The sequence below is a fragment of the Sitophilus oryzae genome, unplaced genomic scaffold, assembly GCF_002938485.1.
Source record: "Sitophilus oryzae breed Bouriz unplaced genomic scaffold, Soryzae_2.0 scaffold_969_pilon_pilon, whole genome shotgun sequence".
Classification (NCBI taxonomy): Eukaryota; Metazoa; Arthropoda; class Insecta; order Coleoptera; family Curculionidae; genus Sitophilus; species Sitophilus oryzae.
Genome location: NW_022147604.1, coordinates 116383 through 188471, shown reverse-complemented (window position 1 = coordinate 188471; position 72089 = coordinate 116383). Strand labels below are relative to the sequence as shown.

Genomic DNA, 72089 nt, shown 5'->3' with positions numbered 1-72089 from the left:
AAGATTTTTTAATGGTTGTTCTTAGAGTCTCTTTAAGCAACTCTCTTAAGAAAGGTTAAAGTATTTGTTTAATTATTATAATATTAATGTCTTTTTTGGGATTTCCGGAAAGTGTCGTGAACAAAATAAAATTGCATAATAACTTTGTAAGTTTTATAAACTTTTGCAAAGTTATAATAACTTTTTGTAAGTAACAAACATCAATGAGGAGTTGGAAATAAATGATAAAAATTCTAAATTATCTGGAATATCTTGCTACTCATTCAGGGTATATTGTTCTTGTCCATTTTCCCGGATATAATGGACTGGCTTCATCATTTGGTCTGAAATATCAGCATCCAAAAGACGTCGCCTATATGCCCCTTGATGGTCCAGGGACTGTGAAACATGACTTATAAAATTGTGTATGACAATAATGCTTGTGATATCTGGCACCCGCACTGACTTGTTCATTTCAGTCATTAAGGTCGGAAAAAAGATAATGATGCATTTCAGCAAAGACATTTTTATGATTTTTTGTTTGGGGGAGATCATATCTATTAAATTTTTTGATGAGTGGATTAGCTCAAATATGGAAGTGATCCAATGTTCTTCTAAGTCTTAATTACTCTAATTTCCACCAACACGCTCCCTATTGTATAATAGAATGATTGTCCTAGCTAGACTATACCGGGTGCGTCCCAAAAGTGGCTCACCCCCTATAACTTTTTTATTTTTTCAGACAAAAAAACGAGATATGGTATATTAGTATATGACATAAATGAGGATTGATTGACGTATTCAATTGTTTCTGGTGAATTCCTGTTTCGCCGGAAATGACTGCAACTTTTGATCTTTAAATGACACCCTCGGTATTTTTTTACTTTATTCGATAGAAAATGACATTCTCAATAGAATGACATATCATATGTCAACTTTAGACATTCTCGCTTAATAAAAAATCGTATTTTAAAATTCAATCAAGTAGAGTGCTATGGCTATGTTAAAAACACTAATTCTTAATCAAAGGAGCCTTGGAAAAATACCGTCTAATGTCTTTAATGTCTTATCCTGGCCAGTTCAAAAATGCTCAAATCGTATTTTTAATAATACCTCAATTTTTTCAAATGGAACGAGGGTGGCTCATTAGCATATTTGGTGTTTGAATATGGACTGTATACGTTTGAATATGGACTGTATTCCGTCTTACGTGCCTGTAGCCACGACCTGTTAGACAGATGTCAGTCAGACATATTGTTGTCCTTGTCTATTATCTAATTATAGTTATCATGTTTTGTTAATTTTACTTTCATTTAATATACAATCACAATATTATTAAGACCTTCATTTAGTACATAAATATACTGTTACGTTTTTCGTCGGTTCCGTGTGGATAGAAAGTCACAATTTATTTAAACACTATTTATTTAACACTAATTAACAAAAACAATAACGATAATAGACTTATAGAACTATTTACAAACGATTTATAACTAAGAATTTATTTTGAATTTTAGTGCGTCAACTGCACTCGTCTATTTATAACTGCCCTCTCTAGGCCCCAGCTGCCGGCTTTTATACCGACAGCTAAAGATCTCTAGAATAGTCCATAGATCGTTAGGTGCATAGAGAAGGTTCCGATTGTTCTCGTATGTACTACTCAATTCTAGTGGAACTCGATGCTTCTCGAATCTTCGAATGAATCATTACGGTGTCTATTCTTTAATGCGATGTTAAGGTCATCCGAGGGCGGGCCATATAGTTAGGTTAGGTCAGGGCCAGTCAACTGAGATATACGACCTTGAACGATCTTTTTTTGGGGTAGTAATTTCCTGGGGCGCTAGATGGCGTATTTTTATTTTAATTTTTCTAGTTGCCTAACAATTGCGTACAAAATTGTTTTTATAGTTGCCTAAATAGGCCTATTAATTATGTTCTGTCATTGTTCTGTACGTCAAATCAGTTTTCCGTTACCGGCTTCCTCCTTCCTCTTCAGTTGTGTTTTGCAATTGAACGGAGATGTGCGTTTCGCTGTTTTCTGGTTGTTTGGCTGTGTTTTTTGCAATCTTCATTTTACAATCGTGATTTTGTATTTTTGAATTTTTTTGAACTTTGTTTTGTGTTTGATTTTTAAGATCTTATTAAAGGTAAGGTTTAAGTTAAAGGTCTTTGATTTATCTAACAATTTTATTTAATAATCCGAGAAAGTGAGGTGAGGTAACCTAACCAAGTCCAAATGTTTGTGAATTTTATTTTTTAACAATGTAATATTTACAACGCCATATATTTTTACAAAAAAATATTGATCAACTCCATATTTTTGTACATAAATTCCACAATGTGATATTACACAATTGTTCAAGTCCATAATGTAAAAAATACACGTAAATAAAACATTGTTTCTAATGGACGTCACTTTCTCTTGTATTCCAACGATATTTGTTATGTGTTCTTAAATCTGGTACTATAATAAATATTATACTTTTAAATCTGTTGTTTTATTTGTCTGTAAAATGTTTCATGGTATAATTTTCTGTAAATTAAAATAAATTATTTATTGTAGGTTTTTATGCACATAAAATGATATAAGCAAACCATTTAACACTTTACAATAGTTTAACCTGGTTTAACCTTTATATATAAATCCTTGTTTTTTACCATTTGACTTGTTTGCCAACTTAGGACCAATCAGATGACTACACATTATTTTGTAGAAATCTGATTGGCTCTAACTGGCGAACAAGTCAATACGTCTTGCTTAAAAATAAATTGCATCTATTTAAATTTGCCGCCACATTTGTTACTTTCCTGGGTGGCTAGATGGCGCCACTTCAATATACAGATTACAGATTTCTTTACAAATTTGAAACCGTTTTGAAACTAAAAAATGCATGGGAGTTAGCGTTCTTCTTTAGTGTGTTCTGTGGGTTAGATCGAGTCCACACCGGTCCGCAACAATACACTAAAACGTAAAACATTATTAATAACGAATTATAACGAGAAAACTTTCCTGGACTTGGTCCTTTTGAACTGGATGGCATGTGTCCATCAGCAGTTTATCATTAGCTGAAGAAGTATGATTCTTCGGTTGGGTGGTATAAATTCATTATTAAATAACATTATTATCATCAAAAGAATATATTAAAGCCGAATTATAACGAGAAAACTTTCCTGGACTGGGTCCTTTTGAACTAGATGGCATGTGTCCATCAGCAGTTTACCATTAGCTGAAGAAGTATGCTTCTTCAGTTGTGGGGTATAAATTCATTATTCGTAATTAAAAAGTATTTTTTTACGAATAATTTGATACCATACACTTGGTATTGCGAGTCAAATTTTCGTTACAAACCGCAAGTTATAATTTCAAATAAACCGTATGCGAAAATGTCAAAAGTTGACATATGTCATTCTATTCAGGGTGTTATTTTCTATCAAATAAAGTAAAATAATACAGAGGGTGGCCATTTAAAAATCAAAAGTTGTCATTACCGGTGAAACAGAAAGTGACCGAAAACAATTGAATACGTCAATCAATCCTAATTTATGTCATATACTAAAATACCAAATCTCGTTTTTTTACTGAAAAAATAAAAAAGTTATAGGGGTGAGCCAGTTCTGAGACGCACCCGGTATATTCTATTGTAGCCCCGAGGGTAACATGATTTCTTCCTGTACATATATTCTTCTTCGGAATCTTTATTTTAACTAAATATTTCAGTGACATTTAAGTTTTATTTCTTAACTATTACAGATTAAACTTTATACCTATTTAAAAACATAAATGCTTTTGTTTCAAAATGATTAGTGTTCAAAAATTACATGTGTAATAAATATTTCAAAAGGTACACAATGATAAGGAGCTTATCCAGGATGAAATCATTCAGTTAATAGAAATAGATTCGTCGAAAATTTTGATGAAATATATTTTATTTACAGAATTAAATAATAAGAGTAACAACAAACAATAATAATAAGTAAAATAAAACTATTGATGTTTTTAATTATTTTCATTTCGTAGATATATAAAAAAATCAAGACGTTTTACAACCTCATTTGGTTTTATAGTAATAAAACACTGCACCAAGATTCTTTTAAATGACTGTAAGCAACTCAAAATTGTGGAAAATATCTATTTTAGTCAAAATATATTTTCATTTATTAACATAGGTACTTTTTTTAAGGCGGATGCAGACAGTGGCGTGTCGTATAGGGGGCCAGGGGGGGCGGACGCCCCCTCCGCCCCTAGGCGCTTAGCGCCTCTGGCGCCCTTTCAAAAAAAATAGAAAAACTAAATTTATCGCAAAAACAAACGGTGCCCTACCGTACCTACCCTTAGCTCTTAAAGATAAAAAGTGACGTATATATATTTCTCACATTTTATTTTTGTTTTTTATTAATGTTTACTTATATTTAATAATTTAAATCTCTAATGAATATGGGTTTCATATGGGTTTGAAACTACGCTACCGCTAGACCATTGTCTATAAATAAAAATACAATGGCTAGACATAACGTTGCGCCGGCGCGGCGCCGCCAAAAAAGAAGACGAAAGCAGTCGCGAAGTAAATAAATTCGGGGAATCACCGACCGAAATATAATCGATTATAATGAAGTGCTGAATAAAATTAATATATTGTCCAATCACTTGCAAAAGGTTAATATCAACTTATGTACAGCTGCTCATATGATTTCTGCGGTAACTAAAGATCTCAAATCATTAGGAAGTGAAAAATATTTTGAAAATTTAAAAAAAAAACAGGCTACTATTTTGGCAAATAAATGCAATACGTCAACATAATTTTCCACAAAAAGAAAAAGAAGAATGAAAAAAAATCATGATAAAATCCAGAATAATTACCTACATAAAATTCTGAAGATAATTTCAAGATATCAGTGTTTTATGGTACTTTAGCTGGTACTCTAGAGAATCGGTTTGAAGACTTCCTTAATATGCCAAAAATTTAATTGTTTATTGGATATGAACGTCAATGATGACAATTTAAAATGTCTTATGGATCTACAGATATTGTACCAAGCGGATGTTAAACCTTCTTTAATTGAGGAATATAAACATTTTGGAGTTTATTAGAAGAAATTAATGCTGATGATAACAAACTTGCACCTGACGAATATTTATCATTTTTAATTTCCATTGACCAGAGTCTTCATATCCATCTTTATGTGCATTACTGAGGATTTTTTACACTATAGCCACCAACAGTGCTGGTGCAGAACGATCTTTCAGTAGATTAGGAAGAATTAATAATTACCAGAGGTGCACCAGCACATAAGATAGAACCAATTATTTACCACTTCTCAGTATTGAAGCAGATACAGCCCAGGATCTAAATATAGACGAAATAATTGATTCTTTTAAATCGGTTAAAACAAGACGCTTGCATCTTTGAAATAACTGTTTTGTATACTAACTTTTTTAATAAACAAATTTATAATTAAAAAAAATAAACGTTTTCATGTAGTCTTATTATAAAAAAAAAAGTTTGTAATTTATTTGATCCTTTATTGATTATTGCGCTCCTTAAGGTCTTCGCCCCCTCCGCCCTTTTATCCACGACACGCTACTGGATGCAGAGAGTACAAAGAGTAGGGAGCTAAATTAAATTGTTAGAGCTAAGTTAACTATCTAAGCACTAATATGATAATGATCCCACTCATCATCTTTGGATTTGGAAAAAAGTATCCTGTCTCCAATTTCATTCTCATTGGCGTGGTAGAAATCGTACTCGGCAGGTATAATTTTGTATAAGACCCTATAAAGTAAAATGTATATAAAATTAAATTAAAAACTATTAAGAGTAAGATAAGATAGTTCATTAATTCATATGTGCAATAATGTTCAGGTTATAAATTTCACTTTGAAAAATAAATGAAAAAAAAATGATATGGCCTCAACAAGGCTGTAATACTCACAATTGTTTTGGTGATTTCAACTCAATCTCTCCTTTATTTACTTTATTCAATAGATCGTCGTGTTTCTTCTTTAGCTCTTCCCAACACACTGGAACACCCTGTTCTTCAAGAAGGATGCTTCGAATTTTAGCGTACAATGGTTGTTTTTCAAATATCCTTTCGCTGTAAGATGTAGGCAGTTTCTCTATAAGGCCCTTCATTCGAACCTAAAACGAACGTGACAGTCACAGATTTGCCTAGAAAGTCAATCAACAGTTCATAATTGAAGAGTGAAAATACCAAAAGGGGTAAGTGTCAAATTATTCAATATTAAGTTATTGCATTAGAAACGTAATAAATACCATGACGCATGTCCTAACAAAAGTTACAAATGCTAAGCGAAAGCGTTTATTTTTTATGTACCTATATTATATCTATACACAACCAAACTTATATGGAATCACCTATTATTTCCCATAATTTTTGAGATGTATGAAAATTTTCTGTTTATGAATAAAACTCAGTCCTTACCAATGACCTTTAATGAAAAATAATCCATATAGCAATAAAAAAAAAATAATCAGTTCCCAAAATAAACAAAATGGTATTTTTTTGGTTTCTGAAACGAAATTAAGATTTAAATTTTTAATGGCCAAAAAGCTTAAACAAAAAGTAAATTGGTAATTTTAATATTCTTTGTTGCCACCTCTAGCCCTTATGCAAGCTTCTATCCGCGCTGGCATGCTTCTTGTTAAATCATCCACGTTGTCTTGGGGTATGTTTTCCCATTATGCTAATGCTGCATCAATAAGCTGTGCGAGATTTCCTGGATTGTTTCGACGAGCTCTAACCCTTCTTTTGAGCTAGTCCCACAAGTGTTTGATAGGGTTTAGATCTGGTAAATAGGCAGGCCAGTCCAAAACTATGACACCTTCCGTTTCAATACGTTCTCTAGTCACTCTGCTGGTATGGGGAGGTGCACTATCACGCATGAAATTAAAATTATCCCCAATTGCAGCTCTCCACAGACTAACGATTGGTTCTAGCACCAAATCAACATATCTCCGACCCGTTAAAATTTGTTGAAGTGGTAACAATGGAGTTTTTGCTCCTAGTATAATACCTCCCCAGAAAATTACAGTTCCTCTTTTATATCTTGGTACAGATTTGGCAGCCTGAAGTCTCGCTCGACTTCCTGGAGCTCTAAGAACCCGAATTCGATGGTTATCTGATCTTAGGCCAATTCTGCTCTCATCCGAAAAAAAGAACATTTTGCCAATTCTCAGTTGTCCAGTTTTGATGTTGAAGGCATCAATTTAGCCGGTCAATTTTATTTTGCCGAGATAACTGTAGGATCCGTAACTCTTTCCTACTGTAAAACCCTCGTGCACGAAGACAGTTTCTTATAGTTTCAACTGAAATGTTCACACTTGTAGCTGCCAGAAGTTGTCTTTGTAACTCTGGATGAGAAACATTGGGATTTATTCTAGCAATTTAGCACACAAGGCGGTCTTGTTGTTCAGTTGTGACTCTTTGGCGAATTTGTATGGGCCTATCCTTGTGTGTTCCTAATTCCAAGTATCTTGCATATGGTTTCGATACAACACCATGGGTAACGCCTACTATCTCTGCTACGTCTCTCTGGAGCATTCCTTGTTCGGTGAGAGCAATAATTCTTACCCTCTGTACATTTATTAATCCAACATAAGGCATTTTTTAAATATTTTGGATTGAATGAAAATTACCGGACAATCGTGATTTTTACTACTGAACACAAAATTCAAAAGAAAATAAATCGCAGTAGTCGTTTACTCTTTATTTTCATGTTTATTTACAACAAAAAGCCTTATCTTAAAGTTGTATACCAATTTTTATCCTTGCAAGAAATTTAGTCAGAAATAAAGAGTGATTCCATATAAGTTTGGTTGTGTATATTTTAAAAGATATTTTAAAAATGTAGTAGTTTGAGCTCTACTGTGTTTTTCTCATTTTTCTCGAAAAAATAATTTTGGCACTTAACCCCTTTGGTATTTCCACTCTTCGATTATTTTTTTTGTGCAAAAGTCATTAATCCTGTTCAAGATGCCCAAAATTATGAATATTCCCTTGGTCCTTCGCTTATATTCGCTTTCAAAGAATGGGTAAAGATATATACAATATATTGTGATTTGACGTTATGAACTGACATCTTCAGACAGTTATAACTGGTTATAACAGCCGGGGGAGGCAATACAAATACCTTTCATTTTCCTTTCAAATTGACTTTTTTTTAATCCTGTTTTTAAACCTCATTATCCCAATGGAATTGGTGATTGACTTATACCAAAGATAATTCTACTACTATAATGTGTTAACTATAATATTCTTTGCTTATACTGATTGACTTCTGAACTCTCTATATAGTTCGCAAAAAATCTTCAAAATTCTTTTGTGATATAAGAAGTTTAAATGTTTGACAAAGAAATATAATTGCTCCTACTGTAATTTTGTGTTCTCTAGTATTTAGTATTCATTCAAACACACAACGTATCCACCAAAAAGTGTTTTTTCATTTTATATCATAAACAGCATCAAACACGCACCTGTTGTGATATTCTCTTATTAGATGTTTCATTTGTATATGTAAACAAAAAACTTGCAGAAACTTTAGGATTCTCTTCCTGCAAAGTTAAATTAATTATATCAATTGATATATAAAAAAATTAGTGTTACAAGCAGTGGCGTAGCTACCTAGGGGCTAGGCGTGGCAGTGTCCCGGGGCCCTCAAGCTCAGGGGACCCTCGAATCCTTACCAGAAATGTCGATCGAACTGAACTTTTGGAAATTTCTCCCATTTTCAAAGTAAATATGACAGGTTGCAAAGCCAGTGAAACTGCAAGAAAATATGCTATTGATACCCATTTTCAAGAAAAAAGGCAAAGAAAAGTTAAAAAACATTTTGATGAATTAGCTGCTGATCACCGATTTCCAAACCGAGAAAAAATATTTAAAATTGAGATTTTCAATAATGTACTAGACACAGTAATATCTCAATTAGATACACGTTTTATTGGTATGAGAGTATGAGTGCAGTCTGTAATATATTCGATTTTCTAACACCAACATTTTTATTACATGTTGATGAAGCAACTTTATTACAAAAGTGTGACGAATTCTAAAGAAAATATTCAGATATAATAGGCCCTAGTTTTTCACTTCAATTTACTAATATTTACCACCTAGTTTTACCTCAACTAACTCAAGCATGGACTGTTCACCAATTATGTAAGGAAATAATGAGCAAATGTGGAGTGCTAGAATCGGACCTAACTGAAGTATTTACAGCAATGTTATTATTTTTTACAATTCCTGTCACTTCTGCAGCAACTGAAAGGTCATTTAGCAAATTAAAAATAATAAAAAAATATTTAAGAAATAATATGGGCCAAACTCGACTCCGACATTATTTATTGCTAATAGCAATTGAAAACAAAACCACATCAAGCCTGGATTTAAACGAAGTCATTAATACTTTTGCGAAAACTAAAGTTAGGAGAAACTTGTGAATATAATTATTGTTATTTAGTCAGTTGATAGGCCCGACCTTTATATAATAAACCCTTGAATCTTCTCTATTTCGTTTTATTAGCCAAACCTACACCAAGCATTAATTGTAAGTTATGTTGTTACTGTTTAATATTTTTATTACTTGCCCTGTGCAGTGCACAAAAAAGGGCTTAAGTAGTTTAGCATTTTTAAAGTATTTGTACATTTCATATTTTTATTTGATAAAATCAGTTTACATAGCAGTGGGGCCCCATTTTTTAGTTAGCCCCAGGGCCCTTGGTTACCTAGCTACGCCACTGGTTAGAAGTACCACTTACTATTTGTTTCACCTTCAAACTATTCAAATTGGTATTAAAAATTAGACCACCGTCATCAGAAATTTCTTGGAGCACCAAATTTCTGTTAGACACATCTCCATTTCTAAAATATACACCTACATATTTAATACAACAGAAGATAATTAATAGAACAGAAGAATATACAAAATAAATACAGGGTGAGTCTTAAATAAGTGCAAATATTTTTAGGGCTCGTATATTTCAACATCAGAATTTTTTTTTGGAAAATTTTTCGAAAAAAAATGCTACTTGGGCAGCCACAAAACACTCTTGTATGCACTACTTATGTAGGTAGTGGTAATTAGGGTAGGTAAAATTTTAGATATATTTTTTAATATTACCATACATAATTTCAAATATACTGTTACAACGAGAAAAACTTCCATGCTGATTACATTAGAATTTTGGAAAATATGTATAATTCAGAGTACACCCTGTATATCAGTTTGAATGATAAATCAAAAACTGGACAGTCAGTATCATGTCGGTATATTTAACGTGTATATCTGGTTGTCTATATTGGAAAATCAATAAACGTTTTAGCACATAGATAACTACAATTTCGTAAACAGCGAATATAAAAATAAAATTGTTTTTACTTACTTGAATGATGTGGCTAAGTTAAATAAGACTAATCCTGAATGCGTGTTTGTCTTATAATCATCAGCCCATTGTTTAAACAAATTACTAGGCTGGCAATTTTCGGGAACGTCAATGTATGAAAGGCCTGAGGACATTCTTGCGAATCTTTTTGTATATATATATCGAGTAGTAAGTAATATTCTTCCTATTATTACATTCATAAACAAACTAGAAATCAAAACAGTTTCTAAATCAATAAAGTGACGTAGTAGATATTTTACTCATGAATGAAAATAAAGCGATACGGATTTTCAACGTCATACGGCTTTCATATTTATAACATAGACGTTGCCAGTTTTATTTTTAAATTTTCTTAAATTTGCGATTTGTACCGCATATTAAAAAAAATCGTTCGTTGTGTGCCTCATGTTGTTTAGGACAAATTTTAGAGAATAATATAAATTTATCAAGATATGGTATATCATCAAAAGTAAACAAGCGTTGACTTTTGACTCTTTGATAGTTAAAAACATCATGTAGGTATGTTCCCATGTTGAACAGTATATTCTCGGATCGTTTCTAATGCCGCACAGTAGGCAATATGTCCAAACTAAGTTGCAAAAAATAACATCCACAGTTAGCATTTATGGCAATAACATTAGATTGGAAACATATTAGTTAAAAGGAAACCACATAAAACTAACAAAAAACATATTCGGAGTCTCTTTCGAGGGGCTGTAAAACGAACTTTGCGCAAAACCTACATTTTCAGTTAATTTGTGTCCAATAACTGCCTTTTTTCTACAATTTTTTAAATAGAGGCGTTGCATTCAAGTGACACAGTATTATAACAATTGAATCGGACGACCTTAGCTTGCTGTCAATAATTATTGTGAAATTGTCATAACGTGTTTTATGTAGATTCCCGGTTGTGGTAAATTTAATGTCAAGGTAAGTAAAAAAGTATCTTTTATTTTGATTTTTTGGATAAAAGCTAGGTAAAGGTCAAAGTAGAACATAATCATTTAAGGTTTTTTTGATAGTGGCATATATTCTGCCTTAGAAAAGTTGAGTCAAAAAAATCGCAAAAAATCGCAACATTAAATTTATTGGAAGCGTAAGCCTCCATGCGTATGTGTATAGTAAGATCCTTTATGTGGATACTTCTCATAAATTAATTGTTATAGTAGCTAGAGAAGAACTTGAAATATAAAGTTACGTAATTTTTCTCAAGATTTCCAAAGAGGTATGTCATAAATGTCAAATGACATTTTTTGACAAATAGACAAATTTTGACAGTACCTAATTTTTTAAATTAAATGAAATGGATTTTTTTCAGATTTAAAAATGTACACTTCGTGACCATTGATTGCCTCCAGCTGTTATAAAACAAAATATCAGTAAATAGTAAATGGTAAAATAAAATTTAGATATTTTTAATAGGTATAAGTTCTGTTATTTTCTAAATCGTCATTGTTTAATTCTCAGAATATGGTTACTTATTTAAAATATAATAATAAAATATTGTTCACATATTGTCTGGTATTATTAGAGACCCAACTTATTGAAATGACAAACAATCTTGAATAGATTGGATTAGTATACTCAGGGTTTTCTTTTATACATTGACACCCCCTTTATCTTTTTTATTTGACGCTTCCGAAAACTGTCTCAAATGAAAGTGGTTTTGAATAAATTTGCCAAAAAAGTCTATTTTGCATATACAAAGTGCTTCAAAAAGTCTGGGCGTGGTTCAACTATCTTATTTCAAATTAGGTATAGGCTAGCTACATAGAAGTAGTTAGGATTTTTAGGAGAAAATAAAAATCAAATAAAAAATTGGGTACTAATTTGAAATAAGAAAGTTGGGCCACGCACAGGATTTCTAAGGCACCCTGTATATGCAAAGAAGACTGTTTTGAAAAATGTATTCGAGACAATTAAACTTTTATTCAAGACACTTTTTTCGAAAACGTCGAATAAAAAAGATACAGAGGATGTCAATATATAAAACAAACCCTGTATATGCCGGAGGAGTAATAATTGCTCAATATTTGTCTGTTTCATCTTGGCTCTGCCAAAAATCATAAAATTTAGTGAAATGTAAAATATTCTTACCGCCTTTTGGTAGCTGTCGTATTAGTCAATAGATGATTTTTCCCATTTTATGAATCCCCCCCACCACCCCCCACCACTCTCAAGTCAGCCAAAACTAACTGGGTTCACGGGCTACTGGCATAGAATGTTTTTACCAAATTTGAATGAAATCGTACAAAAAAATAATTTTTGCAACATACTTCTGGATTTTTACCCACTGTGTGCCGGTTCCTGACCAAGGCGACAGAAAGTGAACACGATTTTGAGACAAAAACAAGACAAACCTGCAACAAAAATGAGGAATTCAGACACGACAAATTTGAGACAAAGTGTCTATACCGCGAGGACAAAAGTACAAGAAAGTGCAGTATATGCGAATCAGTTTTATTAATCATGTGGACTTTTTATTAGAAAGAAAATAAAGATATATTACTAGCAAACCAGTAGTGTTGTCTTTGACTCGCCCAAAGCAAACCCCAAATGTTTTTGTTTTTATTTCTTCTCGTATACTATATAGCTATTAATATTTCTTATTTTCTTCTTAACATCATCAACCGAGTTAATATATTTAATAAAAAAAATACCCATAAAGGATTTTTTTGGAGAGATGAATCCGCCCCATAGGTATAGACATGTTTTATATTTAATGCTAAACCAATCTCCTCTAATGCACCAGCTTTCGTGTAACAATTTTTGTAGTCCTTGTTTTTACCGTCCCATAATGATAAATGCGCTCTATAAAGCTCTATTAGTTTACAGGCATTTTCCGTGTTCCACAGTACTAAATTTGTGTGATTCTATTAGTTTCCTACTTTTAGCAACGCAAAACATCCACATTGCACCGCAACTTGTAAAATGCACGACGAAACAGAGACTCATTGAACTTTACCGACTCGAAACGGGACATTCAAAAGTCTCCGAATTTGGAAACAAAACAAAAATGAGACAAAAATGACGCAGAAATGTATTAAATTTGTGGCAACTTTGTCGTAAAATATAAATGTTTCTTAGAACAGTCTTGTCGCTGTTTTGTCTGCTTGCTCTGGACCCGGCTTAAGAGACAAAAAACTTTTTTATTATTAACATTTTGAGAAAAATGCATTCTCGATAAAAATTGCTTGTTCTAAAACGGTTAATGCCGTTTATGTTTTTCCAAATTTCCACACCGTTTTAGAGTGAAATAAAAAGCTCCAAAAGTCAAAAAATCAAAACGCGTCTTTATGATAATGTCCTTTTTAGGGTTTCATTCTCTGATAGATGATCCTTATTAATTTTGATTAACGTCATATTTTTTATTACTTTTATTAGTAATAACGGGATTAACCATTTTAAATTAAGCAAAAATTTTGGGGACACTTGGGACTTGGGACAAACTATAGTTTAAATCATTCAACAATATGCACACTTTATTATAGGAATTTTTAATCATATTAATATTTCATTTTTTTAAAATACATTTAATAAAAAGTATAAGAATCAAACACATTATAAAGATAGACCGAACATCTCATTCATAAATACTCGTTGATAGTGTATCAAACATTCCAATGTGTCAAACAAAGACAGAAGAGACAGAGAAGTCTAAAATTTCCGACCCCGGCAACTAGGCGCATTTGGATTGTTCTAATGGCCAGTGGCGTATCGTTTTTTGGAACGAATTTAATTAGTAAAGTAAAAGTAAAGTAATTAGTAAAATTCTTACTCCATATTAATATACTACATTAACACTTTTTCGTTAGATGAGTTTTGTTATAAAGTCTAATATAATAATATAATTAATATCCCACATATGTATACAGTACGTCTGTCCGTTCTGTAGCTACGGGGTATCCGTAGGAGGGGAAACGATATTCTCTCCATGTTTTTCGTAAAAAATTTGACGACGCGACCCATCAATAAAAATTCGACAAATTTGCAAGTAGCCAATAAAATGAGTGGGCGGAGCGATTTGCGGTGACGTACTCGTCAAGTCGACGTATAAAATATATTGTTGTTTATTTAAATGTTTTTTGTCCGCATTCTTTTCATAGACACAGATTCAGCAGACGAACTGTACTTATGTTGAAACGTTAGTAGGTAGTTTTCGAAACTCGCTCCAACGTCGATATTCAATTAAAACTTTCAGTTACTTCTATATAAACACTCAGTTACTTTTGAATACTTACAGGGTGACACAGGCTTCCGAAACAGTTCTATATTAGGTTTGTGGTTAGTGACTTTTCTTCCATTTTTTTTAGAATATGGAGGCAATGGTAAAGCACGTTTTAGACATTTTTGTAATCATAGGTGGCCGGAACATATTTTCAAACTAAAGTTGTAGATTTGCCATTAAATTTCCATTCCAGAAATACCTAGGGTTTCCACCTGTCCTTTTGACTTTTTTGACTTAAAAAGTCATTTTTATTTACGTATTGTCCCTGAGAGAAGAAGAGATCTTAGAACTTCCCGTTTAATCTCTGAGAAAATTACATACAGCAAACAGAAATATTCTTTTCGTCCAAATTTAATTAGAGATGTTATAAAACTTATAAGTAAATTTTTCTTGTTTAGAATAGGCAACATTATTTAGAATTTCCCGTTTATTCTCAAATGATAGTTTAGGTTTTAGTTTTACCTTTTTTGATCTTAAAAAGAACTTTTCAAAATTAGTAATTGGTAACGATTTAGTTAGTTCGCAATCGATAGCTTCCTGTGAAGTACTGTGTAATAGTTTTTAATCTTGTATTATTAATAACTTCCTATACCTAAAATCAATATTTATTTTAATCCTTTTAGTTTCTCAATAGAGGGCATTTATCATTAAAGTATCAAATCTGTGTGCTACAGTATGGGATTTCTGTCGCATAATAATGAATATTACGTTTATTTACAAATCCATTACTTAGGTAGCTTAATTCCTTTAGAATATCGTATATAATGACCAAAATATTACGCAATTTAAAAAAAATGTCATTTTCTGGCATATAATAAAGTTTCAAATGCAACGTTTATATTCAAATTTGTTATGATCTACAACAGTTAGGTAGTAATTGAGACGAATTATAATTCAATTACCGGCTACTACGTTCTTGTTTTAATAGATCAAAATTCAACAAATATAATTAGAAATTATTTTAATTTCGAGAGGCTCCCTTGTGGGACGCCTATGTACGATTACGGCGGAAACAATACCTACCTGTGAAAAGACAAATTCGGGTAATTTGAGCTTATTTTTCCACACATTTGACACTGTCCTACCATATTGAAAATTCGCAGATTTAAAAGTACGTTAAACAAAAACAAAAACTACTGAAAACCACTGAAAAGTTCACTTCGGCCTTGATTCCGACTGCAAACACAACGTAAGCTAAACCAAAGTTTACAGAATAAAACCTGTAAACTTTGGTTACTTTGGCTAAACGTAGTACGCTATAACGGACCATGGGCCGTCGCGAGGGGTGGTGGGACGGACGGCTCATTTCATTCTGGAAGTCTAGCAGCGACGTTGCCAATAGTTCTAGACGTTTCAGCACATTAAACAGTAAACATGTCCTTTAATAGTAACGCATATATCCTCTGGTTAATAACATATTATTACGCATGCTTCTTTAAAAATAAACTATTAATTTAATTAACAAATTGAGATTTATTGATATCCGGTGAAGGTTTTAAAGTCACCTTTTCTGCAAATCAAACTAAGTAGATTGGCGCAAATTTGAGATGTGGCAATGTCGCCTTCTCTATCTCAGTTGGTTTTTACAGTACGTAGTCAACCTCCGATTGTTTGATCGGGTTAAAATGCACAATGTCATATCTGTTCTTACTAAGTCTATGATAAGAATAGTATAAAAGTTAAAAAAAGGTTTGACATCAATTTTAAATTGCTCTTATACTTTTTATTAAAATGTATTTTAGCGGCATCTAAAAGAACAATATCGATATTGCGAGCTCTCTGTTTCTATAAAAAAAATCTTTGCTTTCAGGAAATCATGTTCGGCTTCTGCGTTAGAAAAGTTTCGAGGGAACAACTATACCGGTCTTTTTCATCACTGGAGGCGCACATAGGCATTAAATTAAGATTATTTATTATTTTTATTATAAAAGGCAGATTAAGTTAAAAACAGGTAAAATAAATAAATTATGGCAACGCAGCACTCATTAGGAAAATCTGAAAGTGCAGGTGCATCGAAACCTTTGAAAATACACTACTCAAAACAATTATCGCATATTTAAATAAAAGTAATTATTACATATTTCTAAATGAAGCATGCATTTCTCAGCCTTTCTCTTTTGAGTTTTTTTAGAATAATTAGGGTACGCACTGACATGTTATTTTTAGTCGGCCGACTATTTAGTTGCAAAAGTAAAAACAATACATTCTTATGGAGCCGATCGGCCCAATATTTGATTACATTGCGTAGGCTTAGGGTATGCGCTGACAGGCAATTTTTAATCGGCCGACTATTTTAGTTGCGCATTTGTAACCAATATATCCTTATGGAGCCGCGCTCACATGTAATCAGCTAGTCGGTCGATCGGCTCCATAAGTATATATTGTTTTCATTTTTGCAACTAAATAGTCGGCCGACTAAAAATTACAGGTCAGCGCGTATATAGGCTTATTGTATCGAATTTCCCTTCACAGTATCCATATTATTTAAAATCGCAAATCAGGGAATTCAAAGTATCTTGTTTTTCAAATTAATATTTTTTAAGCTGTTTGCGACAATTGTTTTGAATAGTTTATACCGGGTTAGTCTTAAATAATTGTCAAATATTTTAGGGGGAGTATATTACGATCCCAGAAACACGTCGATGAAGTTTTTTCGCGAAAAAAAAAATTGAAAATTTGGAATTTTTGGGAATTTTTTTAATTCTTGGTTAAAAAACATAATATCTTCATAATATGACAACATAGGTAGTAGATTAAATTTACAAGAAAGAAAACCCAGAAAAGATTCAACGATTCTCAAAATTTTTCCAGATTTTTTTCGATATATTATTTTCGGATCCTCGACATTTTTCTACTTTATTCGATAGAAAATGACACATACAGGGGCCGGAAAGTGAAATAGCAAAAGCGGTTCCACCGTTTCCACGGAAATTTCAAATAAAATAGTTCCAGCCTCGGGCGCTAGGTGGTAGTGCAATTAATTTTTAGGTTAAGAAGTTGCTACTAGTTATTGCCAGATGGCGTTCAATCAGATTTTTTTTGTAGTTTCCATAGTTTCCAACGGCCATTGTCATACTATTGTCAAATTCTCAAAAAATATTGTCGTTGTCATAGCGCCAATCATAATATTATCAAAATGATTATCAAAACGTTTTCAAACTATAATTTGTTATATGTGTTTTTATTAGACAATTCCTTTGTTTGTGGCCCTAAAAATATAATGTAAGTCTTTTATTTTGCCAGCATTTAAGTACCTATTTATATTTACTCCATTTACAAAACTTTGGGCGTATTACGTTGGTCTTGTTTTATTATAATAAACGATGTTTAAATATTTGACTTATAAATAAAAACTTTAAATAATAAATAATATTTACACATGTTTGGCTTTAATTTTATTTAATAATTGTATAAATTCCGAAATTTTCAAAAGTTTTGGGTCGCGACCGTTGCAAAAATAGCGCCAAATAGTGTTTACATTTATGGGCACTTTTTTTACATTTATGGGCACCTTATGGGCACTTTCCAATCTAAACTTGTTTCATTTATCTATAAAATGACACTCTGAATAGAATGACATATCACATGCCAACTTTTGACATTTTCGAATATGGCTTATTTTAAATTGCAACATGCGATTCATAACGACAATTTGACTCGAAATACCAAGTGTGTGGTATCAAATTATTCGTAAATAATGCTTTTTCCAAATATGCTAATGAGCCACCCTCCCATTTGAAAAAAATGAGATATAAAAATACGATTTGTGTATCTTGGGTATCTCTTTCATTTACCCTACAAAAAAGAAATACTCCAACATTAAAATTATATTTTTTTATATTTAATATATTTTTATATTTAACAATAATATTTAAATTGTACAAAAAACTATATTTTAGTCAAATTATATTATGTTTATTAATAAATTAATCTATTTTCATAAAACGTTACTAGATGGCTATAGAGTGGATGCATTTAAAAAAAGAGCCAGGAGACATACATATTTTTATTCTAACCTTTGAATAAGAAGACTAAGGAAGGAGCATATCAAAAATCTTAAGGTACACCGCGATGGGCCTCAAATATGGCCGACTTAAATTCCGGTTTATCAGTGTCGTTCTAATTTTATTTAAAAAATGTAAAACTATGATGTAGGGTAGACGTGGGGTAGACTCAATAATTTGTTGTTTTATTTTACGTTGTGAATAAATGTTGGTAGTTATTAAAATTGTTATAAAAATATATAATTCTAATAAAAATAGATAAGTTATAATAAGTATTTATTAACACAAACATCCGATACGCTACTGAAGCAGGTAAGTCAAATTAACGTATCTAAATTCTTTGACATCTAATCTTTGACAAGTAATAAATAAAAGCTAAAATGCAAGAAAAATATATAATTTAGTTAATTTAAGTGAATTTCATAAATGATCGGTTTACTACATGTATATTATATAGTCACTTACTAGCGAAAAGTTGTTCCATTATTTCACTCAATTTTTGCCGAGATCTACCGCACGCTACACAACCAACTATTTTAGAATCTTTTTCGATAAATCGCGATAGTGTCACTGTTAATTTAAGTTCTGCCACAATTTCCATCTAGATTTACTACCTTTATACAACTATCAGTAGTAGAATAAATAATAAATAACATAAAATAAGCTCCGTAAAGACTGACAAATCCACAAAATTTCAAATCAAATTCAAATGTGTCAAATGAATCGTCAAACAGAACTGTCAAGGATCCCCACCCTAGAGAGCTTTTATGGTGGCTTTTCCGCCCACCATGCATGAATACATGGATAGCATTATGCTCCTTCCTTAGTCTTCTTATTCAAAGATTCTACGCTATAAAACAATATTTCGAAATATTTCGCGCGGTACTGTCTAAAGGTACGTCCATAGTGCACCGGCTTCTCCCTTTCCGGTAGCCGGCTTATTTCCCGGCAGATCCTATCGCTCTGTGAACCTGCGCCATTAAAGGTAGTGGCCATTAACAACCGCTTACAGGAAGCGGGAATATAATTTCGCAATCGTACCGGTACTTGAAAAAGCTAGCTGCGAGAGCGTTAAAGTCATGATTACAAATTCCCGCTTAAAATGGGCTGGTCACGTAAGCAGAATGCAAGAAAACCGCCTACGAAAGGTACAAAGATATTTTCCACGAAAACTTAGAAGGGTATAAACATGCAGAATGAGTGGGAAGAAGCAGCGCACAATAAAAGGCAATGGAGAAGAATTGTAAACTCAGTTAACAGCGATAACCTAAAAGTAAAGAGGCAACAAAGCAATGAGATTTTTAATATCCGGAGTGCGGAAGAGAGATAACATCACGTATCGGGCTTTTCAGTCACAGAAAAGCTGATGAAAGAAAACGCCTACGTCAGCAAGTAATAGCAGTAGTAGGTAATATCATTTGGCCATCAGGGAACTATCCCGTGGGAATCTATTATGTCTTTTTATTAGCTAGTGATAACGTTCACATTAAACTGATACAAAAAGTACTACTCGCGTTCATGAAATTAATCGGTTAATTAAATATTAACAATAATTCATCCTGGTAAAAGCAGGAAAAATCAGGCGGGAAGCCGGTGCACTATGGACGTACCCTAATGTCAGGGAGGCCCTTCACCTGCAAAATATTGATGACGATCCTGGCTCCTTCTTTAAATGCGAGCACTCTTCGAAACTGTTTTAAAACACATTTTACTTGTCGATCTATTTGAACAAAAATCTTAGGCAGTAACATGATAATGATCCCACTTATCATCTTTGGATTTGGAAAAAAGTATCCTGTCTCCAATTTCATTCTCATTGGCGTGGTAGAAATCGTACTTCACAGGCATAATTTTGTATAAAACCCTATAAAGTAAAATTTATATAAAATTAAAAATTAAATTAAAAAATATTAAGAGTGGTATAAAACAAAATAAAAGATAGTTCATTAATATCATACGTGCAATAAAGTTCAGATTATAAATTTCACTTTGAAAAATAAATGAAAAAAAATAAAAAATTATGTATTAAATAATATGCCTCAACAAGCCAGTGATACTCACAATTGTTTTGGTGTTTTCAATTTAATCTCTCCTTTGTTTACTTTGTCCAATAGATCGTCATGTTTCTTCTTTAGCTCTTCCCAACACACGGGTACACCCTGTTCTTCAATAAGAACACTTCGAAGTTTGGCAAACAACGGTTGTTTTTCGAATATCTTATCGCTGTAAGATGGGGGCAGTTTCTCTATAAAGCCTTTCATTCGAACCTAAAAAGAATGTAACAGTCACAGATATGCCTAGAAAAATACCGGATGCGTCTCAAAAGTGGCTCACATTTTTTGACAGTGGTTTGGACTTTGTTTTTGATTTTGACATTAAGTTTTTTAGCATGGGCCACTTTGTGAAAATGAACAGAACATATAATTTATTTTTTTTTTCAGATAAAAACGAGATTTGGTATGATAGTATATGACATAAATTAAGATTGATTGACGTATTCAGTTATTTTCGGCCAGTTCCTGTTTCACCGGAAATGAGTACAACTTTTGATTTTTAAATGGCACCCTTGTTTTTTTTACTTTATTCCTTTGAATAAGAAGACTAAGGAAGGAGCATATCAAAAATCTTAGGTCCACCGCGATGGGTCTTAAATATGGCCGACTTAAATTCCGGTTTATCAGTGCTGTTCTAATTTTATTTAAAAAATGTAAAGCTATGATGTAGGATAGACGTGGGGTAGACTCAATATTTTTTTTTTATTTTACATTGTGAATAAATGTTTTGTAGTTATTAAAATTGTTATAAAAATATAAAATTCTAATAAAAATAGATAAGTTATAATAATTATTTATAACCATAAACAACCGATACGCTACTGAAGCAAGTAAGTCAAATTGACGTATCTAAATTCTTTGGCATCTAATCTTTGACAAGTAGTAAATAAAAGCAAAAATGCAAAAAAAATATATAATTAGTTCATTTAAGTGAATTTCATAAATGATCGGTTTACTACACGTATGTATATTATATAGTCACTTACTAGCGAAAAGTTGTTCCATTATTTCACTCGATTTTTGCTGAGATCTACCGCACGCTACACAACCAACTATTTTAGAGTCTTATTCGATAAATCGCGATAGTGTCACTGTTAATTTAAGTTCTGCCACAGTTTCCATCTAGATTTACTACCTTTATACAACTATCAGTAGTAGAATAAATAATAAATAACATAAAATAAGCTCCATAAAGACTGACAAATCCACGAAATTTCAAATCAAATTCAAATGTGTCAAATGAGTCGTCAAACAGAACTGTCAAGGATCCAAACCTTAGAGTCCTTTTTCCGCCCACCATGCATGAAGATATGGATAGCATTATGCTCCTTCCTTAGTCTTCTTATTCAAAGCTTTATTCGACAGAAAATGACACTCTGAATATAATGACATTTTCGCTTAAAACAAAATTGTATTTTATTTTTCAATCAATTAAAAACACTAATTTTTAATCAAGGAGCCTTGGAAAAATATATTTGATCGTTTAATGATTTTAGTGTTTTGTCCTGGCCAGTTAAAAGATGCCCAAATCATATTTTTAATCATATCTCAATTTTTTCAAATGGAACAAGTGTGGCTCATTAGCATATTTGGAAAAAGCATCTTTTTACGAATAATTTCGTACCACACACTTGGTATTTCGAGTCAAATTGTCGTTATGAACCGCATGTTACAATTTCAAATAAACCATATGCGAAAATGTCAAAAGTTAACATATTGTTACGGATTCCGTAGGTTCACTAATTTAAACTCACGATAAAATACTTAACGATTTATTATCTCACTTTATACACGCAATAACTAACTATTTATAAAATTCCTTCGCCAAATTGTCCAATTCGTAATAATTTAAAACGCGGTATATTCTAACTTCAAACTGTCCCAATTGCCGATTACGCCGGCTTATATACTCTATTGACTGCTTCTCCAACCTTCTCCAATTCTCGGAGAACGTTCTACTTCATACTGGAAAAATCTATTGTCTGATTCGCTTACTTGTCGACTTGATTAAGAGATGGCGCCTCAACAAAAACGTCTTTCATGTTTCTTGACACGTAGGCACGTTGCGACAACGTAGGCAACCAGTAATACAGTTTAAAGCCACATACACCTTGACAATATGATATGTCATTGTATTCAGAGTGTCATTTTCTATCGAATAAAGTAAAAAAATACCGAGAGTGTCATTTAAAAATCAAAAGTTGTAGTTATTTCCGGCGAAAGAGGAAGTGGCCGAAAACAATTGACTACGTCAATCTTAAGACGTCAATCAGTCCTAATTTATATCACATACTAACATACCAAATCTCGTTTTTTAACTGAAAAAAATAAAAAAGTTATAGGGGCGAGCCACTTTTGAGACGCACCCGGTATAGTTTTCAAAAAAATCTTTAAAATTCTTTCATGTGATAAGTAGTTTAAATATTTGACAAAGAAATATCATTGTTCCTACAGTAATTTAGTGTTCTCTAGTAATCATTCAAACACACAACCAACAAAATTGTTTTTTCATTTCATGTCATAAACTGCAACAAATACATACCTGTTGTGATATTCTCTTATTAGATGTTTCATTTGTATATGTAAACAAAAAACTTACAGAAGCTTTAGGATTCTCTTCCTGCAAAGTTAAATTATCAGTTGACATATAAAAAATGAGTGTTTCAAGTATCACTTACTATTTGTTTCACCTTCAAGCTATTGAATTTGGCATGAAAAATTAGACCATCATCATCGGAAATCTCTTGGAGCGCCAAAGTTCTGTTAGCCACATCCCCGTTTCTAAAAAACACAAATTAGAATTTGAGATACAGGGTGTTTCAAAAAACATGTGCCATCTCTCGTGGAGAGTTTCTTCTTATAAAAATAAGATTTATTTTTCGTTCTACAAGAGACCAGTTCAGATTTTTTTCGATTTATTATAATTTTAAAGAATATATTCTTTAAACTGTAGTTAAAGTTGCTATATAAGTGCGGCATATTTTAATGCTAAAAAAATGTCGACTTATTCACCAGGGACGTGCATATGGATTGTCAATGGAATATTTTTCTAAAAAAAATATGTGCGCCACTGACTTTTTTTTCCTCTTATCAGCAAATGTGTGTAGGCCATTTAATGCCGATTAAAAGTTGTATCTTGATGTTTTGTCCATTTCGATCTCCTCGATGAGATAAACGCAAAATAATTACTTTGAATTAATCCAATTCTAACATAATATACTCTGTTTTTTTTTCTCAGGTAAGATTTCGACAGACGATGACAGAAGAAAAGCAGATGACGTCCCATACCAATCTATTTATTTTACTAAAAAAAGTTTGTAATAATTTTTAAGTTAACTATGGATGGGTTTAAATATAAATTCGTCATGCGTCGTCACTTGTTGTTTTTAACCAGTTTTATTGGTTTATTTCAAAAATGACAGATCGTATTTCAATTTTATTGGTTTGGCGGAACGATGAACGACAAACGGACGCCGATGCGTATGAACTCGCCTTTAGATCTCTTGTCTTGCCAAATTATAGGTTATAATTTTCTGACAACTTTTGTCAAATACCCTGCGTTTTGGAAGATGGTGCATTTTGATTCGTGTTATTACGAGTGTTTTGTGTCTTTTGAAGTCAAGTGGAGGAAAAATCGAGTGAAAATTAACTGTAGAACCCAGAGCACAGGTTATGGTTTATAGTCGCTGCCCAGGCAGAAAGTCTTATACAGATACACCAATAAAGTTACTATCAATAAAGTTCGTATACCATCTCGTCGTAGATAAGTGCATCTCGAATATGGTAGAAGGACCATACTAAACACATACTAAAAACTGGAGTAGCTGTAAAATATCGACATCACACGATAGGTAAATAATGGATTTTAGTACTGCAGAAAAATAATGTCAAAAGGTACTGGTTTAAAAAATTAAGATTAAAGTTAATTAATCAACCTGTGAGCTATAAAATTTGGTAAGTGTTATTATTAATAAAATAGTTTGTTTTATTTATGTTGTTTTATTTATTCCTGCGGAATATTACAAATTTGTATTTGTACATAAGTTATATTGATAAAATATAATCATAAATGCGGGAAGTTTCATAAAGCTTGAAAGTAAGAAATAGTTCTTTTTTATATTTTTCGGTATGTAGTGTCTGGTTTTTGTTTGTTTTGTATTAACACATACCTTTTTTTATTAAATAAAATAACTCGATTACATTTTTTCAGTTTTATGCAGTTTTATTCACAATACTTTGAAGTTACTTGTCAGTCAAATTTTAAATACATATATTAATTTCCTGCTATGCGTTCCAGTTTAACAATTTATGCGGTACCAACTTTAACAGTTCTGTATCAACTTATTTCTTTGTAAAATAAAATAAACTACTTTGAAATTAAAATAACAGACACATCTATCACTGTCAAGGATCTTCTCGTTGAACAGACTATAGTAAACTTTAAAAACATTTATTGTGATTAAAATGCTAAATAAGTACCACTCATTGATTCCTCATCGAAAAATATAAAAAAAAGTTAAAACAGTTATTTATTTACTTTGAAAATTTCCAAAAAAAAATATTTTTTGCTTAAATTTTGAGAACTCTATTCTACTACCTATGTTGCCATATCATTAAAAAATTATATTAATAAAATAATAGCTCCCATATATAGCGTTCAACGCCTTGGGAGTAGCAAGGTACAGCTTGCCATACTAGAGCCGTTCGGTATACAAGGAAGGTAATGTGGCTAGCACTACGCTTCAACCGCCTATTATTACCTGAGGATTGTGAATCCCAAGTACTCATTTAAGACTGAGTCGACCTAGGTACCGAAACTATTTTTATTTTAATAAAAATAGTCGGCTGATGCAATGCCGGGTGTGGGATTCGAACCCACTACCTTGAGATTGGTAGACGAGAGCATGTACCTCTACGCCACCGGGCACCCAAAAAATTATGTTTTTTAACCAAATACTAAAAAAATTCAATTTTTTTTTTCAAAAAATTCCAAATTTTCAAAGATTTTTTTTCGCAAAAAAAACTCATAATCCTGTTTCTGGGATTAAAATGTACTACCCCTAAAAATATTTGCACTTATTTAATACTCACCCTGTATAAATAGTTTATTAATTTTATTTTTATCTTAATTTTATTAATTGTAATTAATAAAATTGCGTTTATCTCATCGAGGAGATCAAAATGTACAAAATATCTAGATACAACTTTTAATCGGCATTAAATGGCCTGCACACTTTTACTAATTACTAATAAGAGAATAAAAGTCACAGTACGCTTCAAAACAGTTAAAAAGTATGTAGGTGGGGTCCCGTAGAAGTAGGAGTCATATTGACATCGAAATCAAATTGATTATATCTAAAAACATCCAGACACCAATTTTCATGCCGGTTCAGAAATTATTTTGCACCCTGTATTTAATAAAGCTCTTATAAAGCTAAATATAAATGAGTATATATTCTCATTTATATTTAGCTTTATAAGAGCTTTATTATACGTAGAAATAAAAAAATATTCAAAAATAGACATGATAATGCCTCAATCACAAAAAGACAAAACAAGCGTTGTCAACTGTCACTGCTTAGATCTTAGATAAGTATATTTTTTCAGCCCTAATGTTACCAGTTACCATACACTATTTCCAATATAATATTACAATGATGCAGAAAATGAAAAGAAAAACTTCCATGCTGATTACTTTAGAATTTTGGAAAATATAATTCAGTACACCCAGTATATCAGTTTAAATGTTAAATCAAAAATTGGACAGTCAGTATATGTAAGGTGTATATCTGGTTGTCTATATTGGAAATATAATAAACATTTTAAATTGATAAAATGCCTTAAGCAGAAAGTATAATCGTAAAATATGTTTTACTTACTTGAATGATGTGGCTAAGTTAAATAAAACTATTCCTGAGTGCGTATATTTCTTATAATCATCAGCCCATTGTTTAAACAAATTACTAGGCTGGCAATTTTCGGGAACGTCAATGTATGAAAGACCTGAGGACATTCTTGCGAATCTTTTTGTATATCGAGTAATAGGTAATATTCTTTTTATTGTTATATTCATAAACACTCTAGAATTCAACAGAATTTCAAATTCAATAGTCACGTCGCGCGTCGGTCGCGTCGGTGGTCACGTAGTAGATATGTAGTCACGTAGTAAGTATAATCCTTGTTTATATATTCTTTATACCAGGGTATAATGAAAATAAGCGATACGGATGTTCAACGTCATATAACCTTGATATTTACAACATGGACGTTGCCAGATTTATTTTTAAATTTTCTCAAATTTGCGCTTTGTACCGCATATTAAAAAAATGGTTCGTTGTGTGCCTCATGTTGTTTACGAGAAATTTTGGAATAATATAAATTATCAAGATATAACCATATATCATCAAAAGTAAGGGTGTTGACTTTGATAGTTAAAAAAACATTTAATGTATTTTGTTCCAATGTTGAACAGTAGGTATGTCCTCGGATCGTTTCTAAAAGAGAAAAAAGCTTTTTTATTATTAATAATTTAAGAAAAACGCATTATCGATAAGAAAACGCTTGTTCTAAAACGATTAATGCCGTTTATACCGGGTGCGTCTCAAAAGTGACTCACCCCTATAAGTTTTTTTATTTTTTTTTTAGTTAAAAAAACGAGATTTGGTATGTTAGTATATCACATAAATTAGGATTCATTGACGTATTTAATTGTTTTCGGTCACTTCCTGTTTCACCGGAAATTACTACAACTTTTAATTTTTAAATGACACCCTCGGTAATTTTTTACTTTATTCGTTAGAAAATAACATTTTGAATAGAATAACATATGGCATTTTTTGACATTTTCGCATATTTTTTATTTGAAATTATAACTTGTGGTTCGTAACGAAAATCTGACTTGAAATATCAAGTGTGTGATATCAAATTATTCGTAAAAAAAATCTTTTTTCCAAATATGCTAATGAGCCACTCTCGTTCAATTTGAAAAAATTGAGATACAATTAAAAATACGATTTAAGCATTTTCCAGCTGGTCAGGACAAGACACTAAAAACATTAGAAGATCAAATCTATTTTTCCAAGGCTCCTTGATTAAGAATTAGTGTTTTTAACACAACCATCGCACTCTAGATTAAATACTACGATACTAAATACGATTTTTATTAAGCGAGGATGTCAAAAGTTGACATATGATATGTCATTCTATTCAGAGTGACATTTTTTATCGAATAAAGTAAAAAATATCGAGTGTGCCATTTAAAAATCAAAAGCTGTAGTCATTTCCGGTGAAATAGGAAGTGATCAAATACAATTGAATACATCAATCAATCCTAATTTATATCATATACTAATATACCAAATCTCGTTTTTTATCTGAAAGAATAAAAAGTTATAGGACACTTTTGGGACGCACCCGGTATATTTCCAAATTTCCATACCGCTTTAGAAAAAAATAAAAATTTCCAAAAGTCAAAAAATCAAAACGCGGTTTTATGGTAATGTCCTTTTTAGGTCTTTATTCTCTGATATATGATCTTTATTAATTTTGATTAATGTCATATTTTTTGCTATTTTTATTAGTATAAACGGGATTAACCATTTTAAAATAAGCAAAAAGTTTGGGGACACCTGATGGGGACATAATATAGTTAAAATCGTTAATATGAATAATAATTTCTTGTGTCAATTATATGCACACTTTATTATTGGACTTTTTAATCTTAGATTAATTCAAATTAATTTAATAAAAAGTATAAGAGTATGGTTTAAAATTTAAACCAAAAATGGTTTAAATTTGATGTTAAACCATATTTTTTAACTTTTCTACTATTCTTATACTTTTTATTAAAGGTATTTTCTTAGATTGGTATTTTAGCGGCATATAAAAGAACAATATCAATATAACTTGTTTAGATACTTTAAATACTTTTGTTTATTGCGCGCTCTTTTTCATACCAACTTTAATTTTAAAAAAAACTTTGCTTTCAAAAAATCTTGTTCGGCTTTAGAAAAGTCACGGGGGTAAAACTATATGGGTCTTTTTCATCACACTGTAGATATTCATCACATTGTAGAATATGCACATTAAGTATTAAATTTAGATTATGTTTATCATAAAAGGCATATTTAGTTAAAAGGGGGTAAAATAAATAAATTATGGCAACACAGCACTGATTAAATCTGATTATCTGAAAGTACAGGGAACCCTTGAAAATATATAATTAACTTTAAAAGCATACGCGTCAATTGAATGAATGAACAAACGTTGCGCAACCTTACTGGCAAATTTGTAATAGAAAAGGTGTCCGAGATTACCGAAGCGTTATGCAAAATGTCGGAAAAATCCACGGCAACGATTCTTTAAAAAAAATTCTAGTTTTTTTCTTTTTTCTAGATATTTAATCCGTCTTGTCGTATATGTCTATATCATGCATATAAAAATACAATCTCTTTAATGAAAAATGGCCGAAAAAGTAATTTTTGAACGTCCCTGTAGTCATGAAATTGACATATAGCAATGAATCAGTTCTCAACATAGACTTAAAATAAAATATAGACTACACTGTTTACATCTCAACGCGGACAAACAACCTTTTTTGTACACATGTTTACTTCAGTGTACAGTCGACCGAGCCTTCCTCATCCAGCCTGTTGTCAAGTGTTTATTTTATTGACTTTTTCTGTTCAAAAAATATAAAATATGGTTCGCCAGTGCCAAATTTGCACGAAATTTGACTTAAATAATCCATTTAAGTCTTGAAACGACTTTTGACCGGTAGGCAACTCTCAATTTACCCATTGGGAGTCAGTGGCGTTGTTGTAGAAAGGCGCTTATTTAGATAATATTTTAGTAAAATGTAAAATCTGAATTTTTTCTCTTACATTACATTATTTACTTACTTACATTGTAACAAAATCATAATTATAACCCTGTTAATAATTAATAATGTTTTTTTTTAAATATATTCCGGTTTATTCTAAAATTATCTTCAGAATCTAAAATAACATACAAGAATTTTAAAATGATATTACATTATGAAACAATATTTTTTAATATACCGGGTCGTCTCAAAAGTGGCTCACCCCTATAACTTTTTTATTTTTTCAGATAAAAAAACAGATTTGTATGTTAGTAGGTATATGACATAAATTAGGATTTATTGATGTATTCAATTGTTTTTGGTCTCTTTCTGTTTCACCGAAATGATTACATCTTTTGATTTTTAAAGACACCCTCGGTATATTGCTACTTTATACGATAAAAAATGACACTCTGAATAGAATGACATATCATCTATTTTAAATTTCAATCCAGGGTGCCATGGTGTTGTTAAAAACACTTTTTAACAAGTTTTAAACAAGTTTTAATCAAGGAGCCTTGGAAAAATAGTTTTGATCGTCTACAAATCGTATTTTTATTCATACATATGTCAATTGTTTCAAATGAAACAAGGGTGACTCATTACCATATTTGGAAAAAGCATTTTTTTATGAATATATTGATACCACACACTTGGTATTTCGAGTCAAATTGTCGTTATGAACCGCGTGTTACAATTACAATTAAACCATATGCGAAAATGTCAAAAGTTGACATGTTATATGTCATTCTATTCAGAGTGTCATTTTCTATCGAATAAAGTAGAAATATACCGAGGGTGCCGTTTAAAAATTAAAAGTTATAGTCATTTCCGGTGAAACAGGAAGTGACCAAAAACAATTGAATGCGTCAATCAATCCTAATTTATGTCATATACTAACATGCTAAATCTTGTTTTTTATTTGAAAATATAAAAAAATTATGGGGATGAGCCACTTTTGGGACGCACCCGGTATAATAAAGACAGTACCGAGTTAACTAAATGTAGTTTTCATTTTATCCACTTCCTATCATCTTCCTTGCTTTAATGGAACAGATTTATGTTTTCTCTAATTTACATAAGACATCACTTAACCAGAAAAAAAATTACAACAATCATTTTTTTTTCTCTCCCTGTCGCAGATTCTATTATATCTGTGGAATAGATCCTGTTTTGATTAATATTAGGGGTTGTAAATGTTTGACTAAAATTAATAATTTATTATTTATTAATTTCAAAAATTACATAATTTCGATTATAAAATGTCTTCTATAACGTGTATTTTATTATTTTTATCCTTTTTGGACTCTAAGACGTTTTTTCTAAACTTTTATTAAAAAAACCTGTCCTAAATCTTAATAAAATATAAAAAAGTTTAAATACGATATATTTTTAATTCAATTATAGTTTCATTAAAATAAAAAAATTACCCGGCTATGAGACGGAGAGTTCAGGTGTACTTGAGAAACGAAAGCCAGTGTTGTGTTTCTCGGCAGAGTCGTCAGGGAACGACCGTTACGACAGAGACAACCTATCTATCGCTCGTGTCGCACTCGTTATAACCTAAAACAATAACACAACAATAACAAGATATTGTCTGACCGCATGTTCCAGCTATTTATGAATGAGATGCTCAGTCTATATTTTATTTTAAGTCTATGGTTCTCAATGTAATTATGGTAATAAGTAGCGCCACATATCGTCGTCAATTATCACGAAGTGGCGTAACTCATTTTTTGATATTTTTCGGTAAGCTTCTTACTACTTTTATCTCAATACCAACCAAAAATGTTATTATTGTAGTCACTGTGTTTCTTTAACAAAAAATAAACACGCTGGCTTCAATATACAGGGTGGTCCGAACTATATTCCGGAAACCTCGGCAGCATATTTGGCAGATAAAAATTAAGTGAAAAAGTCAAATTTATAATTTCAGTCAAATAACTATCTACTCAACATGTTTATTTTTTGTCAATAATGACACGTATTGACTATTTCCATTCTAAATATATTGAGAACGGTTGCTAGCAGCGATTTTTACCAAGACACATTTATTAATAAGAAATAACGGAATTGTATATTTTTCACTCAGTAGTTTTATACAGGTACGGACGAAAAGTTATTCTCTTCAAACCACAACTCTTAAACCACATGTAGGTAGACATATTCTCATGTCAAGAAACTCACAGACACCAATTTTCATTTAAATATTGACGTTATGAAATTATTTGGAAAAATTCGGAATAAAAATGAAACTTCTACACTCTGTATCTTCGAAACTAAGCATTTTAGAACATAAATTTATAGGAACTTTTTTACTTATTTTTATTTGCCGAATATGCTAGCGAAGTTACCGGAATACAGTTCGGGCCACCCTGTATATTGGTTAATATTGAAACTAAAATAACTAAATAAACTAACACTAAAAATAAAGATTGCACACTGCATTCACCACCTAATGAGAATCATTATCAATTCTCTCTGATGTCATATAAGTTTCCATTTTTGGCTAATTTGTGACATTTTTTTGTTTTAATTGATACAAAATGATAAGTAGTTTTTAAAGTTGGACTAATTAGTCAGCTATGTTGAAGTAACGTTAGACACATTACAGGCCACCTAGATTTCATCAAATAAGAAAGATCTACTGACATTAAATCATAAAATTGAAAATACATATTTAGGAAAGTCTTTGTCTGAGGGGTAGGCCACCTTAATAATATTTTGAAGATATATGAATTCCCTATTGAACACTGGAATAATATACTGGGTGTTCCATTTAAAATAAAAGAGTAACTTGCTTTTAAAGGAGACCAATGTTCAATATTAATTTTGTCTCGCCCTGTATAACTTTTTAGGTCAAGTTTTAATTTTATTTAAGGTACAATAGTCATTTTAACTAAATATTATGCTATACCGGGTAAATTCCAATTTAGGTAGCTTTTATTGAAATTTAAAAATTGTTCTTCATTTTCACAAAATGTGAAGTATGTAAAACCTTTATATTTTAGGCACATGCTTCCTTAATAAAACTTACCTTTATTTTTTATTTCTAGAATCCAAAAATCAATTAATATATAGGGTGTTCCGTTACAAAAAACACAACTTTGATATGTAACTTTTTTGGGGACAGCCTGTAGAACTCTCTATATTTTTAAAAAGTGCTCCGAGTTTACCTACATATGCTCACAAAATTTTACTTCAATACAAACTGTCATTCTCCTTGGAGCTTCCGCGGCGTATGAGAGGCGCCACCCTGTATTACCAAAAACCGATTTATCATGAGGATCTACAAAGCTCTGTTGTAAAGTACCAGAAGAGATATTAAAAATGCAAAAAATTACCTTTTGCAGCGTCGTATTTTAAAATTCTACAAAAAAAACTATTTTTGACAAACTAACTTATTTTCATTTATTAACATAATCTAAGTATTTTCATAAATCATTAGTATACTATACTGAACTGTTAAAAAAACATGTTACTCGTCGATCTGTTTGAAAAACAATATTAGGCAGTAAGGTGACCATGATCCCACTTATCATCTTCGGATTTGGAAAAAAATATCCTGTCTCCAATTTCGTTCTCATTGAAGTAGTAGAAATCGTACCTTGCAGGTATAATTTTGTATAAAACACTGAAAATAAAAAAAAACATTTGCACTAACGAAGATCAATCCGTTATCGGTAAAAATTTGATTTGATTTATAGTTTAACAGCTGGCTACATAAAAAACCTTATCATCGTTACATGGCTAATTTTTCTTGTGAAGTATCCATTTCTGTAGCCATTATGAAATAGTCATGTGTACCGGCGTGATCCCGGGGCTGAAAGCGGGGGCGGCTAATCGAAAGGCTGACGGATTTGGTATGTTATATACTAACATAAATTAGGATTAATTAACATATTCAATTGTTTTCGGTCACCTCCGGTTTCACCGGAAATGACTACAACTTTTGATTTTTAAATAGCACCCTCGGTATTTTTTTACTTTATTCAATGGAAAATAACAATCTGAATAGAATGACATATCATATGTCAACTTTTGACATTTTCGCATATGGTTTATTTCAGGGGCGGGAAAGTGAAATTGCAAAAGCGGTTCCACCGTTTCCACGAAAATTTCAAATAAAATAGTTCCAGCCTCAGGCGCTAGGTGGTAGTACAATTAATTTTTTGGTTAAGACGTTGCTACTACTTATTGCCAGATGGCGTTAAATCAGTATTTTTTTGTAGTTTCCATAGTTTCCAACGGCCATTGTCATACTATTGTCAAATTCTCAAAAAATATTGTCGTTGTCATAGCCATAGATAAAAGAAAATAATCTTCTATTAAGATAGATATGAAACTTAATAGTAAAATTTTGGGTCAAAGCGCCCCTCCGTGTTCTTAGTAGAGACTACGTTTAACCCAGCGCCTTCGCCTTTTCTGCTGTAAATATTTTTTATGTTTATATTTGATTTCAAAGGATTTAGTTTTAAAGTTACACTGATATATTAGTATTTATTAATTATATATATATATATATATATATATATATATATATATATATATATATATATATATATATATATATATATATATATATATATACAGTTTATTAAATATAAATTTTGACTACAAGGTAGAAAGTAAATCACAATATTTGATAAAACTTATAAGTATACCATTTTTACAGTTAATAAATAATAAAACTATTTCTGACTATGATATTTAAAATTTAGATAGATAGAATATTAAAAAATATACCGGGTATTTGCAGACGCAGGCCCAAATTCAATAAAAACCAAAATTTTTCCTACGAAATCGGGCTTTTTTAACGGATAAGGTATTTTTTGATTTATTAACAATCATTGTCAAGTTGACAATATACAGGGTACGTGTTTTCTAATTAGTCTAAAAAATTGTGGTGTGATTCCTCATGTTTTCTTAAAACAATTTTTATATAACCATTGGGTCTAAAGTACTTTATTTCTGATCTACAGGGTGTTAAAAATTAAAAAAAAATCGTTATTTTGCTTAACGTAAATGGTACACTACTGCTTTTTTAAAGAAAATATATTTTTTTCTTGACTGGCTATCCTTTTTCAACAAAATTGATCTTTTGAGTTTTTCTTGTTCATCAAACGGTTGTCGAGAAAAAATAAATATACTTATTAAGAGCCCGCCTTAAACCGTTTTCTAACGATTTTTTATTTTTTAGATTAATTAGGAAACACCCTGTATATACATATCACAGGCAACCAAATAAACTAGTAACCTCTAAAACTTATTTTTCCTACCACTAGCGACATACCGTGTTTTTAGTGAGTACTAAATTATTTTATCAAAATTTCACCCTATAAGTTTCCAGGCAATGGTCATAGCGCCAATCATAATATTATCAAATGATTATCAAAACGTTTTTCACACTATAATTTGTTATATGTGTTTTAATTAGACAATTCCTTTTGTTTGTGGCCCTAAAAATATAATGTAAGTCTTTTATTTTTGCCATCATTTAAGTACCTATTTATATTTACTTCATTTACAAAACTTTGGGTGTATTACGTTGGTCTTGTTTTATTATAATAAACGATGTTTAAATATTTGACTTATAAATAAAAATTTTAAATAATAAATAATATTTACACATGTTTGGCTTTAATTTTATTTAATAATTGTATAAATTATACTGTTAAATCTTATTTTTTACACTTCTCAACGATACTTGTTATTAGTATTGTTGAATTTGTATAAAAAAATAAGATTAATAATCAAATTTAATTATTTTAGAGTAAAATTCAATAAATACGCTCATTTAAAAAGCCCGCGCTTCGATCCATTTAAAACAAGCCCTACTCAATAGATGGCGCCACTTCTGTAGGACCATTTTTCAGTATGGCAGAGTCCATTCTTTTTCTAGCTAGGTATATTCTTTGGTTTATTTGAAATTGGCAACCTGCAGTTCATAACGACAATTTGACTCGAAATACCAAGTGTGTAGTATGAAATTATTGGTAAAAAAATGCTTTTTCCAAATATGCTAATGAGCCACCCTAGTTCCATTTGAAAAAAATTGAGATATAATATGATTAACAATACGATTTAGGCATCTTTTAACTCTTTTAACCGGCTAGGATAAGACACCAAAAACATTATACGATCAAATCTATTTTTCCAAGGCTCCTTGATTAAAAATGAGTGTTTTGGCATGGCACTCTAGATCGAAATTTAAAATACAATTTGTTTTCGAGCGAATATGTCAAAAGTTGACATATGATATGTCGTTCGATTCAGAGTGTCGTTTTCTATCGAATAAAGTAAAAAAATACCGAGAGTGCCATTTAAAAATCAAAAGTTGTAGTCATTTCCGGTGAAACAGGAAGTGACCAAAAACAATTGAATACGTCAATCAATTCTAATTTATGTGATATACTAACATACCAAATCTCGTTTTTTTATCTGAAGAAATAAAAAAATTATAGGGGTGAGCCACTACACTAACATACCAAATCTGGTTTTTTTATCTGAAGAAATAAAAAAGTTATAGGGGTGAGCCACTTTTGAGACGCACCCGGTAGACGACAATCGATTTTGCGTGATTTTTTTCATTATTTTTCTAAAGATTTTTGGTATTTCGTTGTTTATGTGTATTCTTGTTTTTTTTTCATAATCAATTATTAAGTTTCAGAATTTTTTCGAATTTTCTAGAATTTGGGTTTTTTAGATTGCCTATTTTTGTTTGTAAGTTTGTAGTTCTACTTACAATTGTTTAGGCACTTTGAATTCCATCTCTCCTTTATTTACTTTAGCCAATACACGGTCATGTTTCTTCTTTAGCTCTTCCCAAGCCACTGGTACACCCTGTTCTGCAATAATAACAGTTCGAATTTTAGCGTACAGCGGTTGTTTTTCGAAGATTTTTGCGTTGCAACACGTGCGCATGGTCTCTATACGGCCCTTCATTCGAACCTAAAACGAATGTGACAGTCACAGATTTACCTAAAAGTCAATCAGCATTTCATAATTTATTTTAAATCCTTGTCAAATATTATTACAACTACAACAAAAATATACAGGGTGAGTTTTCTACGATATTCTCTATGGGTATCTCGGAAACTACTGGAGATAGAGAGTCAGTTAAATGGAGAAAGAATAATTGCAGTTTTGTGGGGTCATAAATATGCACCTTTCGGATTTTTGAAAAAGTTCATGGCTTACTAGATATTTCGAAAAAAACAAATTTAGGCTATTTTAAAAATGGTCCCTAATTCCATTATAATCTATTTTAGACAAAAAGTTTTCAGATAAAAATTGTAGATAATCACATCCTTAATCAGATTGTGTTCTCCGTTTTTTTCTAAAGCCTCTCATTTTTGACATATGACACAAACTTATGTTTGTTTATGTATTTTAAATGGAAACCATAGTTGGCCATGACTTCATAAAAAGCGCCATTTTTAAGCTTTTCAGCGATATAAGCTAGAACATGTTTCTTTCGAAAAATTACTGAGTTATAGCTAATTATTATCTTTCTTCGCTAATTTCACTTAGTTGGTATGGTATTCTTATTCTGTTATTTATTTCATTATTATAATTTATAACTTATAAAAAGACTAATTGACTTATAAAAACTAACTAATATTTTATTAAACGGTTCTTTACAATTTGCGTTACACAAACTAAAACTTAAAAAAATAATATCTCTACATACACTTTAAATTATTTTAGAAAATGTTCAAAAAATATACCGCATAAAATCTAAAATGGATAGGTCAGGTGATCGAGGAGGTCCATGCAATTAGTCCAACCCTTCCTATCCCTGAGTTTGAATAATTATGATATAAATAATTTTTAACATTTCTTTCATTATGGGGGGAGTGTCATAATGAGTCATGTTGGAACCACACTATTGATGCGCGAGTCGCTAAATTTAACTTTTCTAACATGTCTTGAAACTCGTTCTCTAAAAAGCATATGTAACGTATCCTCGAAAATGTACGGGAAGGAAAGTTGAACCAATAATCATACACGCTTTTCTTCATTTGAACAATTCATATTTACAATTTTTGGTTATTATAATTTACAAAGTTTGGATTTTACAGTGTGACATTTCTGAGAGCAAAGACGATTGAACTTGTTTCCATGGCTAACTAAGTGAAAATGTTTAAAAATTATAAGAATTTGCTATAACTCAGCAATTTTTAGAAAAACCCATATTATAGCTTATATCGCTGAAAAGCTTAAAAAATGGCGCTTTTTATGAAGTCATGGCCAACTATGGTTTCCATTTAAAAAAAACATAAGTTTGTGTCATATATCAAAAACTACAGGCTTTAGAAAAAAGCGGAGAATACAATCCTATTAAGGATGTGATTATCTACAACTTTTATCTGAAAACTTTTTTGTCTAAAATGTATTATAATGGAATTGGGGGCCATTTTTAAAATAGCCAAAAATTGTTTTTTTTTTCGGAATATCTAGTAAACCATGAACTTTTTCAAAAATCTGAAAGGTGCATATTTATGACCCCACAAAACTGCAATTCTTTCCCCATTTAACCGACTCTCTATCTTCAGTAGTTTCCGAGATACCCATAAAGAACATCGTAGAAAACTCACCCTGTTTATGTTACGGGTAATACCGGCACCGATGAAATAACATGTAGGTGGCGCCCCTTACAAATAGGAGTTAAAGTCCCTAGATATAGGAGTCATATTGACATGAAAATCAAATTCCTCATGTCAAAAAACTCCCATACACCCTGCATACACCAATTTTATCCAATGTTACTTCATAAATTATTTGGAAAAAATCGAAATAAAAATGAAATTTCTGCACCCTGATCTCCGAAACCAAGCATTTTAGGACATACATTTATACGAACTTTTTTACTTATTTTTATCTGCAGAATATGCTGCCGAAGTTTCCGGAATACAGATCGGACCACCCTGTATAAAAGGCAACCCTCTTCCGATTTAAAAGGTTGCAGTGTATAAATACATACCTGTTGTGTTATTTTCTTATTAGATGTTTCATTTGTATATAAAAACAAAAAACTTACAGAAACTTGAGGATTTTCTTCCTACAAAATTTAATTATGAACTGATAGATGTATAAAAATAAGTGTTTCAAGTTCCACTTACTATCTGTTTTGCCTTCAAGCTATTCAAATACGTATAAAAAATTATACCCCCGTCATCAGAAATCTCTTGGAGCGTCATAGTTCTGTTAGACACATCTCCATTTCTAAAAGATAAACTTACATTTTTATATATGTTACGGCTAAAATAGATGCCTGGCTAGTTTGAAAGTTGACCAACAATTTTACAAAAAATGATGTAACTAAATATACAGAATGAATTATTGTTAACTGTTTTTCCAGTCGGTATATGTAACATGTATATCTAGTTTTGTGATCTGGATGTCTATACAGGGTTGTTCACCATATACGACACAGAGTATTGTAGCTAAACGATTAGATTTTTACAAATTGTAAATTTTGGGTTCGTTGAAGGACTATTAGAGCTACAATTTAAAAATATTTTAACAAGATACAGAGTGTCCCAAATAAGTAAAGTGGAACGCCCTGTATATTATTCTACTTTTAGATTCTACGATTGAAATAAAGGTAAATTTGATTAAAGTTTATCACCCTTAAACCATACCGCTTTTGAAATATTTTCAATTTTATGAAATTGCAGTAAAAAATTTGTTTTTCTTCATTTCTCCAAGGGTATCAAAGTTTTTAATATTAAATATTTACTGAAGCTTATTTATTGATCAGATACTGAGTTGCAATAATAAACAAAATACTACCTTATACAGAATGTCTAGAAATTTATATTAAATAATTACTAGCTTTAAACAGCAATAACTTGTTTAATTTAAATAGAACATCCTATATATTTTACGAAAATCAGATGCATAATTTAATTGTCTATCAAATTGTATTATACCATTTTTTACCTATCTCTTCAAATTTTCGTAGAAAATGCATTTTCTTGTAATTTAGACCCCATTTATCACTATACTCATGGAATATTGACATTTTAGGTTATTCTTAAGGATGTAACAAATTCTCAAAGAGTACAGATATTAATATTGTCGATATAGGACGCTTATATCATTAAAAAATAATAAAAAAAAACTGTTTAATATTTTTTGTTAAAGAGGACCAATTAATATGACAAGTATTATTCAAACTACATTGACTGTTTACGTTGATTAAAAATAATTGCTCCAAATACTAAAAAAACTGAATTTTGAATATGTATTAGACAGTGTGGTAAAAAGTAACACCTTATAAATTTTATTTCATTTTTTGACGATTGCTTATTTATAACAGAGACGTTAATTTTCCTAACTTATTATTATATTGATTTCTGAGTCAAATCCACATTTATTTTGAATAATTTATTAATTAAAACTATTATTATATGAGCCATATCGCATTAGTATATTTAATTGGTATACTCTTTTACAAAGATTTAAATAGTTTTCTTTTTTTTTGTAAACAAATGGGCTTGCAATATTATTATTTTTACCACTTGTACATTTTGTATAAAATGTACAATTTTACATGTTGCTCTAAAAAAATCTAAAATGTCAATATTCCATGGGTATAGTGATAAATGAGGTCTAAATTATAAGAAAATGCATTTTCTAAGAAAACTTGTAGAGATAGGTAAAAAATAGTTTAATACAATTTGATAGAAAATTAAATTGTGCATCTAATTCACGTAAAATATACAGGGTGTTCCATTTAAATTAAGCAAGTTACAGCCGTTTAAATCTAGTAATTATTTAATATAAATTTTTGGACATTCTGTATAAGGTAGTATTATTTTTATTATTGCAACACAATATCTGATCAATAAATAATCTTAAGTAAATATTTAGTATTAAAAACTTTGATACCCTTTAAGAAATGAGGCCTTAATTTTTTTATTGCAATTTCACAAAATTGAAAATATTTCAAAAACGGTAAGGTTTAAGTGTGATAAACCTTAATCAAATTTATCTTTATTTCAATCGTATGATCTAAAAATAGAATAATATACAGGGTGTTCAATTTAAAAAAACTATATTTTTTTACTTATTTGGGACACTCTGTATCTTGTAAATTTATTTTTAAATTGTAGCTCTAATAGTCCTTCAACGAATCCAAAACTAACAATTTCTAAAAATCTAATCGTTTAGCTAATATTCGTGTCGTATGTGGTGAACAACCCTGTATAATGAATATTAAATATAAATATAAAGATTGTAGCATCGGGTGTAGGTATATAAAGTAAAATCATTTTTACCTACTTGAATGATGTGGCTAAGTTAAAAAGACCATTCCTGAACGCGTATTCGTCTTATAATCGTCAGCCCATTGTTTAAACAATTTATTGGGCTGGCAATTTTCGGGAACGTCAATGTATGAGAGATCTGACGCCATTCTTGCGAATCTCTTGATATATGGAGTAGTATATTTTACTAATTACTGGAAATAAACAGATATGGTTTTTGAACGTCATATAGCGTCATATAACGTCATATAAACGTCATATAGAAACTTCATATTTCCAACTTGAACGTTGCCAGTTTTATTTTTAAATTTTCTTAAATTCGCGCTTTAAAACCTTGATCATTATACTTACGTGCATAAGTAAATCACTATGCAAACATCAATCATTCATTTATCTTCTTTTTTTGTTGCACACGCGGTTCTTCTACTCTATCTATCCTTGTCGAGGGCGTAGCTTCCACGCGCCTTATTTGAACATTAATTTTAAAAATTTAATTTGTAAAGTGCACAAAACATCCCCCTTTAGAACTTTTTCTTTAATGGCCATAAGCGGGAGTAAAATACCATCCGCCCGAACAAACACTAGAGGCGCCACCGGTCATCAAATGGTGTAAAAATTGCGAAAATTTAATCATCTAATTTTAACACAAGGGGTCGCGCTTAACTTTTTTAATTTTTATTTTAATTTTAATTCGATATTCATTGTTTTCAAACTATATTATTATACTTTGTTGTATTTTGTGAATGTATAAATGTTTTCTTTGTATAAAGTTGCATTATATTAATTTAAATTATATTTACATATTTAAAATTTAAATATTATGACATATATGTCAGTTGCCGTCTAAAATGTCATCTTGATAACAAAAAGTTAGTTAATGTCAGAAATAGTTAAAATCATGTTAAAATATTAAAATTTACAAGTTGTAATTAGATATTTTATATTATTTCAAAAACAAAAACATAATGGTACAGCGTTATGTTGATATGCAGGTCCAAAACAAAAAGTGCCGTTATATTTTTCAGTTTTCGTTGTCAGCCGCGTGAGTTTCAGTGATTTTAGTGTTGTCGGATATTTTTATTTGTGAAATAGAAATAATTGCGTTTGGATTGCAAAACGAAAAGTGGAAGTTTTATTGCAATGTAAGTAAGCGTTTGTCCATTTTATATTTTACTTTTTTCATACCTACGACCCTATTCTCTGCCTACGACAAATATACATATATTGAAATTTTAATCAATAACTGACACTTGTAATCCTGTAACTGACATAATTGTTATGTAATATATTCCATTTAAATGTAATATATTACTTTACAATTAAAAAAATATAAATTTAAAAAATATATACAGGCAATAAATTAAATTTTTAGCGTGCGAACAAACACTAGAGGGGCGCTTTATTATTTACTTTCATTTCTTAACATAACAGACGAAGTTCTAAAGGGGGATGCTTTGTGGTAAAATGCATATATTTGAACAATAAATTGAATGTTTATTGTCACAAAAATTAAATTATATAAAAAATACATTTAGCCACTCCGTACGAATATCAATATCCTTAGGAAATCTATCCAAAAAGTATCCATGTGGTTTAATATACATAAAAGAACAACTGAATACTTTACTTGCCTATGAAAAGATAATTCAGGGACCTTTATATTAGAACTTCCACACACCAAACACTTTCTAATCATTTTTACGGGTATTTAGAAAGTCCAACAAAAAAAAATAGAAATATAATTGTATAAACTTAAAATTAATTTCTCACTGAACTCACTTGCATCCTTGGCTATATAAAAGCGGTCGATAAACGAGTAATTAATACAATTTTTAAAATAAAAAACGCAAAAAACAAGCGTCGTTACACAATGGAAATAAGATTATGACATATGATTATGACAAGATTATGACAAGATTATGACAAGATTATGACAAGATTATGACAATATGATGACAATGAAAAGTTGGTTTCCATAACAGTGTATAATTTGTACCTCTGATTTGTACTTTCCAAACCGTATAAAATTGTGATTATTTTGGAAATACGTGCAACTTTTAAATACGCATGCGCAAAAATAAGGTCCTCGGTAAAAACCTTAGGAAAAATAAACCTATTGAACGTTTCATAAGTGCAATAAAGAAGGTATGAAAATGGCATGTCGTGATCTTTGGTCGTGATGTTGGAGACATATTTTTTAATGCTAAACTTTGTGGCTAAACTTATGGCGTTGACTTCTCCACGTAAGTATATATGATCTTGGTTTAAAACGCATGTAATATTCTTAATCTAAGCTTTAATGTATGTTGCATTTAATCCTAGATCATACATAGATACGTGGATGCATAAACGCGATACGATTAGCACTTTATGTCTCCAAAATCATGACATGCCATTTTCAAACCTTCTTTATTGCACTTATGAAACGTTCAATAGATTCGTCTTTTCCCCGAGAACCTTACTTTGCGCATGCGGATTAAAAATTGCACGTATTTCCAAAATAATCACAATTTTATACAATTTAAAAAGTACAAATTTATATCGTTATGGCAACGAACTATCATTGTCATCATGTTGTCATAATCTTGTCATAATCATATTTCCATGGTGTAGAACCGTTATTTTTGCGTTTTTTATTTTGAAGATGTTATTAAATACTCTTTTACCTATGGCTTTTATATAGAAGAACTTAGAAGGATGCAAGTGTGTTCAGTGGAAAGTTAATTATACGTTTGTGCAACTATAGTTCTATTTTTTTTTCATTGGACTTTATAAATACTCGTAAAAATGACTAGAAAGTGTTTGGTTGTGTGGAAGTTCTAATATAAAGGACCCCGAATTATCTTTTCATAGGCAAGTAAATTATTCAGTTGTACTTTTATTTATATTAAACCACACGAATATATACTTATATTAAATAAATATTAAACAACACTTTAAAATAAAAAAGTTTAGTATCTAACACAAAAATGATGATCGCATGTAAATATCAAAATGCACAAACTAAAAAACACAAACCACAAAACTTCCACACAAATCAGGAAAATCTGAATTATTAATTTTTTAAATAATGATTTAAAATTATTAAACCTGACGGATCACCAACATTTTGACAGCTAGACATGACCTAGACGGCTGTCATGTCATCTTCGTATACAGGGTGAGTATTAAATAAGTGCAAATATTTGAGGTGTAGTATATTTGGATCCCAAAAACACGTCTATGAAGTATTTTTGGGAAAAAAAATATAAAAATTTTTAATTTAATATAATATTTTGAAAAATTTGATTTTTTGGAAATTTTCAAAGTAAAACAACTCGGTTATTTTGGACTTATTTGAAAAACAATAAAGAGAAAATATGTTTCTTTTATCGAAATCAACCAGTACTGAAAATATTTGCAGTTATTTAAGACTCCTGTATAAACTAGAAACCTGTACTTTAATGTCTTTTGCGCCGTCTAGCGATGCGGAAGAACTAAAATCTAACTCGTTGTTTGGACAGACGGCATCCAAAAAATGACAGAAAATGCAATTTACCTGTAATTTAAAATGACAGACACAACTGTCACGGTCATAATATCCTCTCATTGGACAGACTCTGTTTCTTTTAAAAGGCAATTGCAAAATAAGCTTTCAAAGGATACATTTTTTTTGGCTAAACATTGAAAAAAAAATCACCACGATGTAATGAAAAATATATATTAATTAAAAACCGAGAACTTCGATTTTTTTTCTATTATGGCAATTTTACAATTTTCTTTAGTGTTCCTCATAATTTTATGGATTTGTACAATTGACATAGTTAACAATAGGAGCGTCAATCGTGTCATTCATCACAGAAAAAGGAAACTTCTCCATTCCATTACACGCAGCACCTATTACGCCATCTTTATTCACGGCTATTACTCCTCCAAAAAACGACGGATATTTTTTGGCAATTCTACTGATTGCTTCCTGAGCAGCTGCTTCTGGAGTAACACCTGATCGCATTTGTTCAACTGCTAGAAAACTGGTAAAAGGAAAAAAGTAAATTCAATATTACACGGCGTTGTTTTTAAAAATATATTTTTTTAGTTCAAAAAATGCATTTTTTTCTATAATATGACTTGCAAAAAGTTGTAATGATGATTGTAGTAATTGACGGAAATACTATAACATAGAGATAAAAGAAACAAGTTTAGATTGGAAAGTGCCCATAAGGACGTTATTATATTATTCTTACAACCAACGCAACGGTCGCTCTCGAAAGCTTTTGATAATTTCGGAGCGGTTCGGCTTTTTCCGGAATTATTGCGCAAAATATTTTTTATTCAAATTTATTATTACTTTCTTTTAATTTTTTAAACAAAATACAATGTCTATAAGAAACTTTATTTTATATAAGGACATGTATGAAATACCGATGAAACATTGGAAACCGACGTTATGCCACGATCCACGATGGTTTTTGCAGTTCACAGTTCACACAGCTTTTTAAGTTTTTAATGCCTTTTTTTCACAATTATCACGGGTTTGAGTAAATAAAATTTAAATTAAACTCACAAGATAGCAATAATTACTTTGAAAATGGACGCTTTAAACACTTTTCGGTATATTTTCAATGGGGGCGGTTTAAATTTTAACAACGACACCTTAACGATATCTTTATAATTCCATTTCAGATACTCAAAAGCATATCTAATGATTTTATCTAGTTATCTTTTCGAAAAAGTCGTTTAAAAATAAGCGATTTTGCGATCCTGATTTTACTTTACTTCATAGGGAAAGGCGTACCGGCAACGCCGCAACAGCACACCGTCGCATTTCTCTCACTCCGACCTAATAAGATCCCTATGCGATTTACTTCCACACATGTAAATACCGACCAAAAAGTAACAGTTGCCAGCACGGTATAATAGGTATTCTCATACAATGCATGTTTATAAAATACAGAAAAATTGCATCAAATAAGGGTATTTAATTTTCTTAATTACCTTGGTAGAAATCTCATCATTACGTCACCGTCGCCTGTCCCTGCAGCAGCGCCTACTTCACTATCGGCGTAGGCTCCAGCACCTGGAATAGGGGAATCGCCTACCCTCCTGGTAGGGAAAACTTTTTTATTATAGCATACTACCATACGATCAAAAAAAAAACGGCGTCAAAGACGGCTGGGGAATGACAATCGATGATAATTTTGACGAGGACAAGCCCTAGACGTCATTTACTTGGTCCGTACTTGTCTTTATTTTTTAATGGGGCTTACTACCAATTGGCCTTAAGAAAGTTGTAATTTATTGCTGTATTGAGTAAAAATGATTTTTAAATGGCGTAGTTTAAAATTCAATTTTGACAAGTTTTATGTCAATTTTTACTACGTCTAGAGATTGACTTATCATCGATTCTTCCCCCAGTCATCTTTGACGCCGTTTTTTTTTCGATAATACAGTATATAAGTCCATTATTTAGAACACATTTTATTTAAAATATTTAACCGTCATAATTAAATTACCCAGGAATTTTGTGATTGGCTCCATTAGTTGAAGTCCCAGCAACTATATGACCATCCTGCCCAATCACAAGCATGCCAATTGTGTCGTGATTGCCAGTGTTAAATTTACTATCACAATCTTTAGATATTTCATTTGTTAATATAGGATCTGATTTAATACACTGTTTCTCTTCGGTGGGAGTATATGGTCCACAATTTTTGGTAGGATCAGGAAGGACGTTCTACAAAAACTGCAAAATTTAACTTCTAAAGTATTTTTAAGACCATATTAGCATGATCATACCCAATTCGTACTATATTCTATAAATATTGATTACAGACATAGATAAATGAAACAAGTTTAGATTGGAAAGTGCCCATAAGGACAATGTAAACACTATTTGGCGCTATTCTTGCAACGGTCGCGACCTAAAGCTTTTGAAAATTTCGGAGCGATTCGGCTTTTTCCGGAATTATATCGGCAAATATTATTTATTCAAATTTATTATTATTTTCTTTTAATTTTATAAATAAAATACAGTGTGTTGCATACAAGAAACTTTATTTTATATAAGGGTAAGTATGAAATACCTATGAAACATTGGAAACACAGTTCACAGTTCAGAGCACAGTTCAGCTTTTTAAGTTTTTAATGCCACTTTTTCACAATTATCACGGATTTGAGTAAATAAAACTTAAATTAAACTCACAAGATAGCAATAATTACTTTGAAAATGGACGCTTTAAACACTTTTCGGAATTTTTTCAATGAAAGCGGTTTAGATTTTGAAAGATTTTATAATTTTTGAAGATTCTGACTTTGACAAGAGATAAGGACAAGAGAATTATTTATGTGTTTGTTTGCGGTTGTTCTTAGCAACCGCTATAGCAGCGCCAGATCGCGTACAATGGTCGCGACCCAAAACAATTTCGCAACCTAAAATTTTGACGGGCATTCCAATCTAAATTTATTCCCTTTATCTACGATTACAGAGTCAATAAATAAGTTCTAAAAAAATCTTAAACACCCTAGTTTCAAGCATGCTCAAATTAAATAGTATGTTACCATCGATATGGTTGGAAGCATATTCTTGTGATTAGGACTAATGTTAGTGCTAGGGTTAAGATCGGCAGCATAAACCAATCATTAGACAAAAAAACAATTCTCTATAACACTTTAGGTTATTATAAATATCATACTTACTGTCCAAAAGTTAGGCTGACAATTATTTTCTTTCCAGGTTTCATACAATCCTTGTGAATAATTTGTTTCCAAAGACTCGAGAGGAAATCCCATTTTATTAGCAAACTGGCCAGCTAATTCTCCGACCAAAAACGAATGCTCAGTATTTTCCAGAACTTTTCTAGCCACACCAATAGCGTCTTTGACTTTTCGCATACCACCAACAGCACCCATATTCATTGTATTTCTATGAATAGTTTATGTTTAAAGTTCTATGCTCTAGTTTATGTTTAAAAATACACAATTATTGTGTATTTTTAAACATAAAGATGTCCATCAAATATTAGACAGCTAAAGCATGGCACAATACGTATACGTATCTCAGGGTATGTAACGGTAGAAACTTAAGGGGCCCATACATTATCAAACAAATTGCGCAACGCAGGCCGTTGCGCAACGAGTTGCCAATGTATGGTAGTGTTTGATGCGTTGCGCAATTGTTTGATGAGTTTCAAGAATGTTTGAATTCTTTTGTGCAACAGGACTGTTTGCGCAACGCGTTGTGTAGTGTATGTGTGTGTTGCGCTTCGTTGTGCAATATTTTAGTTCTTTCATTTAAATTCTTTGTTTTCTTTTTCGTTTTTTGGTATCATCGACATCATCTAGGGTATATATGATAATAATTGACGCAATGGCAATTGAGGACATGATTGTTTCTCAAACAATGCACAACTTTTAATAAAAAGTTTGATCAAAATTTTACTAAGTGCATGGGTGAAGCAATTTTGAAGCTTTGTTGCGCAACTTGTTTGATAGTGTATGGACCGCTGAATCAGTTGTGCAACGCAACGTTGCGCAACACAGGCGGTTGCGCAACGAGCTGCCAATGTATGGTAACGTTTGACGCGTTGCGCAATTGTTTGATAAGTTTCAAGAATGTTTGAATTCTTTTGTGCAACAGAACTCTGCGCAACGCGTTGTGTAGTGTATGTGTATGTTGAGCTTCGTTGTGCAATATTTTAGTTCTTTCATCCAAATTCTATGGTTCTTTTTCGTTTTTTGGTATCATTGATATCATCTAGGGTATACAGGGTGTCCCAGACTGAGCGTGCATTAGAAGCTTCTAGAGAACCACCATATCTAGATCGGAGATTTTTTGCACATCATTGTTTTACAACGAGATCTATCGATTAAAAATATTTTCAATATGGCGGCACTTCCGGAAATACCGAAAGTTCACAGCAACTTTCTTATTTTAAATGGGTGCCCTTATTTTTTATTACATACTTAAATTATCTGTAAAATTCTATAAATATTGATGTTAAACACTCTATGCCTAACATTAACCGTTTTTGAGAAAAAAATATTTAAAATTTTATTATGAAGCAATTATGCTTTAAAGTAAGTATTTTGACGTTACGTAACGTAATCGGTACTTTTTAATATTTTAATCTATTGATTTTACATCAAATTTATAAAAGTATTTATTGAAGGATAAAAAAAACATTACTGGGAATTATATTATTGGAAGTACCCACCCTTAAAAACTTAAAATGTGTACAAATTATTAATTTATTATATTAAAATAGGCGCCTTTCCTGTTCCACAAGGTCAAACATTTCTAAAATATCTCAAATAACTACTAATAACTAGCTAAGATTAGAGAGCCAGGTATTAAGACAGATGTTTGTCGATTTGAATTTGTATTAATCGGGTGAAGTGGCATTAATCGGGTGAAATCGAACCCTCTCGGCTCGATACGTTTGCGTTTTGTACGTACGTAAAGACACGTAAAGATACGAATCATGTACCGTAAACGCAAGTGAATTTCTCACTCCTGTATTTGTGTTTTGTTTCTCACTGCGCAAACTGCGATACGTTTACGTCTACGTCTTCGGCCGTGTTTTAACTGTCTATTATGGCATATATTAGAAACCATCCTTAGGATTTTTATTCAATGATTAGTAAGAATTACTGACTTATAAGAATTGTTTATTTATCATCATTCAAAACCCACTTGTTCATAAAACAATTTTAATCACTTTGCATCAATAAAATGATTATAAAAACTGTATTTTAAAATATAAAAACGGTATTTATACATATGTACAGGAGTTACCCATCAAATATTATAGCATCTAAAGTCGATTCCCCATTTTCATCTGGACTACCTCCATATCCTACAGTAAAATCACACTGAAGAGTTTGACATGTTCTACATCCTTCTTCTAGTGCACTAACGGGATCCGATGTACTTTTTAATGTTGTAAACGCTAAAATTTAAATACATATAAAATAGATAATACTATAAAAAAAAAAAGATAACTATACAGTATACAGTCACTTACCATTTTTAGTAGATTCTGTGAAGGCCCAGGTATTAATAACCAAAGGATTCACAGCACTGGTGTACACTACGCACGATAGTATTAGCACTATTAACATATTAGAAAACTGAATATTCATTTACTAAAATGAAAATAATAATAAATAATAAAATCAAGCCCTACCTGGTCCTACCTATTTACCTATATAAAATATCGGTACAAAAATATCTGCTATTATCTGATACATATCATGTCCTTAATTTTTAATTTAAAATATATAGGAAGATATAATAATCTACTTTTAAAATCCACTTCAGTTCATTAATTAGCGATATCATATTTACAATTTTTTTCGATTTTTAAATTAACCTTACTTCACAGTCTTGGAGATCATTTTTTGAAGATTATGAAAAATTAAAGTACATACCTCTTTAAAAAATTGAAATTAGTCTAAATGCATAATTACGAACTTTAAACAGAAAACAATTGTTGCAGTCTCAGAGTCTCAGGCCTTTTTTTCATAAACCAATAAAATGACATTAAAATGTAAACAACATACCTAACCTTACTTTTTTATTTTGATATACAATCAGCTGTTCATTTACAATTTTTCTAGAGTTGGCTTTGGTCCTTTTTAACTGTTGAAAACTGAAAACTGTGCTGAAAATCCAGTTAAATTGGAATATAATTATTTTGGTGAGCTACTGAGCATATAGCCTCATTTCTAGGTGAGTCAATTCAATTTTCGGTATACCCAATTTTCTAGTCATTTATTTTCTTTTTTGCTTGGTCAGAAATATGAATAATTCTAATTACCTAACACCTAACAGAGTTTATTTCTTCACGTTAAACCTTGACTCTATTTAACAATCAGCCAAATTTCATTTGGATTTCGATAGCTACTTTTCTTATGTTAAAAATTTAATTGAATCTGTTAAAACAGAGAATAGGCAAGAATAGGTACATTACATTAAGTAGTGTTAAAACTATACTATTTCTAAATATAACTAGAACTATAGCTATGGCAGTAGTTTATTATTTAAACAAAATTATTATCAATTTATTATTGTCCCATAATGAAATCCGAAGAGTAAAAATTGTAGATTATATTAAAACCATGTTATATATCGTTCAATCTATATTTCACTAATCTGTCCAACTAGAGGATCCATGACAGTGACAGTTGTGTCTGTCATTTTAATTCACAGACAAATTATATTTTCTATCATTTTTTGAATGTCGTTTGTCAAAATCTTCCCAGACTCGCTGGACATTTCCAAAAATAATTTTCATCTCAGACCAGGTGTAACATCCAAACTATGCAAATAAGACCAAATATTGTTAATCACAATCGATAACAAAATTCTGAAGATTTAAAAATATGTACGGGGGCAGTCTGAAAATTTTCTCACCCCACGATACTAAGCATTTTTTTTTCAAAATTTTTATCACAAAAACTTTTACATCGACAATGGTTAAAATCTTAGTTGGCTTTGATGAATGTTGCTGTATTACGCGGTATTACCAAAGCTCTGCGCGCATATAAAATAAAAAATTAAATCTTGACAACGGAAATCCCATCAGTGAAATTTCTGATTTGTATCTGTTCTGTGGTATTACATTGTGTGTGTTACATTTTCACTGCCCCTGTACATTATTTTTAATACAAAACATTCCTAGTTCACTCTAAATAGATATTTTGGCCAAAATTATAGATGATTGTGGATTGGCTTTGCATATTGTAGTTTAATTTCTTGTGTTACTTATACAGGGTGGTCCGAACTGTATTCCGGAAAACTTCGCTAACATATTCTGTAGATCAAAATAAGTAAAAAAGTTCGTATAAATGTATGTCCTAAAATGCTTAGTTTCAGAGATACAGAGTGTAGAAGTTTCATTTTTATTCCGATTTTTCCCTCGTTTTTTCCAAATAATTTCTGAAGTAACGTCAATATTTGGATGAAAATTGGTATCTAGGAGTTTTGTGACACGAGAAATTTGATTTTAATGTCAAAATGACTCTTTATACGAAGCGCCACCTACATGTGTTTTAACTGTTTTGAAGAGTAATAACTTTTTGTCCGTACCGGTATAAAACTACTGACTGAAAAAATATACATTTTCATTACTTTTTACGTAAAAAATGTCTCTTGGTAAAAATCGCTAGGAGCAACCGTTCTTAAGATAATTAGAATGGAAATAGTCAATACATGTCATTATTGACAAAAAATAAGCACACGTTGAGTATAGCTATTTGGCTGAAATAATAATTTTTTAATTAATGATAAATTTTTCAGCGTAAAAATGATGATTAAACCATGGTACAAAGAAAACAAGGTATGATCGATAGCGGCTCCAATTTCGTTAAGTTTGCGCATACCACCTGTGACGCCATACGCCATACAAAAAAATATCCAAATTGTTCAATTGCCACTAATAAAAAAAGACCTAAAATAGGGAAGAATTAGGACATAACCCCAAAAGTTATGTCAAATCATCGCGCTTGACATTTGAAAAATTATTTTCACATTTTGACACAATCAAATTTCACAGATGACACAATCTGTTTGACAATTTGAAATTGGCGCGCAGAGCTTGCCGACCAATGGTGCCGTTTATCACCTGTGACGTAGTGACCAACCTGCGCAATATCATACCTTGTATTCTTTGTATCATGTGATTAAACAATTTCTGTTGAACTTTTGGCACAAACAGATTTCAAATTTATGATTTCAGTTTAATAACTATTTAGTCAACATGTTTAATTATGTCAATGATGACGGGTATTGATAATTTCGATTCCAAATATCTCGAGAACCATTACTCGTAGCGATTTTTACCAAGAGACATTTTTTATGCAAAAGAAGTCGTAAATGTATATTTTTTTACTTAGTAGTTTTATACAGGTATGGACGAAAAGTTATTACTCTTCAAACCCGTTAAAAATATGTAGGTGGCGCCCTCTACAAATAGGAGTCATATTGACATGAAAATTAAATTTCTCATGTCAAAAAACTCCCAGACACCAATTTTCATCCAAATATTGACGTTACTTCATAAATTATTTGGAAAAAACCGAAATAAATATGAAATGTCTACCCCTGTATCTCCGAAACTAAGCATTTTAGGACATACGTTTATACGAACTTTTTTACTTATTTTTATCTGCAGAATATGCTGTCGAAGTTTCCGGAATACAGTTCGGACCACCCTGTAGACAATCTTATTTAAAAATTTTAGAATAGCTATTTTTGATGACATCACTTGGACTCGCTAAAGTCTAGATCAAAGGTCTAGATTTGACATCATTTAAGTCAATCATACCAAAATATACTATTTCTGATAGAAGAAATGTATTAAAAGTCATCTCTTAAACGACATGACTGAGGAGGTAGGTGTCGATGTGTGTGTTATAAAACATATATGAATATTATTCAGATATACATATTTTAATATTTTAGAAAATGAAAAATGAATTGAATGATGTCATTCGAAATTGGTCTAAATTTGCAAAAGTGTATGATCCCATAAAATGCGGCTCTATAGATGGAACTGATGTTGTTGCCCATGATAGGGCAGTTGAAAGAGCTCAGAAAGCGACATACAGGCCAAATAGATTTGTAAAAGGTTTGGTATTTTTTTCTAGATTATTACTAATAAAGATAGAAAATTTCATTTAATAAATAAATATCTATATCCTGAAATTGTTTAGTATAAATACCATTGCATACCAAGTATATACCGGGTGCGTCTCAAAAGTGGGTTACCCCTATAACTTTTTTTATTTTTTCAGGTAGGTTTTTAACGAGGTTTCGTATGTTAGTATATGACATAAATTAGGATTGATTGACATATTCAATTGTTTCTGGTCACTTCCTGTTTCACCGGAGATGACTACAACTTTTGATTTTTAAATAGCATCCTCGGTATTTTTTCTACTTTATTCGATAGAAAATGACATTCTGAATAGAGTGACATATCATATGTCAACTTTTGATATTCCCGCTTAATAAAAAATCGTATTTTAAAATTCAATCTAGAGTGCCATGGCTATGTTAGAAACACCAATTCTTAATCAAGGAGCCTTGCAAAAATAGATTTGATCCTTTAATAATGTTCTTAGTATATCCTGGCCAGTTAGAAAATGCTCAAATCGTATTTTTAATCATATCTCAATTTTTTCAAATGAAACGAGGGTGACTCATTAGCATATTCGGAAAAAGCATTTTTTTACGAATAATTTGATACCACACACTTAGTATTTTGAGTCAAATTTTCGTTACGAACCGCAAGTTATAATTTCAAATAAACCATATGCAAAAATGTGAAAAGTTGCCATATGATATGTCATTCTATTCAGAGTGTTATTTTCTATTGAATAAAGTAAAAAAATACCGAGGGTGCCATTTAAAAACCAAAGGTTGTAGTCATTTCCGGTGAAACAGGAAGTGACCGAAAACAACTGAATACGTCATTCAATCCTAATTTATGTCATATACTAACATACCAAATCTCGTTTGTTTAACCGAAAAAATAAAAAAAAGTTATAGGGGTGAGCCAGTTTTGAGACGCACCCGGTATATGGTATTCTAATCTGTTTAGTAATGATAATGTTTTTGCTTGATAAAAAAATGTGTGTGCACCACGTGCGCAGATTTGAAGTGAAACTTCTTACCAATGATAAATGAAACAAGTTTAGATTGGAAAGTGCCCATAAGAACAATGTAACTACTATTTGGCGCTATTCGTGCAACGGTCGCGACTCAAAGCTTTTGATAATTTGGGAGCTTGTCGGTTTTTTCCGGAATTATATCGCCAAATATTATTTATTCAAAGTTATTATTATTTTCTTTTAATTTTATGAATAAAATACAGTGCGTTGCATAAAAGAAACTTTATTTTATAAAAGGGCATGTATGAAATACCTATGAAACATTGGAAACCGACGTTATACCACGATCCACGATGGTTGCAGTTAAAAAGCTGTGCTGTGAACTGTGAACTGCAAATCACAGTTCACAGCACAGCTTTTTAAGTTTTTAATGCCACTTTTTCACAATTATCACGGGTTTGAGTAAATATAACTTAAATTAAACTCACAAGATAGCAATAATTACTTTGAAAATGGACGCTTTAAACACTTTTTGGAATTTTTTCAGAGAGCGGTTTAGATTTTGAAAGATTTTATAATTTTTGAAGATTCTGACTTTGACAAGAGATATGGACAAGAGAAAATTATTTTTGTTTTTGTTTGCGGTTGTTCTTAGCAACCGCTATAGCAGCGCCAGATCGCGTACAACGGTCACGACCCTAAACAAATTCGCGACCCAAAATTTTGACGGGCATTCCAATCTAAATTTATTTCCTTTATCTATGCTTCTTGACAGTTATTAAATTGAAGGATTTGAAGAACATGTTTGAAAAAGTGTAGTTTGAAATTTTGAAAAAGTAGTAAATTAAAAAATATTTTTACGCGTAAAAAATAGTTTTTTACGTGTAACAAATAGTTTTTTACACGTAAAAAATAGCTTTTACGCGTAACAAATAGTTTTATACGCGTAAAGTAAAAAATAAATAAATAACTTGATTCGCTTTCACAAAATTTGTATTAAAATTAGTGGTGGGCAAAACTGTTATTTTTAGATAACAGTTAAAACTGTTATAGTTATTTATAGAAAGCAGCTTAAAATAACAGCTTAAAAATAACAGGTTTCTTTATTTCCTCTTATAAAGACAATCCAGGGAGATACTGTATAAACACGGGTAATATCTAATTATAGTATTTCAAGAGATTAATTTTTCTTAGTGCGATTCCGAATAATTTGAAGTCTATATAATTTAGCCTTTACTTGTTTTAGTAGTTGAAAAGTAATATCTTTATTTAGTGTATTTTTAGTATCTATCGTTTGTTGTATCATTATGTCTGAATAGTAAATTTGTTTTTTGAAGAGCTTTAAATCGCAGCAAAACCAACGAATATACATTATTTAAAATTAATATTATACTCAATGTGTTTGCTACCTTTTAAACAGTCTTTTCTTACCATAGTGTTTTTATTCTTATCAACATCTATAACAGTAATAGTCTTAGACAGTGGTGAAAAATACAAAACTATTACTTTGCAACTACTGTATTGTAATAATTTAAGACTGTGAAAATTTAGAAAAACTCAAAACTTTTTTTCTAAAGCATTTCTTTAGAAAAATATACATACTACTAAATAATTAATTAAATTGTTATTTCCATTTTTTATTAGGTACTTGTTATTATTATAATAAATAAATTAATCACTAAACTTCTAAGCACCATTCACAATTTCTTAAAGTAAATCTTAGTAAAATTGTCTTTGAAGAGTTTTAAAATGTAGCAAAAATAATTAAAGTATATATTTAAAGATATTAATAAAAATAACTAACTAACTGAAACTTAATAACTCAGTACTGAAACATACAGCGCCATAATATCTCGATCTCCGCCCGTTATGCTCCTAACAGGTTGAAAAACAATGTACCTATCTAAAACAACTGATGCGTTATTCTCCAACCTGTTTCGAACCTCCATCGACAATCGACCGATGCAGCAGCGTTACTTTCCCACTCCGATTATCTCGACCGCCACCTGTTATGCTCGTAACAGGTTAAAAACCAACGTATCTAAAATGCCTGCTTATTTTCTATACGTTATTCTCCAACCCGTTGCGCGCGTCCATCGACAATCGACCAATGCAGCAGCGTTACTTTCCCACTCCTGTTATCTCGACCGCCAGGCGTTATGCCCGCAACTGTTTCAAAAAAGCTGCTTCTTTTATATACCTATCATATTATTTTTAAGCTGTTGCAAGCCCAACACGACCGTCGACCGATGCAGCTACGTTCGCCGTAGCGCATTCCCCACTCCGTTGTCCGTGTCTCGCCGCCTGTATCGATGGTTGTCGAAATAACATGTTGTCCATCCATACTAGTTGTTTTTTGCAATTGCATCGAGCCACATAGAATTTCGTGACGATGCAGAGCGCTGACTTCGTTTCACGAGCGGTCGATCTGTACGTGTCGTTATTTTATATCTGTTATTTTTTAGAAGTAGTAACGGTTGCGTTATGTTATTTCTAAATAATTGTTATAAAATAACAGATAGTTAAATAATAACCCACCACTAATTAAAATATCAACATTTTTGTACGTATATGTAGTGTCAATATTACGTACGTATACGTAATATTGACACTACGTATTTCTAAGCCATTACCACTAGCTCGTGTGTCACGGCCTTGAATTTTTACTCCCAGCGTGCGTCAGATATTTCACTTTTTTATAAAATTGTTTATAAATGCTCAACCGCAGTTGTTCACCTCATTGCTACTCCACCCTGTATAATATAATATAACTTTATACAGGTCGTCCAGAATGTACAGTCTTTGTAAGCAGATTAAATCACGATACCACCAAAGATACTATAAAGGAAATCTTTTCAAAGCATGGTAAAATAAAGAGATTTCGAATGGTCAAGGATATAGTAACGGGAATGCCAAAAGGATATGCCTTTGTAGAGTACGAGGAAGAAAGAGCAGCTGAAGATGCTTACAGGCTGACCAACAAACAGGTTGTGGATGGCAACACGATATTTGTGGACTTTGAATGTGAAAGGTTAGATTCTTGATTCATTTCGAAGCAATATAAACTCAAATTTGTTAAAAAATATATTAATTTGAAAAACAAGATACTTTGAATTCTCTGACTTGCAGTTTTAAATAGTTTGGATACTGTGAAGGGAAATTCGAAACAATAAGCCTACGCGTTGACCTGTAATTTTTAGTCGGCCGACTATTTAGTTGTAAAAGTCTAAACAATACATACTTATGGAGCCGATCGGCCGACTATTTGCATGTGAGCGCGGCTCCATAGAAATATATTGGTTACAAATATGCAACTAAATAGTCGGCCGATTAAAAATTGCCTGTCAGCGTATAGCCTAAGACAAGGCAATCAAATACTTGGCCGAGCGGCTCCATAAAAATGTATTATTTTCACTTTTTCAAGTAAATAGTCCAGGTTTCCCTCGTCAGTTTCCCCCACCTCTTTAACTTGGTCTCTCCTTAGACCTGATACCGGTGTTGTCCCGGATCTATAATAAATGATATATCTCTCTTTTTCTATTGCCTCCTTTTGATTTGAGATCAATTCCTATTGTGGGGACATAACCATCATACTTGGTTAATTTTTAACGGCGAAATGAACTTGCCATCAACAATTTGAAATGTAATTATCATTTCTTTTTGAAGTTGTTTTTTCAATAATGACAAGGCGGCTTTGGAGATTATTGTGAACTATAAACCACTATGAACTGTTCATCGTATTCGACGTTTTATAAACACTTGGCAGGAGGATTAGAAGTCGCGAAGCGGTACCATCTTCATTAAATGAACTCCGCTTGGTCCTCAAAGAACAATGATAAAACATATCGCAATATGATATATGCAGCCTCAATGACAGTATGGATGGACGTATACAGGCAGTTATAACAGCCAAGGGAGGCAATACAATGTAGGTTATTTTTACATTTTTTTTTCTGTTTGTATACTTCATTATTACAGATGAATTCTTTAATATCGTTAGTTTTGTTATCGTTATTGATGTTTATTAAAACCAGGACTGTATCTTTAGGATTTAACGTTTATTTTTAATTTAGTATACAGTATCCAATGCGGCGTAATATTACGTTACAATAGTCACCAAAACCATATAATCATATTAAATAATTACATCAAAAAGTAATGATAATTAGGGAATGCAATCCCGCAAATGCGGTATCCCTCTGAGATTCCGTGGGATCAAAGTTGCGGGATTTACCGTGCGGGATTTGCGGGATCGACACATTACTACTAGGTAACCGAATCGATCTCAATCAAGATCAAACCGCTTCGTTCCGGACCGATGCGCCGACGTTCGGAACCCGGGGTATTCCCCTTACGGCTTGGCCATTAAAAATAAGTGAAACAAACAAGTTAGTTGTTAGATTTCTTTCTCTTTCTGGCGTATGTGCGTAAGTGAAGAAAAGCGGTTAACTAGTACTTGTGGACAATTTCGTCAAATAAACTGCCGGACATAATTATCGGGACAAGCAAAATTTTAGGGCAAATTTAAAGTTAAATATCTCTTGAACTAAAAAAGATTTTGGGATGCGGTTTGGACCAGGTTTTAGATGCATCTATTGTGATTAAGATGCTATGTGGTTTTCGAAAATATATTTAGTGAATTCTCGTATACAAGGTGTTTAATGAGAGTGTGAAAATTTGGTCAAGAATCTTTTTTACCGCAAATTTCCAATTTTTTTTTAAGTACGACTAATCTGTATTGAAATTACAAAAAACAATTTGATCGGTTTTTTAATTTTTTTTTGTTTTAAAAAAAATACGATATTTTTTCGAAAAATATGCATTTTTAGTAATACCTACGTATTGTCCTAAATGGTACAAAAAGCTTTGTACATTCTGCATATGCCAAAAAATTATTGTAATAGAGTGTATCTCGTGTATGTAGCAGATAACTAACACAAGTTAAAAAAACTTCAACATCGGAATAATATTTTTATTTATAAAATAAGATAAATTATAATAAAATTTAAGTTTATTTAATATTAAATATATTTTTTGAACACTCTGTACACATCGGTCCAAATTTCTGTACAACTAGTTTAAGATACACGCTATATCAATATATTGTGGGCCTATGCAAAATGTACAATGCCTTTTGTACCATTTAGGACCAAATGTATAAATGTATGACTATTGTTTCCAGTCCCGCAATTTTGCGGATCCGCGGGACTGATTGCTTTAATCCCGCGGGTTTGCGGGATTGAGATTTTGGTGCGGGATTGCATTCCCTAATGATAATTGAAAAAATTGCAAATTGATCGTGATCAGTTCATTTCGCTCTTAAAAATTAACAGCAGTACAAAACCAACTGTCTCTGGCTGAGGTACCTGTGAGGTGGAGGCTGGAGGGTCTGTCTCCCCACTCTCTTTAACTTGGTCTCTCCTTAGACCTGATACCGGTGTTGTCCCGGATCTATAATAGATGATATATCTCTCTTTTTCTATTGCCTCCTTGGATTTAAGGTCTATTCCTATTATAGGGACCTGACCATATACCTCCCTCAAGTTGATGACCGGCCAACTCGATGTCGTTACATTTCTTGTTTTTTAGAGTTCTGGCAATTGTATTGTCTAATATTGATACAGTCAATATAAAAATGTTGATAGGTAAATTGATGAGATTTTATTTATTTGTTGTATAGGTGCTTTCATAGACACTAAATAAAATAAGTGACTTGATTTTACATAAAAATGTCTATACTTATGTGGCGGATTCATCTCTCCAAAAAAATCCTATATGGGTAGTTCGCCACTGCAAGAAAATCTACAAAATAAAATAATTATTTTTTGTAAACGCTGATGCGTTAATCCAACGGAGACTAATTGTCAGCAGTTAGGTTTACTGATAAACAAATTTGTCTAACGAACAAAAAAATGCTTAACGTTTCGAAAAGTTTATCTCTTTCCGTCGCCGGAAGCAAAAAAATACTAGAATAAAGAAAAAACTATTTAAAATATTTAAATGCAACTGATTAGAACACTTTATTAACTAATCATTTTTTTTTTAAAGAAATACGTCTACAAAAACCGTTGTCGTTCTGTTAAAATGACATATCAAGTTAAACTTCAAAATTAACAATTACTACCTGATAACAATTACTTAATAAGGTAAAACCAAAAAGCTTCAAACTTTCTGTATGATTGTTATCAATTTGTTTTTAATTTTTACGTATGTTATTTATTTATGTTATGTTCTTTAAAATCAAAGAAGCGATTGCCATGCATTACTAACATCTACAGATACACGAGTGATATATTTCTTTTTATTAGATTGTATTAAAAAACGTCTTTTATTTTTCTTTTAGAGGCTATCGCTTCTTTCATTATAATTTTGGCGTTATTAAAATTTATTCTGTGCCCTGTGTCCCATGAATGCTGACAAATCTTAGATCTGTGAAAGTCGCCCTTTATTAAACAATCTTTATGTTCTTTCATTCTTCTTTTGAGTTTACATGATATCCCACAACTTTTTGTAGTGGAAGAATTGCTCAAAACGCCAAAAAGATTGGCGCCCTATAATTTAACATCACTGATTTTGCTCCAACCCGTATATGCACGTTACATGTCCTTGTATTCTTTAGTTACAGCGGTGCATCAATAACATAATCTTCTTTATATCATTAAAACAATAATATCCCTAGCACACATACGGCAATTTATATTTAATATGAATTACAGATTATTGAAAGGATGGAAACCAAGAAGACTCGGAGGTGGTTTTGGAGGCAAAAAAGAATCTGGTCAGTTGCGTTTCGGCGGAAGAGATCGGCCGTTCAAGAAACCCATCGCGTTAGAACTAATAGAGGAAGAAGAAGAGAAGAAGCGCAAGGAAAAGGAGAGACGTAGAAGGGAAGAAGAAAGACACCACAAAGAACACGGGAAAAGAACTAGAAAACGGTCCCGTCCCAGAAATTCCAGATCACCGGCTAGCAGAGAACGACATTCCCCACCAAGGAAACATCCTAGACTCTCTCCTGCAAAAGATAATCCTAGAAAGTCTCCCATAAGTGATCACAGGGGAAGATCTCGTTCGCCACAAAGACGAAAATCACCTCGTTCACCCCAAAGAAGAAAATCACCTCGTTCGCCTCCAAGAGGAAGATCGCGATCACCTGTTGGAAACTCAGTGCCAAGAAAACAGTATTCTCCTCAAAGAGATAAAATAAGCCACGAAAGAAATATTAAATCGCCTTCCAGAAGTTCGGGGAGTTACAGGAAATCACCCAGCTCTCACTTGGATCACCTAAAACCCAAGCCGAGGTACCACTCGCCTATAAACGATTCATTTTCTAGACCTCGACATTCTCCGGAAAAAGATAGGAACAGTTATAGTCAGAGACCGTTCTCAAAAGGTCTTGATAACTATGAACCGTTAACTAACGATAGATTTAACGATAGTCGTGATAGAGGTTCGTTTCGTCCCGAATCACCAGGTCGTCAACGCTTCAGATCGAGAGAATCCAGTCCATATTTTTCACATAAAGTAGACAGGCGTAATTCGCCTCAAACTAATAGAGATAGATACTATTCTTCTCCGTTACATCACGTAGATCGTTGCCAGGAAGATTATGCAAGAGCAAATCAAAATAATTTATCCAAGGATATTGATAATCAGTACAGTTATCATCAGCAAAACCAACAACCGGTGGACTTTTCTTATAGTTCGTTTCCCAAAGAACCCAGACCGCGATCGCCTTTTGAAAAGGATAAGTATATTTCACCGCCGAGAGGCACCGAATTCTCGAGAAGATCAGAAGAAAGGAAACCGCTATACAGGGAAAATAGGAAGAGTCCACCGCCGAGGTATAATGCTAGACAAATTTCACCTCGCAGGAACTTCAGGCAGAACTATGATGATAGGGAAAATAGGCGTCGGTCTCCATTGAACAATAGCTTTAAAAGATATTCAGTAAGAGACTCTAGGAGGTATTAATTAATATAAATAATCATAGGTGTAAGCAAATGTAATTTTCAAAATGAATTAGAGTGATATGGGAAGTAGAATCATGCTCTCAGTACTTCTGGTGTTTCATTTTCCTTATTAGTTTGGTTTGGTTTACACAATTTAAGTTCAAGTCCCACCTTAAAATATTAGGTCGCTGAACAATAGCTGTACATTCTGTATAAGATCTTCATTAAAATTACCTCGTGCCTTTTGTGATTATATAATTGTAAGTTTATGGTTACATAATAAAATGCCACATCAAGGTACCAGATTACTTGGAGTTTCTTTTCATTCATTTTAAAAAATACTGTATTCACCTGCCAGTAAATTAGTATTCGCCTCAAAGAGATAAAGTTAGTCACGAAAGAAATATTAAATCGCCTTCCAGAAGTTCGGGGAGTTACAGGAAATCACCCACCTCTCACTTGGACCACTCAAAACCCAAGCCGAGGTACCACTCGCCTATAAACGATTCATTTTCTAGACCTCGACATTCTCCGGAAAAAGATAGGAACAGTTATAGTCAGAGACCGTTCTCAAAAGGTCCTGATAACTATGAACCGTTAACTAACGATAGATTTAACGATAGTCGTGATAGAGGTTCGTTTCGTCCCGAATCACCAGGTCGTCAACGCTTCCGATCGAGATAATCCAGTCCGTATTTTTCACATAAAGTAGACAGGCGTAATTCGCCTCAAACTAATAGAGATAGATACTATTCTTCTCCATTACATCACATAGATCGTTGCCAGGAAGATTATGCAAGAGCAAATCAAAATAATTTATCCAAGGATATTGATAATCAGTACAGTTATCATCAGCAAAACCACCAACCGTCGGACTTTTCTTATAGTTCGTTTCCCAAAGAACCCAGACCGCGATCGCCTTTTGAAAAGGATAGGTATATTTCACCGCCGAGAGGCACCGAATTCTCGAGAAGATCAGAAGAAAGGAAACCGCTATACAGGGAAAATAGGAAAAGTCCACCGCCGAGGTATAATGCTAGACAAATTTCACCTCGCAGGAACTTCAGGCAGAACTATGATGATAGGGAAAATAGGCGTCGGTCTCCAGTGAACAATAGCTATAAAAAATATTCAGTAAGAGACTCAAGGAGGTATTAATTAATATAACTAATCATAGGTGTAAGCAAATGTAATTTCCAAGATGAATTAGAGTGATATGAAAAGTAAAATCATGTTCTCAGTACTTCTGGTGTTTCATTTTTCTTATCGGTTTGATTTACAACTTAAGTTTATGTCCCAACTTAGGCCAGTATTACACTATCAAATTTAAACATTTAAATAATTATCAAAAAAGCATGCTTTATTTTATTAAAGAATTTCACAGTATAAAATGTGTGATTTTTAAAATATTGTATATTAACAATGTCAAATTTTTCATAAATATCTTTCATAAAAGATCTTTAACAAAGAAAATTTGATAGTGTAATATTGGCCTTAAGAAACATTAAGTTGCTGAACCATAGCGATAGATTCTGTATAAAATCTTCATTAAAATTACTTCCTGCCTTTTGTGCTTATACAGGGTGCTACAAATTCGAGGTACGAGCATTGGTATCTCGGAAACGGTAAGAGGTACGAAGATGGTTAAATTGGGGCAAAGTTGCGCTTTAGTGTGTTCACGAAGATGCCGTCACAAAAGTTTTCAAAATTTTAAGGATTACTGAGTTTTTTGGAAAATAGGGATTTTTTTGAAAATCAATTTTATTTTTTCCTATCGTTACTTTTTAGAAAATCAAAAAACTAATTACACATTCTCATAGTCACTTTATTACGGCTATCTGATATTCAAATTTGCTGATAATTTGTGAGATAGAGGCCAACTTAATTTTTTTAAATTCGGACCTGCATTTTTTATTTGAAGTTTTGAGGGAACTCGGTCTCCTGAGTACAATAATATATCACACTTGATACTTTTTTTTGTTTTAGGCACCTTAACAATAACAAAACTATTTAATTATTATTTAAAATAATTTCAAGTCCGACTCTGGTTTTTTAAATTATTTAATCTGATTATATTCATCGCAACAATATGGATCAGCGCTAATTAACATTGAATAAGGAAAATCGAGCCAATTGAAAGATTCAGATAAATAATATCCAGGTCAGCAATTTAAAAAAAATTGTTTTTAACTTTTTTTATTGTGAATTTGAAATATCAGTGTACGATCTAATAATATGCATAATATTAATCGTAGTTATTATAAATAAATCAACTTCTACAAACTAGTTTCTAATGCTCTACATGTTCGAAAGTGTTGTCTCCGTTCTTGATCCACAAAAATGTATTTTTCGTTCATCTTATTTATAGCTCTTTGGACATATCTTCTTATACTTCAGAATGTACTCTTTATTGCAAATGTTGAAATGTATTGTCACTTGTTGTATTTCACTTTTGAAACAAAAAAAAATAAGTGTGGCATATCATTGTACTTAGGAGACCGAGTACTTTCAAATTCTGAAATAAATGCAGGTCTCTATTTAAAAAAATTAAGTTGGCCTCTGTATCTCACAAATTATCAGCTAATTTGAAAAACTAAAAATACTATCAGATAGTCCTAATAAAGTGACTATGAGAATATGCAATTAGTTTTTTGATTTTCAAAAAAGTAACGACAGGAAAAAATAAAATTAATTTTCGAAAAAAAAATCCGTTTTTTCCAAAAAAATCAGCAATCCTTGAAATTTTTAAAACTTTTTTGATGGCATCTTGGTTAACATTCTAAAGCGCAACTTTGCCCTATTTTAACTATCTTCGTATCTCTTACGGTTTCCGAGATACCAATGCACGTACCTCGAATTTGTAGCACCCTGTAGAATTGTAAGATTATGGTTACATAATAAAATGCCACACCAAGGTATCAGTTTACTTTCGTTTTAAAAAATACTGCATTGTTCACCTGCCAGTAAATTAGTATTCGCCTCAAAGAGATAAAGTTAGCTACGAAAAAAATATTAAATCGCCTTCTAGAAGTTCGGGGAGTTACAGAAAATCACCCAGCTCTCTCGAGATCTATCGATTAAAAATATTTTCAATATGGCGGCACTTCCGGGAGATACCGGAAGTTGGCAGCAACTTTCTTATTTTAAATGGGTATTCCCATTTTTTATTACATAGTTAAATTCTCTTTAAAATTTCATGAATTTTGATATTAAACACTCTATACCTAATATTAACTGTTTTCGAGAAAAAAAAATATTTGTAAAAAACCGGTATAGGCCTAAACGACAAATTTAGTGATCACCACAGCCACTGTGGCATAAAATGAAGACATGTGGCTATCTATTTCAAAATTTAAATTGTTCGAATGTCATACAACATTGGCCGTAGCTGTCATTGAATTGAGCGATTAAAAAATTATCATAAATCATTTTTTTCAAATGGATACCCACTTTTTTTATTTCACCTGTGAAAAGGTTTTTTAATTCGTTATTTTTTGATTTTACATGTTCCTATTCATAAAATAAATCATTAAAATAATCAAAAAAAAGTTATTTAAGATATATAGTTTTAAAGGGTATATTGTCATTAGCTATCACTAAAATACGAGATATATTTTTATAAATACACTTTATAAAGTTTTACCAGCAGTGCTTATAATATATGAAATTCCAATAATTAGTTTTTTGACAGAAGGAAATAAATTGTCCGATGGTTTGATACTTAATGTCAAATGAAGCTAGATCAAATCAAGAAAAAAATACGCTTTAAAACTAAATCTTATTAAATAACTTAAAAATGATTTTTATAGGTATAGGAACATGTACCTATAATCAAAAAGTAATGAAATGAACAACCTATTTACTAGTGAAATAAAAAAATGGGTTTCCATTAAAAAAAAATGATTTATGAGAATTTTTTGATCGCTCAATTCCATGACAGCTACGGCTAATATTATATGACATTCGAACAATTTAAATTTTGAAATAGATAGCCACATTTCTCTTTATGCCACAGTGGCTTACCACAGGTGGTAATCACTAAATTTGACGTTTAGGCTATATACCGATTTTTTTGACAGGCAGTTTTTTTCGTCCAAAAATTTTAAATATTTTTTTCTCAGAAACGGTTTATGTTAGTATAGAGTGTTTGATATCAGAATTCATAAAATTTTGCAGAGAATTTAAGTATGCGATAAAAAATGGGGGTACCCGTTTAAAATAAGAAAGTTGCTGTCAACTTCCGGTATTTCCGGAAGTGCCGCCATATTGAAAATATTTTTAATCGATAGATCTCGTTGTGAAACAGTGATGTGCAAAAAATCTCCGATCTAGATATTGTAGTTCTCTAGAAACTTCTAATGCATGCTCAGCCTGGGACACCCTGTATATATGACGACAACCTGTGATGTGGCGATTTTAGAGCCTAATATCCCCATATATTTATAAACTAACTACATCGACTCCAAACTCTCCATTCTGTAAAGCAGTACAGCCGAGCCGGTGAAATGGGTATATAAATATTCTGAAGGAATTTGGCATAAGTCGCTCAGTTAGGCCTGCTCAAACGTAGTGCGCAAGCCTGGATTTTGAATTATCGATCGGATCGGACCAATAAGAGACTAGACGCTAGCACCAGCTGTTCATTCGTACGGCTTCGTCCAACTTCGTACGGCTTTCGTTTGCGCTCCCGTTCGACAATTGGCTAATCTTCAGACTAAGGGCTAATCGATATTCGGAATTTTGGAGTTGCGCTGTTGCACCAGTGTCTGCCTAACAGACGAACTTATGGGAAATATACATGGACCGATTATCTAGTTGTCTCTAACTCGGCTTACTCCAAAACTACAGGGATAGGCGATAATCTGTATAGAGTTTATAAGTATATGAATATCCCTAACTTAGACAAGGAAAGAGAGTGTATGGCGTTTGTGATGGCGTGGCTCCTAAAAATGGCGTCCGATTGTGTGTTTTTTTTAGTGATGGGCAAAACTGTTATTTTTAGATAACAGTTGAAACTGTTATAGTTATTTATAAAAAACAGCTTAAAATAACAGCTTAAAAATAACAGGTTTCTTTATTTTACTGCTAAATATCTGAAAGTATGAGGCGGTCACCGCCAGGCGTATTAACGCAGTTGCAAGTTGCAACAATGACGTGCTCGGTGGTAATATTTCCAGGGTGTCAAAACATTTCTAAATATCGATTGTTATCTAAAATACCTCTCTAAAAACGGTGGTTGTTTACAAATAAGCGCTGTTTACAAATTGCGATATAAAAAAGCCAAAATTCCGCCACCCGTCTTTACCTATACATTCCGATCTACCTACACCCTGCCCCTCGATCCGCGTAGATCCTGAATTGAGTAGCAGTGTACAGGGTGCATCTTACTCGACGGGCGAGAAGCTCTTATATAGTTATGATTTTACCATTTGCGGTCAAAAAATAACAATATAAGAAAATGTGTAGTATATTCTTCATAAGTAAACCAACTACACACTAGAGTTCGAATTTATTTTACACTTAAACTTATAGCGTGTACCTGCGACTTCGTTCGTGTCGAATTAATAATTTCTAATGGTGATGATAAAGCAAAACAAGAATTTCCATTAACATACAGACTGGATAAAATTTTCTCACATGTGCCAAAAATAAGCTTTAAACGTCGAGCAGTTTAAACAGAATCGTGGTTAATCAATAACTCAGCTTTTTGGAACACCCTGTATGATTTTTGAAAAAATGTCAACATATGTAAAAAACAAAATAAATTATGCGTGTCCAGGCGTTTTCCCGGAAGACTAACCGTTTTTTAAATAACAAATATTGTAATATTTGAGGGGCGTTTTCACCCTGTTGGAATTTGAGATTCGAGAAACCCCTCCTTATCGAACCTCAACCCCACAGTCAATCCGTTTGCCAAAAATCAGCTTTAAACGTCAAGCAGTTTAAGCAGAATAGTGATTACTCAATGGTCATATTTTATGAAACACCCTGTATATATTTTTTTAAAATCTGAAAATATGTGAAACAACATAATAAAATATACGTGTTTTAAGAGTTTTTCGAAAAACTCACCGGTTTTTAAATAAAAAATATTCTAATATTTGAGGGTAGTTTCACCCCCTTAGAATTCGAGTTTCGAAAAATCCCTTCTTATCGAACCTCTACACCCTAAAGTCAATCCGTTTTCCAAAAATCAGCTTTTTACGTCAAGGGCTTTAAGCAGGATCGTGATTAATCAATCACCAGATTTTTCAAAACACCCTGTATACATTTTTAAAAAATCTTAAAATATTATTCTGAAATTTTTTCAGAATAAATAAATACCTAAATATTGAAACTTAATAAGTAAGTACTGAAACATACAGCGCCATAATAATATCTCGACCTCCGCCCGTTATGCTCGTAACAGGTTGAAAAACAATGTACTATCTAAAATAACTGATGCGTTATTCTCCAAACTGTTTCGAACCTCCATCGACAATCGACCGATGCAGCAGCGTTCCTTTCCCACTCCGATTATCTCGACCACCGCCCTGTTATGCTCATAACAGGTTGAAAAACAACGTGTCTAAAATGACTGCTTCTCCAACCCGTTGCGAGCCTCCATCGACAATCGACCGATGCAGCAGCTTTCCTTTCCCACTCCTGTTATCTCGACCGCCAGGCGTTATGCCCGCAACTGTTTCAAAAAAGCTGCTTCTTTTATATACCTATCCTATTATTTTTAAGCTGTTGCAAACCCAATACGACCATCGACGGTTTCGACCGAAGCAGCTACGTTCGCCGTAGCGCTTCCCTACTCCGTTGTCTCGCCGCCTGTATCGATTGACGAAATAACATGTTTTCCATCCATACTAGTTGTTTTTTGGAATTGCTTCGAGCAGCATAGACTTCGTTTTTCGTTTTACGAGCGGCCGATCTCTACCTGTCGTTATTTTATATCTGTTATGTTTTAGAAGTAGTAACGGTTGCATTATGTTATTTATAAATAATTGTTATAAAATAACAGATAGTTAAATAACAAGCCATCACTAGTTTTTTTGTAGATTGTGCCATAAAAAGCTTTTTAAAAACTTGAAATTATTATTATTTAATATGATGGTTTGTTGTGCTTACAAAACTGTAAGAGCCGTAATGAGCGAGATGACCAGGAACGATAGACGGTTGACAAATGTCATGTCATTCTACGTGTCATTCTAATCATTCTATTCTATACGTGTTCTTGACATTTTTTAATTAATAAAAATTCTTATATCAATGAATACAAACAATCATATTATTGAAGTAATGCAGAAGTGTAATTATAACTACAGTTATAATCAGCAAAACCCACAACCAGTTAGATCAGAAGTAAACCCTGCACAAAGGGATACTAAAAGGAGCTCATCCCCGAGGTCTACTACTAGACATGCCTCACCTCGTAGGAACGCCAGGAAGGACTATGATTATGGGGAAAAGGAAAGGAGGAGACTGGAGGAGACTAATGGAACTTACAGCGAAAAGCCTGCTACGTCTTAGAAGAAATCCGATAAGAAACCCTAGCAGATTTGAGGACTAAATAGAAATAATAATAGGTATATGCAAATGTATTATGCATAAATTAGAGCAATATGTAAAGTAAAATGTAAAACTATGTTTTCAGTACTTCTGATGTTTCTTTTTCCCTATTGGGTTATTAGCATGTTATTAGTTTCAATAGCGTCTACGTCCCACTAGTCTACTTAGGCACCCAACAATGGTGCCGTTTATTGTCCCTAATTTCATGATTTTCAATTGTTAGCTAAACTAAAGACGTTTATTTTTACGATTTATTTCAAAGTTGGGTTACCATGACTAAAACTGCCCTTGCTAAATATGTCTATCTTTTCTAGATTTTCATAACAACCCACTTAGAAGTCAATAATAATATATTTTATGAGCGGAATTCATGTATTTTTTGATAGTTACTTACTTTTAAGAAAAATACAGAATAAAAATGTAAATGTTGTTCAAAATTGAAGTCGCCATATTTATATCATTTATATTCTGAATGACATTTAATGCGGTGTTGCCAGAGTGTGTTGAAATTCCAAACCAAGGTTATTAATTATAGACTAGTTTATTTTTTTATTTATTTAGAGTTGCTTGTAACAGCGAACAAAATACGCCGTAGGCGTATTTTGATAGCGTTGGTTAGTCTTTGGTGTGTTTTGTTTTTTTTTTGATTTTTGATACACAATTAACGATAGACTTTATATAGTGGCAACACTGCCTAACCTTGTCAGAATTTGTCGCTGTCACCTGTCAAAATAAGCATGTTCTGTGGTTCATCTGTGGTCAAAATTCCTCCGCAACGTCAAATAGTACCAAAATTTTTATTTAATATTTTAAAAAATACGGCGGGATAATCCGCAAATTTTATTATTGAAAACAACATATTGAAACTGGTCTTTTTCGTTGGTATTTTCTTTTTTTTTGATTTTCGATGCGCAGTTTTCGCCAGAGAACCCCAAAGTTGGATTGTTATTTCTTAGAACTTGTTTATTTTGTTAAATCGATTTGCGTCTAGCCGGACCGTGCAACTTTACTACCCGCAGTTCCGCATACGTATTTGTCTTCAGTGGAACGGCAAAGCAAAATAATGCTTGGCTATAGGCCTGGTTACGAAAGCAGCCTGTGGCTACGTGGGTGAGACGGTCGCTTCGGGATCGAGATGTCCGAGGTTCGAATCCCACAAATATAGAATCTTTTTTAATTTTTTTCGCGACGGTCGGTAATAACAATAAAATACGCCGTAAGCGTGTTTTGATTGCGTTGGTTAGTCTCTGGGGTAAGTTTTTCTGGTTTAGATTGTACGCGATATACCCGACCGATTTTCGTTTCTGCGCATGCGGGACAAAAATCGTTCTAACAAAGTAATCCAAATAACAATCCAACTTTGAAATAAACCGTAAAAATAAACGTCTTTAGCTAACGATTTAGAATCATGAAATTAAGGGACAACAAACGGCAACATTGTTGGGTGCCTGAGTAGACCAGTGGGACGTAGACGCTAGTATTAGTTTCAACTCTTTAAAGGGTCGTTTAGATTCTCAGATAATTTGCGCAAACAAATTGTACCAATAAATCGTAAGGTGTAAACAGAAACCGTTAGTTTGTGTAGTTCAAATATTTGTCTAGAGAAAATAGAGATTGTTGTGGCATTTTGTTGGTTTTAACGTCATTATTTGTTTATCGAATGTAACGAAATTGTTAGTGAGTATTTTATGATAGTTTAATAATACCGTATGATCGAAAAGAAACGGCGTCAGCAATGGCTATGAAATGAGCCTTTCCCAGCCTGGACGCTTTTTTGCGATCATGGGGTATTTGTTTATACAACCCACCTACTGGTTTCAGAAATATTTATATCAGTTAAGTACCAATCCGAAAACAAAAAATGAGAAATTTTGAAATGAGCCAAATGAGGTTACGCTTATGTCTTCTATTTGGGTTATTTCAAGGTTATTTAAATAAAATCTGTCAGACAAATACCACCAACTAACTGAATGTGTAAACGAAAAAATTGGTTTGCGCAACTTTTGTACAAATCACTGAGTAAAGAATAAAAAGGGAACCTTTCTATATTTCACCTAAAGAAGAAACGGGGACGGAAGTCGCCATATCAGAAAACCTCTGGTGACAATGATGACAACCGTTGGTTCACGTCACTGGTCGAACTTTGACAATTCGATTTGTTTCGGTTTGACGTATGGTGTTTTGATTTGTGT

At 31.8% G+C, this 72089-nt stretch overlaps 6 protein-coding genes across 9 annotated transcripts; 2 read left to right on the top strand and 4 right to left on the bottom strand.

The window, feature by feature from the left end:
• Positions 1-3991: 3991 nt before the first annotated feature.
• On the bottom strand, positions 3992-10668 carry LOC115891164 (pyridoxine/pyridoxamine 5'-phosphate oxidase-like). Its single transcript, XM_030911570.1, has 5 exons — positions 10377-10668; positions 9753-9855; positions 8472-8549; positions 5911-6116; positions 3992-5750 (listed from the first exon to the last, which is right to left on the bottom strand). Exons 1-5 carry the CDS (start codon positions 10574-10576, stop codon positions 5624-5626), a joined length of 714 nt encoding a protein of 237 aa, XP_030767430.1. The 5' UTR covers positions 10577-10668; the 3' UTR covers positions 3992-5623.
• Positions 10669-19929: 9261 nt separating this feature from the next.
• On the bottom strand, positions 19930-27124 carry LOC115891165 (pyridoxine/pyridoxamine 5'-phosphate oxidase-like). The gene is made up of 5 exons (XM_030911571.1): positions 26542-27124; positions 23341-23443; positions 23205-23282; positions 20670-20875; positions 19930-20472 (listed from the first exon to the last, which is right to left on the bottom strand). The coding sequence occupies exons 1-5, from the start codon at positions 26733-26735 to the stop codon at positions 20346-20348; spliced, it is 708 nt and encodes a 235-aa protein (XP_030767431.1). The 5' UTR covers positions 26736-27124; the 3' UTR covers positions 19930-20345.
• A 5856-nt stretch (positions 27125-32980) lies between these two features.
• Positions 32981-40833, bottom strand: LOC115891166 (pyridoxine/pyridoxamine 5'-phosphate oxidase-like). The gene is made up of 5 exons (XM_030911572.1): positions 40815-40833; positions 38648-38750; positions 38509-38586; positions 36268-36473; positions 32981-33156 (listed from the first exon to the last, which is right to left on the bottom strand). Exons 2-5 carry the CDS (start codon positions 38723-38725, stop codon positions 33030-33032), a joined length of 489 nt encoding a protein of 162 aa, XP_030767432.1. The 5' UTR covers positions 38726-38750; positions 40815-40833; the 3' UTR covers positions 32981-33029.
• A 3649-nt stretch (positions 40834-44482) lies between these two features.
• Positions 44483-50340, bottom strand: LOC115891160 (N(4)-(Beta-N-acetylglucosaminyl)-L-asparaginase-like). Of its 3 annotated transcripts, none has more exons than XM_030911564.1 (7): positions 50207-50340; positions 49801-49921; positions 49572-49725; positions 47474-47699; positions 46291-46511; positions 45773-45880; positions 44483-44808 (listed from the first exon to the last, which is right to left on the bottom strand). In XM_030911564.1, exons 2-7 carry the CDS (start codon positions 49916-49918, stop codon positions 44577-44579), a joined length of 1059 nt encoding a protein of 352 aa, XP_030767424.1. In that variant the 5' UTR covers positions 49919-49921; positions 50207-50340; the 3' UTR covers positions 44483-44576. The 3 variants fall into 3 exon arrangements, with proteins under 3 accessions (XP_030767424.1, XP_030767427.1, XP_030767425.1); XM_030911567.1 differs by lacking the exon at positions 50207-50340 and adding an exon at positions 49981-50175; XM_030911565.1 differs by lacking the exon at positions 50207-50340 and adding an exon at positions 49973-50172.
• A 6-nt stretch (positions 50341-50346) lies between these two features.
• LOC115891159 (U11/U12 small nuclear ribonucleoprotein 35 kDa protein-like) lies at positions 50347-63583 on the top strand. Of its 2 annotated transcripts, none has more exons than XM_030911563.1 (5): positions 50347-50507; positions 53020-53170; positions 53241-53406; positions 57173-57422; positions 61108-63583. In XM_030911563.1, the coding sequence occupies exons 2-5, from the start codon at positions 53159-53161 to the stop codon at positions 62360-62362; spliced, it is 1683 nt and encodes a 560-aa protein (XP_030767423.1). In that variant the 5' UTR covers positions 50347-50507; positions 53020-53158; the 3' UTR covers positions 62363-63583. The 2 variants fall into 2 exon arrangements, with proteins under 2 accessions (XP_030767423.1, XP_030767422.1); XM_030911562.1 differs by having other exon boundaries at positions 53020-53182.
• LOC115891155 (serine/arginine repetitive matrix protein 1-like) lies at positions 62625-63583 on the top strand. Its single transcript, XM_030911555.1, has 3 exons — positions 62625-62654; positions 62707-62936; positions 63030-63583. The coding sequence occupies exons 1-3, from the start codon at positions 62625-62627 to the stop codon at positions 63496-63498; spliced, it is 729 nt and encodes a 242-aa protein (XP_030767415.1). The 3' UTR covers positions 63499-63583.
• Positions 63584-72089: the final 8506 nt, after the last annotated feature.

Bases quoted from the DNA above. Each gene is read 5' to 3' on its own strand.
- LOC115891164 (XM_030911570.1), bottom strand. From the start codon at position 10,576: ATGAATGTAATAATAGGAAGAATATTACTTACTACTCGATATATATAT. The intron at 6,117-8,471 runs GTGCGTGTTTGA...CGTTCGTTTTAG, and splicing joins ATAAGAGAATATCACAACAG to GTTCGAATGAAGGGCCTTAT. The intron at 5,751-5,910 runs GTGAGTATTACA...TTTACTTTATAG, and splicing joins TTGAAATCACCAAAACAATT to GGTCTTATACAAAATTATAC.
- LOC115891165 (XM_030911571.1), bottom strand. From the start codon at position 26,735: ATGAATATAACAATAAAAAGAATATTACCTATTACTCGATATACAAAA. The intron at 20,876-23,204 runs GTATGTATTTGT...CATTCTTTTTAG, and splicing joins ATAAGAGAATATCACAACAG to GTTCGAATGAAAGGCTTTAT. The intron at 20,473-20,669 runs GTGAGTATCACT...TTTACTTTATAG, and splicing joins TTGAAAACACCAAAACAATT to GGTTTTATACAAAATTATGC.
- LOC115891166 (XM_030911572.1), bottom strand. From the start codon at position 38,725: ATGACGCTCCAAGAGATTTCTGATGACGGGGGTATAATTTTTTATACG. The intron at 38,587-38,647 runs GTAAGTGGAACT...TAAATTTTGTAG, and splicing joins GCTTGAAGGCAAAACAGATA to GAAGAAAATCCTCAAGTTTC. The intron at 36,474-38,508 runs GTATGTATTTAT...CATTCGTTTTAG, and splicing joins ATAAGAAAATAACACAACAG to GTTCGAATGAAGGGCCGTAT.
- LOC115891160 (XM_030911564.1), bottom strand. From the start codon at position 49,918: ATGAATATTCAGTTTTCTAATATGTTAATAGTGCTAATACTATCGTGC. The intron at 47,700-49,571 runs GTAACTCCTGTA...AACTATTCATAG, and splicing joins GATGCTATAATATTTGATGG to AAATACAATGAATATGGGTG. The intron at 46,512-47,473 runs GTAAGTATGATA...CAGTTTTTGTAG, and splicing joins GTCAGCCTAACTTTTGGACA to AACGTCCTTCCTGATCCTAC.
- LOC115891159 (XM_030911562.1), top strand. From the start codon at position 53,159: ATGACTGAGGAGGTAGGTGTCGAT. The intron at 53,183-53,240 runs GTGTGTGTTATA...TTAATATTTTAG, and splicing joins CTGAGGAGGTAGGTGTCGAT to AAAATGAAAAATGAATTGAA. The intron at 53,407-57,172 runs GTTTGGTATTTT...AACTTTATACAG, and splicing joins GCCAAATAGATTTGTAAAAG to GTCGTCCAGAATGTACAGTC.
- LOC115891155 (XM_030911555.1), top strand. From the start codon at position 62,625: ATGCCACATCAAGGTACCAGATTACTTGGA. The intron at 62,655-62,706 runs GTTTCTTTTCAT...CCAGTAAATTAG, and splicing joins AAGGTACCAGATTACTTGGA to TATTCGCCTCAAAGAGATAA. The intron at 62,937-63,029 runs GTTAACTAACGA...GAGATAATCCAG, and splicing joins GGTCCTGATAACTATGAACC to TCCGTATTTTTCACATAAAG.